The sequence below is a fragment of the Castanea sativa genome, chromosome 4 (genome assembly GCF_040712315.1).
Source record: "Castanea sativa cultivar Marrone di Chiusa Pesio chromosome 4, ASM4071231v1".
Lineage (NCBI taxonomy): Eukaryota > Viridiplantae > Streptophyta > Magnoliopsida > Fagales > Fagaceae > Castanea > Castanea sativa.
The window spans coordinates 30,938,474-31,010,562 of NC_134016.1; the positions used below are offsets into that span (position 1 = coordinate 30,938,474).

Consider the following 72,089-nt stretch of genomic DNA (forward strand, 5'->3'; position numbering starts at 1 on the left):
GAAGTTTGCGCGTGGCGTGGACTACGGCCAGAAGTGCTTTTTCCAAGGGCAGATAGCGCACCTCCGCCTCATTCAAGGACTTACTAACGTAGTAGATCGGTTTTTGCACCCCGCTTTCATTCCTTATAAGGACTAGGCTCACTGCGTGGACAGCCACTGCCAAATAAGCGAACAAAACCTCGTCCACCTCGAGGCGAGACAAAATGGGTGGCCGAGAAAGATATTGCTTAAGCTGCTGGAAAGCTAACACGCAGTCCTCGGTCCATTGAAACCCTTTCCACTTATTCAACAATTGAAAGAAAGGACGGCATCGGTCAGCTGACCGAGAGATAAACCTATTCAATACAGCAATCATTCCAGTTAGTTTTTGGATCTCTTTTGGGTTCCGAGGTGGCTGCAAATCCTGAATAGCCTTGACCTGCACTGGGTTCACCTCTATGCCTCTGTGAGTAATCATGTACCCCAAAAACTTTTCAGACCCCACGCCAAAAGAGCACTTTGAGGCGTTAAGGCGCAGCCTAAACTTTCTTAGCATCTGGAAGGTGTCGGCCAGATCTGTCATGTGTGAAGGTACTGTTTTACTCTTCACCACCATATCATCCACGTATACTTCAATGGTTTTCCCCAGTTGCTGTTCAAACATTCGGGTCATCCTTCTTTGGTAAGTAGCCCCAGCATTTTTTAACCCAAATGGCATGACCTTATAATGATAGTTCCCAGTCGGAGTAATGAAAGCAGTCTTCTCCTGACCCTCTAACGCCAAGGGAATTTGGTGGTAACCCTGGAAGGCGTCCAAGAAACTCATCCGAGGATGTCCGACAGTAGCATCTACCAGTTGATCAATACGTGGCATTGGGAACGAATCTTTAGGACAGGCCTTATTCAGATCAGTAAAGTCCACACATACTCTCCATTTGCCATTCTTCTTTTTAACAACAACAGTATGAGCCAACCATTCAGGGTAGAAAACTTCTTCGATAGCCCCCGCGCTTTTGAGTTTAAGAACCTCTTCCTTCACAGCCTCAGAATGTTCCCTGGAGGATCGCCGAGGTGGCTGCCTCCTCGGAACAATGGCAGGATTGACATTTAAACGATGACAAATGAAGCTCGGATCTACGCCTGGAGCCTCATAGGGGTCCCACGCAAAGACATCTATATTATTCTTCAGAAATTCCAACAACTCCATCTTCTCTTGGTGTGGCAAACGTATGCCAACTTGGAAGAACCTCTCAGGATCATCTGCTATTACAAACTTCTCTAACTCCTCACAAACAGCCTCATCTCCTGTCATCGCTCCAGGTGCCTCCGGAGCTGTTAATTGCTATGACTCTGGATGGGCAAAGTTGATGACTCAATTTCGATCTGACTGACGAAGCACCGCGGCCGATATGCATTGCCTGGCCACTATCTGGCTGCTGAGGATTTCCTCAACATGCTCCCCCGAGGGGAATTTAACCTTAACGTGCAAGGTAGAGGAGACAGCTCCCAGAGCGTGCAGCCATGGCCTGGCGAGGATGGCTGTATATGGAGAGTACGCGTCAACCACAATGAAATCCACCTCAACCGTTTCTGTGCCGGATTGAACGGGTAAACGAATCTGTCCCTTCGGCACAACGGCTCTCCCTTCGAAGCTTATAAGTGGGGAGTCGTAAGGAGTTAGATCTTCCAACTCCAACCTTAGCCCCTTAAATAGATCAGGGTACATGATATCTGCATCGCTGCCCTGATCTATCATCACCCTCCTCACATCATAGTTCCCTATCCTGAGGGTGACCACAAGAGCATCGTCATAGGGCTGGATAGTCCCTACCTTATCCTCCTCGGAGAAACCTAAGACGGGCAAAGTGCCCTTCAACCTCTTCGGCCTGCAGCCCACATCCTCGGCCTGAGGATGGGAAACCGCCATCACCCTAGTGGGACCTGAGCCGGTCCTACCAGGTGCAGCGAAGATAACATTAATTGTTCCCAATGCTGGCCGAGATGAATTGTTCCTCTAGTTGTTTGAGCCAACTCGACTGACCTGCCCAGTGGGCTGACACAAGTGCTGCTTCAACTTTCCCTCACTGACGAGTTGTTCCAGATGGTTCCACAGGATCCGACAGTTCTCGGTAGTGTGACCCACATCCTGATGGTACTGACAAAAGAGGTTTTGGTTTCTTTTCGCAGGGTCCCCTGCCATCTTACTGGGCCATCTGAAGAAGGGCTCTTTACGAACTTTCTCCAGTAACTGATGCACTGGTTCTCGGAACACAGTATTTACAGCCTGAGATGCTGCCGAGCCGGATTGCCCGAAGTAATCCCTCCTCGGCTTGTTGTTGTGATATCTGTCCGACCTGAAATCCCTTCTCTCCTGCGGGATAACCTTCTCCTTTCCCTTGCCCTGCTGCTGGTCTTCCTCTACCCTTTTGTACTCATCAATACGATCCATAAGGCGACGTACGCTGCGGACGGGCTTTTTCGTCAAAGACTTTCTTAGGTCGTGGTCAGTAGGAAGACCTACCTTAAAGGTATTAAGCGCCACCTCATCAAAATCACCATCTATTTCGTTAAACATTTCCCAGTATCGGTCGGAGTATGCTTTCAGCGTCTCCCCTTCCTTCATGGCCATGGATAGCAGCGAGTCCAATGGCCGAGGGACTCTGTTACACGTAATGAACCGCGAAGTGAATGCCCTAGTTAGCTCCCCGAATGAGCCTACAGACTCTGATTTGAGACCGTTAAACCATCTCATAGCCACAGGTCCCAAACTGGAGGGGAAAACTTTACACATCAGAGTCTCATTGTGAGAGTGCACTGCCATCCTCTGGTTGAAGTGACTCACGTGCTCCACCGGATCAGTCCGGCCATTATAGATGGTAAAGGTGGGCTGGGTGAACCTCCTGGGAAGCCTCCCCCTCTCAATCCTCCGTGAAAACGGAGATTTAGAGAGTTGGTGCAACGCCCTACTCATAGTATCGTTGCCTAAGCCCCTAGAATGAAGCTTCTTACGTCTGCGGGTTGGCTGGTCGTCCTCCTCACCGGAGGACGTTGCACTGGTGGGGGAGCGCGACCTCGAGCTGTAGCCACCTCCCCTATCCTTCTCCGAGGAAGAATTAGACGAGGATGGTGAAAACTTACGTTTAGCACGACGCAACTTTCTCTTCAAACAAGTGATTTCCTTCTGCATGGATTTAGAACCCTCCTCGTGGGTGGTGCTACCCCCGCCATGAGTATGGCTAGCGCCGGGGTATTCTGTATGGACACTCCCTTCACGATCCCTTCGACGTTCAAGACGTTCGAAATGATCTTCCGGTTGTGATCCCTGTGACTCTGCATGGTGAGAGCCTAAGCCTGCCATAATATTCCTACCTCTTCTAGACTAGATTCCCACAGACGGCGCTAATTGTATGTGCACAATTGCACCTGGCCCCAAGAACAGTTACGGGCTCAGGCCCAATGAGCCTTAAACAATATGAATTTGTAGAGTGTGGGCTTGAAACCCAGGTTAGAAGTGTGTGATGATTAAATGACAAGCCAAAGATTGCCAACACTCAAAAACAACGGGGAATATTGTAAATCAACATTCTCGGACGTAAGCCAAGAATTGTTCTTATATTATCTCTTCCTCTTTTTTCTTTTCCTTTTAGATTACAAAGTCGTCCGTCCTCTTTTTCAGTTCTAGGTTGCTCCTTAAATACTCTTCTTTTTGATACTTTGTACACGTGTTGCCCCAACTCCCCCTTAGCCTAGATATTTCTTTTCTCAGTGCCTTTGAATAGTAACCAGAAGTTTCCCTTCCACTGTTCAGGTGTCACTTCCCCATTAATGCGGCCAGGGTGGTAGGTGCAGGGTCTTTAATGCGGATGTGGCAGCCTTTATCCTTGGTATTTCTCTAGCATCGATGCTTCTAGAACATTCAAAGGTTCACCCCCTTTTACCATTGGTCTTCACCGTGTCATTCCCTAACCTTTACAATGAAGTCCCGGAATCTCCGATGTCCGTCCGAGGGGAAAAATCATCCTCGGCTGTACTCTCGGATCCTCGGCGTATGGGCCGACTCATAGTACTAACAAGTTCTAAACCCAGGAGCAGGTCGGCCTTCCTTAGCATGGCCCAAAGGCCCATATACCCATCAGGGTCTTTTTACTCCCCACAATACTCTATCTTAATCTAAGTGTATATGTGTATCAAGTTTCCTCCTAGAGACTTGAATCCCGACCCTTGCTCCCCACATCCCACAAGCACTTATACTTATGGAATAACTATCGCATTAAGAATATACTGTGATACCCAAAAATTATTATTCAATTTTTTTTTTATCTTCAAAATACGTAAGTAAATAATAAATAATTAAATATAAAATAAATACTATTAGTTTACACAATTACTATAACAATTTGTAAATTTACACAATTATATATGAACCGACGTTAATCGTGCAAATTTTACCTTTTTTATCATAAATGAACCGACGTCAATGCTTTTTCTATTACACACTTCTCAACCTGACAAGCTCAGATCTAGTGCGTAACGATGCAGACACGTAACAAATGTTGAACACATGGCTGCATCGTACCTGGAGTAGTACACACGAAACTAAACCCAAACAGTGTCCACCTTAACAAAGACACATGGTACTCCAAAAAATCTAATAAGCAGTCGCTTCTCTCAGTCACCTGCCTCCTCGTTCTACCCGCCAAAAATGTACTCCAATACCAGTATATTTAATTCTCTCTTATTAATTATCTTTTTGATAAAAAAAAAAAATCTCTCTGTATAATCTTTTTATATATAATAATCCCACAAAATTTAACTGAGTGCAAATGCCCCACTCGGTGTCTCTGTCTCATTCGTTCTACTTGGACCTTGGTTGGGATCCCACCCAAGATCAATGGCTGCTGTTGCTGTTGCTGTTTCTTCTTCACAAACTGAGACAAAGACAAAGACTAAGAACAAGGCCAAGGCCAAGCCTACGACAAAGAAATCTCTTGGTGTCCGTTTCATCAGAGGCCGAGTCTACGATTCTCAGAATGGCAAAAGTTGTCACCAGGTTCAGTACTTTACTCTTTTCACATTCTTCTCCAAAACCAAACAAAGAAATCAGTTTTCTTTTCCTTTTTATTGTTTGGATTTGATCCAAATGTAATGTAGGATTAGGGACAGTGGTGTAGGTAAAAAGGACTTTTTAAGATTCAGCATGTGGGTGTTTCTTTTCTGTTTCCTGCATTTTTTTTCTAGAATGAGTCTTTGAAGTGATCGATTGTAAAAATGTTGCAGTGCCGGCAAAAGACTTTGGATTTTGCTGCATCATGCAAAAATAAAAGTGAGAACAAGCAATGTACCTTCCATTTCTGTCACAAATGCCTCTTAAACAGGTCTGCTCTATTGTTTCATGATAAATTCTCTCTCTTTTGTTCTGTTTCTGCACAAAGTTCCTTTTTTCAGTTGGGTTTGTTGTTTGATTATGAGTTAGATACGGAGAAAAGGCAGAAGAAATGGCTGTGTTGGATGATTGGATGTGTCCGAAATGTAGGGGCATATGCAATTGCAGTTTCTGCATGTGAGTGCTTTTTTGTTATTCTTCCTTGCATAATCAAAGAGTACCCACCTTGAAAGTTATTTTGGGTGTACTTGATGAACCCGGGAATCGAATTTTATAGGAAGAAGAGAGGCTACCATCCTACTGGGAGTCTTGCGCATACAGCAAAGGCCAAAGGGTTTTCTTCGGTTTTAGAAATGCTGCGTGTTGAGGGCTCTGAAACTTTGGATTCAGAAAAGAGTTTGAGTCAGGTCAGCAAAACAAGTGCCTCATCGAAAAAACGAAAAGCTACCAATGAGGTATGCCAATGTTAAATTTTATTCTTTGCATTCTAGATTATTTTCGGTTAAACGGCATCTGACTGTTTTGATTTGCAGAAAAGCTCAGGTCAATTGAGTTGTGTTTGTTAAATAGGTTCAAACATATTGGGTTACAGGTCTTTTTGAGTCCCAAATGATGAATCATCCTAAATTTTATGTTTTTTTTTTTTTTTTTTTTCTGTTTTTAAAATGAAAAAAGATGAAGCTGAAAACGAAACAGATGATTGGTTTGAGGCATGAAGTTGGTGGCCTTTGTTATCTGGACTCTGCATCTATATGTGTTTTCTGTTGCTTATGATTAAGCATTATCGACAGGAGTTAGTTATGGATTTGACAAGAGATTGCCGAAAGAGTAATGGTACTACTGGAAAAAGTGATTCCAATTTCCAAGCTAAACCTCCAAAAATGAATGGCATTGGAATAGAAACTAATGGTAGCAAGCAGTGGAATTTGAGCAAAGACGGTGGTACTAAAAATTCATGCAATGGCAATGAGGATGGTGATTCACTTACTGAGAAGAGTAGTCCTAAGAGATATCAGAGTACTGAAGAGGCATCTGTGCAAAGAGAAGAAACATGCAAAAGGAATCATGATGGTCAGTTGGGTGAGATGAATGGTGATAGGAAGATTCCAAAGAAAATGTCCCGACAGTGTGTCAAAAAAGAAGAAAATAAAACTGAAGGGCCAAACAACAAGAAAATTGATAATGCTGCAGCCAAGCACAAGCCAGTTAAAGAATTGCACAAGTGTAAGAGGAATATTGTGGAAGCCAACAGAATTGAAATCCCGCTGCCTCAGGGCATTGAATTAAACAGTGTTGCTGCGATTGACATACAGGCCGACGATGTTGGACATGCCTTGCAATTCCTAGAATTTTGTGAAGCTTTTAGGCAGGTAAATACAACATACCAATGATGTATTATTAAATCAATAATAGAGTCAGTCAGTCAGAAGCTGAAACTGTGCAGGTTGTCGAGTTTAAAGTTGTCACTAATTTTCATTCTCTTTGTGATCCATTGCTGATTTTAGAATCCATTGGTCAAATGTTGCAAATGGCCTTGAAGTACCAACCTAAGGGCAGCGGCGGTTTCAACTCACCAAGTTGTTTTTTTCAACATCTATTTTGTTGTTAATTCTTGACTATGATTTGACTTATAGTACTTGAGTTCACAGATTGCATTTTTAGAGATACAAAAACTCAAACATTTTTTTTTAGATACTTTTCTCTTGTTCCCACTTTTTATTTCCTTCTCTCTCTCAATTGTAGTTCCCCTCTTGTTATTTGTGTGCATAATTGACAATGTAAGAACTGAGTTATTTTTCTTGCAAAACTTAATCAAGATACTTTTTGTTATTTGTAGATTCTGATGTTTTAATTTTTGCATTTTATTGGCCACAATGGTTCCTTTTACATCAATTTACATGACCAAAGATAGTATACCTTTTAATTTAACACTGAGCATTATTTTCCTATGATCATGTTGATCTTTAGGTTCTTGATCTAAAGAAAGGACAGCCTGAACAATTACTCCGGGAAATAGCATGCGGACGACGTCAACGCCGAGCACAGGATTCTCCAATTGTTCGCTTTCATATGCAGTTGCTCTCTATTATACAAAAGGACCCAGTAAAAGGGTGTGTATGTTTACTTAGATGCCAGCTTATTCAAGTCCTATTGTCTGTTAAATTGGTTTTGGTGGTCCTTAATTAAATTTTGGATGCAGATACCCATCCTTAAATCAAACTATAGCAGGAGAGTCTTGGTTGCAATCTCTTACCAAATACATCTCTGAATCTCAGTACTTGTCAGAAGAAATGCAGATGGATTCTTTTGATGTGAACGGTGATGGATATGATATATTAGACTCCTCGAAGAAGCTCAGAATTTTGAATTTTCTCTGTGACGAAGTTCTTGGCACTGAGTACGCGATAATATGCTGTGATAATTTCTTTAATATTATCTTTTGTTTTGTCATATGCATATTCATTTTTATCTTCATTGTATTTTCTTTTGAAATTTACAGGTTAATGATTTTTGCATTCAGGGATTTTAGGAGTTGGATTGATGTACAAAACTCAGAAAGAGAGAAGAAAGCAAAGGAACATGTTCTTGCTGAAAAAGAAAAAAGAGAAAAGGTCATCACATGAATTTAGCAACCTTCTGCGATAGCAATTATATATCACAATTAATCTCTTCTAACTAAACTGCTTTGTATAGGTGAAAAATATTAAGAAAAAGCTTCAGGATGAGATGGCTGGAGCTATTCTCTTGAAAATGGGTACTCCCCTTTCCATTGCTGAGCATGAGGATCTTGTTTCAAAAATAAATTTGGAAGCGGCCCAAATTCTGGAAGAGACACTAGGAGCAAGAGATGTGGTGTTTGACAGTATGTTTCTGGATCATCAATATATAATAATTCTGAAAGAAGATCATTTGAAGCAGCATAAAACAAATATCTTAATGAAGTTGAATTGATTGATATTTCAACTCGTGGTTATCCACTGAATGTGCTAGTTTTCTCCTGATCAGTATGGTCTACGAGTGATTCTCAAAAAATAAGTATGGTCTACGAGTGTAAACTCTCACATGTAACAGTTTATTTTATTTTATTTTTTTGGGGGGTGGGGAGACATGTCAAATGAATGGACAAAATGATAATATCTTCTCTTTTATTAGTAATTACACTGCACCTAATGGGTCTTGAACCCACAACCTCACATTTTTTTATTGTTCTTACAGTGAGAGGAGATGCCATTTAAGAATGATAATATCTGCAAAGATCTTATGAACTTCTAAATGAATTATGTTATTTAAATGGGAGAGAGAGGATAAAAATGAGTATGTTCTTACATTCCAATAAGCATTGAGATTAATCCTCTGGCCAACAATGTTCTATGAATATCAGTCCATATAATTTATAACTTTCAGGATGCTTGTGTTTGAGCTGCCATCATCATTTGCATACAGTTTTTCTTCCTTTTGGTAGTAAAATGTATATATATTTTTCTTGTGTACAAATCAACTTTCATTTCCTTATTAAAATTTTCTTCTTTAAATTGATGCCTAAAGAGGAGCAGCAATCAGATGCAGTTAGATCTGAGCCTATATTCTTGGATGAACATGGTCACAAATTTTGGATATTGAGATGTTATTCTGAAAAGAGGGATATTCTACTTCAAGGTCTGGTTACATTTATCATCCAAATTTCAAGCGGTTTTACTTAGATTTTAGATCGCAAATTTTAACTTATCTTTTTCTTCCTATTGTAGATGTTCGAAGGGGTGAACTGGTTTCTGTCCCAGAACGATGGTATAGATATGATGTTGAACAGAAGGCAATTGTTATGAAATATATTTCATCTTTAAGGTGAAAAACCATTATTTATTTACGTTGTTTTCCTCGTGTTTTACAGTTTTAATTTTTATTGATGATTCTGGCACAGTTATATTAGAGATATTTGTTAAAGCTAATTGTCATGATTAGAGTGTGCTTTTATGGAGAATGACAAACTACCAATTTAAATAGATATCAAAATAGTGATAGTCAATGTTTTCTCAAATGTTGATAGCATAGTATAGGATTTTAGGAATTTCATGGTAGAGTTACCTAGGAACTCTAAAGGATCTTAATTTAATACTACAGGTTAATTTTTTGTTTCATACAAGGGCATGCAATGAGGTTTTTGGTGTTAAAAATATCAAAGCCAATTCTAGTTAAGCCCCTAGTCTATTATATAACTTTAATCCAAGTTTATTAAATCTAATTCTACGTGGAGTTCAAACAAAGTAATTATAGTCTTACTTGAAGTACAAACAAACTAATCTTATTCTTACTTGTAATTCAAGTATTGTTTATTTAGTATTTAGCCTACTATAAATTTCCATAAATGGGTTGATTGTAATAATTAGAGCTTATTATTAAAGATGTAGCTATCAAGCCCTTTCCGCTGTGGAAGTATGTCTCTAAGGCTAAATCAAGTTAATTCTTGCGTTCTTTCTCCATTTTTCTCTCACCACCTTTATTTTCTTCTTCATATTTTTTTCATATCCATCAACTTAGTTTTACTCTCTTTCTACATGGTAATAGAGTTATGTTTTATCTTTTCTACTATGGTATCAAAGCCAAACCCATGTGACCTCCAATAATTATTTTGTAACATCCATTAATAATTTAATATTAATCCAAATCTTTAATTTTTAGATCTAAGTTTCTTCTCTTATCATCACTGCCAATAATATTTTTTGAATGGTAATAGATATCTTTATTAAAAAAAATGTACTAGAAACAAATACAAACAAATCAAACAGAAATAGAATGCACGAAATCAAAAATGGAAATACATTGTGTAAAACCTCAAGTACGAGACACCCAAACAATGTCCCAACTAGCAAATACTTCAAAAAATCCACAAATTTCTCAACATCCTCAAAAGTGTGGGTATTTCGTTCCCTCCAAATTAGCCACATCAAACTGGCTGGAATCATATTCCAAACCAAAGAAGAGTGTAACCCCAAATAATTCTCCCATGCAAAAAGAAGAGAAACAACCATCCCTAGCATGACCCACTGCAAACCAAACATCAAAAACACTTCACTCTATAAGGCATGTGCGAACTTGCAATGAAGTAAAAGATGATCCACTGTTTCTCCATTGCAACGGCACAAGAAACACCAATTAACCAAAGACAAGTTCCCTTTTATAAGGTTGTCAATAGTAAGAATACTATCTCGAGCTGCAGTCCATAAAAAGAAAGACACTCTTATAGGTACCTTACTACTCTAAATGCGTTTCCACAAGAAAGGAAACGTAGGAGGAGCAGATAATAAATTATAGAAAGAGCGCACATCAAAAACACCATTCGGGGTTAACTTCCAAAAAAAAACTTTCAGTCCCCTCACCCCTAGGCATTTTGGAATAAATAAGCTCGTAAAAAGCATACACCCCACTCCTCCTCCTCCCAATCATCAGGAGCCTTGTGGAATTGAATATTCCAACTCCTACTACCACTATCTAGTGAAATACTAATCAACTCAGAAATCCAAACTTCTTTACCTATAGCACGAGAGAAAAGATCAGGGTAAAGATCCTTTAAGTAAACACACCAAAGATCAGAATACGAAGACCCTCTTCCACCACATACAACACATGACCAAAAAAACTCTCAGCACCTTTCCTAATATTCTTCCACATTGCACATCCTTGAGTACATCAACTAATTCTAGACTTCTAGTGTACCAACCTCCACTAGACTCCCCATACTTGGTAGCTATAACCTGACGCCATAAATGATTGGTTTCACTTCCAAAACGCCATAACCATTTTCCAAGCCGGGCTTGATTAAACAAACCAAACCTCCTTATCCCCAAACCTGCTATTTCAACTGGCCAACACACCTTATTCCAAGCAAAAAGTGGATATTTGAAAGCTTCCTCAGAACTCCCCCACATGAAATTTCTCTGGATCCTTTCTAATCTATCTGCCACAACTGGAGGGATAGTAAACAAGGATAAGAAATAGGTGGGAAGGCTTGAAAGGGTACTTTTCAGTAAAGTTCATCTACCCCCTTTCGACAAATATAAACGTTTCTAACCAGAAAGCTTCTTCTCCATTTTTTCTATAATAGGATTCCAAATTGATGGATCCTTAAAATGAGCTCCAAGAGGCATACCCAAGTAAATCATGGGCAGCCTACCAACATTGCAACCTAAGACACCAGCCGGAGTATCCAAACTCCCTACCATCCCCACTGGAACAATCTCACTCTTACCAATATTAACTTTCAAGCCTATGATAGCCTTAAAGAAAATCATCACCATCCGAATATATAAAATTTGTTCCTTAGTTGCATCACAAAAAAGGATAGTGTCATCAGTAAAAAGAAGATGAGAAATATGCAAACCTTCTTGTGAATGGGAATTCGCTTGAAAACCCCTAATAAAACCTCCCTCTTCTGTTCTTTTCAACAACCTACTCAAAACTTCCATCACCAACAGGAAAAGAAGAGGAGACAAAGAGTCCCCTTGGCGAAGACCCCAAGCACTACCTAAAAAACCCACTGGAGAACCATTAACAATAACTGAAAATCGAACTGTAGAAACAAAAAACTTCATCCACCTCCCCCACTTCTCTCCAAAACCCATCCTCTCCATGAGATAAAACAAAGCATCCGAATTCACATGATTATAAGCCTTCTCAATGTCCAACTTGACAATCACACTTGGAATCCCACTCTTCATTCTACTATCCAAACATTCATTAGCAATGAGAATGGAATCAAGAATCTGTCTCCCTCCAACAAAAGAATTCTGAGAATTAGATATAAGTTTATCCAAAACACAACGAAGCCTATGTGCCAACACTTTTGGTAGCAGCTTATACAAACTACCCACAAGGCTAATAGGACAAAAGTCCTTAATGTTAATAGCATTGGTCTTCTTAGGAATTATACATAAGAAAGTGGCATTAAGGGATTTTTCAAAGATGCAGTTCTATGAAAATCCACAAAAAAAAAGCCTTAATCTTCTTCTACCACACTCCAACACTTTTGGAAAAAACCCATAGTAAAACCATCTAGCCCAGGTGCCTTATCACCTTCAGCCTCCTTTAAAACTGCAAGAATCTCCTCCTTGTCGAACTCCCTCTCTAAAGATAGTCTCTTAGATTCATCCAAGCAAGTAAACTCCAAGCCATCAATAGTAGGTCTCCAAGATTCAGGCTCTTGATATAGATTCTTATAAAATTCCACCACCTAAGCTTGAACCTCCCTGTCATTCTCATAAAGCACAACCTTAACCTCCACTCCTCTAATTTGATTGTTAGCCTGTGTGAGTTAGTCAACGTATGAAAAAACCAAGTATTATTATCCCCCTCTTTTATGAAAAAGGCCTTGGATTTTTGCCTCCAAGAAATTTCCTCCAAAGAAGCTAAATGCTCGATATTAGCTTTGATCACAGTTCTTCTAGTTCTATCTTCTAGAGACAAAACTTGCTGCTCTTCTCTCATATCGAGCTCCAACAACTCAGTCAAAGACATTTCTTCCTAAAAGCCACATCCCCAAACACATGCTTATTCCAATGCTTCAAATCACCTTTCAAATTCCTCAATTTACTACCAATAACTCTAAAGGATCTTTTTGAGTTATTCCCTACCGTGGACAGCATCTAGACAACCTCATACGCGTCTTTCGGATCACATTGCATTACTTGGACCTCACCTCTAATCGATGGTCTTTATTTTATTTTATTATTTTATTTTTCTTTTCATGTTTCTATCATCTTTAGACAGAACATTCCCGACTATGCCTTTGATCAGTAGCTTCTGCAGGAATGCCATGTACTGTGCTCAGCAATCAAGTCTCAATCATAGCATCCATCTAACCTTTATTCCACCCTTTTATCTACACTTCATTCTTTTATCTGCACTTCATTTAATTGAGTCCATTCTGGTCAATTGTGCACCCAATCTCATTACACTTTCCCTCAAGGTCGCACCTTCTTTCCATACTCAAGTTGTTTTCAAGCTTCTACCCTAAGTTTGAGGGGGATGTTAAAGATATCAAGGCCCAATCCTGGTTAAGGCCCTAGGATGTTATAAAACTCTAATTTAGGTTCATTATATCTAATTCTACCAAGAGTGCAATTAAAGTAATTCTAATCTTTCTTGGGAGTAAAAGCAAAGGAATCTTATTCCTACTTGTAGCTCAAGTATTGTTAGTCTAGGATTTAACCTTACTACAAATACCCATCAATGGATTCATTGTAAAATACAAAGCTTAATAGTAAATATCTACATCAAGGGCTTTTCACCATGGATGTAGGCCTCGAAGGCCGAACTATGTTAATTCTGTGTGCTCTCTCTCTTTCTATTGCTCTCTCCAACTTCTCTATTTTCTTCTTCATATTTTTCATATCCATATATTTAGTTCCTCTCTATGTACATGGTATCAGAGTTATGTTTTATCACTTCTAATATGGTATCAAAGCTTAGTCAACTACACATCTAATCTGGTTATACTTTGCCTCAGGGTCTTACCTTCTTTCCAAACTCAAGTTATCTTAAAGCTTCCACCTTGTTTGAGGCGAATGTCAAAGATATCAAGCTCCCATCCCAGTTATGGCCCTAGTATGTTAAATAACTCTAATCCAGGTTCATTATATGTAGTTCTACTTGGAGTGCAAGCAAAATAAGTCCAGTCTAACTTGGAGTACAAGCGAGTAATCTTAAACCTACTTGTAGTTCAAGTATTGTTAGTCTAGGATTTATCTTACTACAAATAACCATCAATGGGTCCCTCGTAACACATTGATCTTATTAGTAAAGACGTATGCATAAAGGGCTTTGTGCTATCAATATAGGCCTCCAAGTCCAAACTACATTAATACTTTGTGTTCTCTTTCTCTTCTTCTCTCTCCACATTTATATTCTTCTTCATAGCTTTTCATATCCATCAATTGAGTTTTGCTTTCCTTCTACATGGTATCGAGAGTGTGGTCAATTGCAAATTCCTTCTAGTTACGCATTCGCTAAAGGTCTCACCTTCCTTTGTCTTCAAGCTTCCACCCTCCTTGAGTTTGATGGGGGATTGTTTTTTAGATAAATGACATAACTTTATTGAAAAAAAAAAAAAAAAAGCCCAAGTACACAGTAAGTATACTATGAGACCATCACAATGAAACTCTCAAAATTTCAATGATCAAATAGATCTAAAAGAGAAATAAAAGAAAATAAATGCAAAGATGACATCCAATCAAACAAAGATTTCCAAAAGAACAGCTTCAGATTGGGAATAGTCTGTCCACATATGATAAAGATATCAAGCTCCAATCCTAGTTAAAGCCCTAGTCTATTATACAACTCTAATCTAGGTTCATTATATCTATTTCTACTTGGAGGGAAAGCAAAGTAATTCTATTCTTACTTGAAGTACAAACAAAGTAATCTTATTCCTACTTGTAGTTCAATTGTTGTTAGTCTAGGATTTAGCCTACTACTAATACCCATCGATGGGTTCATTATAATGCACAAAGCTTAATAGTAAAGAGGTAGCCATCAAGATCTTTTCACTATGAATTTATGTTTTAGTCATCTCCAAAACCCAATGTTTTATGTTCCAAGATTTGCTGAAATATGCTAAAGCCAAAACCTATCAAGCATGACTGAAATTAGGCCTCTGGTTGGCTATCATTCTTATGAACTCTCAACACTTACAAATGTTGCCTATCATTCTTATGAACTGACACCTTCTCTTGGTATCTTTTTGCAGGAAGTTAAAAAAATGACTGGAAATTTGTCTCAAATATAATACCTTCTACCATGCCAAACATGTTTTCAAGTCCTTTTTATGGGAGGGCAATTCCTTGTACATATTTTTGCCAGGAAACTTATTGCTCACAAAAGTCCCTATGCCTCTTGATTATACAGGTGTAGATATAAATCTGAAAACAGATCGTTTAGACCCCTTATGTTATGCAGCAGATTAATTAAGTTTAATCAGTTAACCAAGCGTGTATTCACTATTCAATATAATCACAGGTTAATTAGCACAAGCATGCAAAGCACTATATGTAAAGCAATAAACAACAAAGCACATGATACAGAAAATGGTGACCAATTGCAAAACCGATGGAGAACTTCCAAAGGAAAAACCATTGAGGGGACTCCCAAACCTCAAATAAGAGTTCATTAAATAGAATTAAAGTTTATAAACTAAGATAAACCCTTATCCCCAGACTTTACACCCAATATACTACTTACTGACAGGATCCTTCAATCATCTTCAAATCGTCTGGGCTCCAAGGACCACCTTGAAGATTTTATCTCCATAGGAACAAGCTTCAACTATGATCTGCACTATGGTAGCAACAACATTGTAGAGGATAATCCTCTTCTCTTTGAATTCACTGGTTGATGATGTTTAGGTTTTGGGTTCTATCTTTTGTCGTTCAACTGTTGAAGTATACTGCACAGCCTGTCTAAACCTTTTTGAATAAGTCATGCATAATAGTATCATATATACTTTTGAATGTAGTGCATAAATTCTGATGTAATAGTCAACTTATTTAATACATGTCATTTTCATTACTTATTAAAAAAAAAAAAAAAATTGTGGGAGATGTAGGGTTGGCAATATTAGTTGACTGATGTCTCACAATTATCTGGGACCCCTACATCTTATGCTGTAACCAAGCTCATAAATCACAGTAAGTATTTTGTGTTCTTCAAAAAATGGATTTGAAAATTGTTGTTTTTGACTTCTTGTCTTTATTATTATTTTGTTGGGGGGAAGGGAATGTAAAGAAAATACTTAAAAATCAACTGAATTCCATTCAAGACTCTTTGAGCCTCAACTATGATCTTAAAGAATGCACAGCTCGTAAGGTGAACAAAACCCCTGATCACTTCCTTTTATTGTTTTATATTCACAAGAAGAAGAAGAAAAAAGACTTATTATTAGACTAAATTGCAAATTAGACTTATTATTTCGAATTGATTCCCTAATGTTACCTATCGTTTTGATTGAGAGTCCTTTTAACCATGTCTGTGTTGAGGTAATTGTGCCATCTTAGTACAAATAATTGAATAAAAATTCAATTTTTTTTATTAGGTATGACAAAATAACTCCAATCCTAACGCTAACCAAACTAATATTTACAAATTGGAATTCAGATCCCCGTTCTATTTCGAAGTGAAATGGAGACTGTCCATTTAAAGGTCATGATTCAAAGTTGAATAAATTTCAGATTTAGATTTTGCCAACTCATTTAAAATTGTTAACTCATTTAAAACTAAACTAAATTTAATGAATTGGCAAAATATAGTCTTAGATTTATTCTACTTTAAATCATGGCCTTTAAAAATAAAATAAATACTCCCCATTTCACTCGAAAACTTGGATTTAGAGCTATTGCTAAAGATTTTTTAATCCAAGGTTAGTTCAAATTGGATAAAAAAAAAAAAAAAACCCAAAACCAACCCAACCGAAGGCCCAAACCCACAGGCCCATATATGAGCATTGAAAACTCTCGTGAATATAAAACGCGGGAACTTCAAAAACAACATTAGGTGAAGTAGGTGTTCAAGCTTTCCGCAGAGAGAGAGAGAGAGAGAAAATGGAGGATTCAGGAGCGATTTTGTGCCAGATATCTTCCCTGAAGGACATGCTCGACCAGGTATTCCTTCCTTCGCTTCTGGTGCTACTGATTGCTAGGGCCTCATTTGCTACTTCCTTGGCAACAATGGATTTGTTTTGTCCTGATCGTTCTTTCTGTTAGGTGAACGATGAAATCGAGGTCAACATTCAGATCACGCGCGAGATTGAATCGGAGATCGTCAAATGCTCCGAGATCGAGACCGCTTTGGCTCTCAGAGAGTCCGACCTAACAAAGACGCTTTACGTTTCGCACTTCGAAATCAATGGATTCGCCATCGTCGCCGGTATCTAAGCTTTTTTTTTGAGTTTGTTTGCTTCGAAGATACTACAACTTTGATTTTTGAGGGGAAAAAAAGTTCATAACATGTATTTGATTCACTATAAAATTTCACCAACAAATTTTACAAAGGCTGATGTACAGTTGTTATTGGTAAGTTAAAACGTGATGCAAGTGGTGGACTCATATAAGAACTTACCAACTCAATTGTCGAGAAAAAATGTTGTGTCTATAGTTTAAGCTTTTGGGAGATTCGGCAATTTGACATGGTATTAGACGAGAAGATCTTGAGTTTGACCCTTAACTCCACTCTACATCCCATTTTATTAAAAATCCAATGTGTTTGGGCCCACTTATTAAGAGGGAGCGTTAGAATTATGATTAAATGATTAAAAATTTACTATTTTTTAATAGTTTAAGCTTTTGGGAGATTTGGTAATTTGACGAGTTTGTTTCATCACATTCAAGGATCTTGATTCTTGTGCATGTTGTTCCATTTTTGTATGTCTTTGATGGACAATTGTTACTCTTTCAACTCTTCAAATTCATGTTTCCCTTTCTTGGCCAAATAGCTAATTCAAGGGCCTCACTGAATTGCTTGGAGAAGGAGTTATGTTGTGCAAGAATGAAGTGAGATAAGTTGCTGAGAAGAATTAATGACAAGCGGTATTGACCAAATTGTTTGTAAGTGTTAATGTGGAATCTCTGTTCTGATTGATTCCATGGGTTGTTTTTAACCCGTGTAATCAATACCATATATAGGGCAGCCTCTCAATTTTCAACATCTCACCTGTTTTTTTTATGAGAGAGTTCCTGTCAAACTTGATATAAACTCCATATAATTTCAAACGATCTTTTTTCTTTTCTTTTTTTTTTTTTCTTTTTTTTTTCTCTAAAAGTGCTTTCTACGTCCACATGACAATGGATGCGTGGTCAGGTAGGTTGATGTGGCCATTGACATTGTTTAATATCACAGAGAAATCATGAAAATCACAAGTGTATATTTATACATGAAATTAAGGTTCCAAATGGACTCTCACAAGGCTATGCAGTGATTTTATGTTTTCATATTATTATCCTATACTGCAGAATCCATCCTAATTGCGTCTAAAGCTTCTTATAAATACTTGTCTTAATCTAATATGTAAAACTACCAGTGGAAGTCGCATTAGACACTTCAATCTCTAAGTTTGATTTAACTGTTATGTAGCATAGAAACTGATGACTGAGCTGTTTCTGTACAGGGAAGGATTTACCACACTGTGCCTAGAATTCCAGAGGGACATAGGAAAAAATGATGAATTGGGGGCTTTGCTGTCAGAGAAAGATCTTCTTGAAAATGAAATCCATCTCTTGGATAAGAAAAATAATGCCTTGAAAAATTCAATGTTGGCATTTGTGGAAGAAATTCTTGAAGATCTTCATAAATCTAACTCTGGTAATATTCACTATTATTGTTTCATTAATTTCTTTTCGTTTAAAGGCATGGTTACATATATTTCTTTACCTACATATCTTTGCCTTTTCTTTTTGTTATTATTCTTGAACTTACTATGTCCTTATATGAATTTTTTTTTTTTGGTTAGTATGACTTTATTGTACATTTGTTATCATTGATTATCTATTTGTGTGTGTATGAGTGTATTTCTTCTTTTTATATTTATTACACAAATATAATAGTTCTAACTGTATTTTACATCTGTATTTTTATGGCCAACACATTCAATGAGCTTGTAATAAGTTAGTGTTTGACTGATTTGGAGATTTAGTTTAAAATAAGTAAAGGATAGAAATATACTTATTTTTTTATGTCATTAATATAATAGAAGGATAAATCGAAAGTACAAGTTTTGTAGCTCCACTTGTATATAAAGGGACAAGTTCTTTTTCTTGGACATTGCTGTTAGAGTATTAGGCTAACCCTAGCTTCTAGGCTCTATATGTATTTGTTAAGGGTTCGCTGTAATTGATGATTGAGTATATTGTAAAGATGTAGCCATTGGGGCTCTATTTTGTGGATGTAGGATGTTGGCCGAACCATGTAATCTCTTATATTCGTCTCTCTCTTTTGTATCCGCTTCTCTATATTATTTTACTCTCGTCTTTAACAATTGCAAATAAAGAAAGTAAGGTGGTTATAGTGACCATCTGGAATTATATTACTTTTTGAAAGCTCTTGTTACACAAACTGAAAACTGCTCCTCTCTCTCTCTCTCTCTCGGGTACATTCTGTGGATTGTGAGACAAGGTGTTAAAGCTAAAGAGTTGTTTAGGTTTTTGAATTTCAAAATTAAGTTGCAAAAGAAAAAAAAAGGACTCTTTTGACAAATTACAAATGATGCTGCAATGCTAGTTGAGAACAATGCCCAGTACACATATCAAAATAATAAACATATGCATACCTAAGTTCAAGTTATCCTTGTAGGCATGGTTTTAAAAACTAGACCGGAGGCAAAACTGGATTTGCCTCCAGTTCCCAGTTTTTACTGGTTTTAGGCCTTTTTTCCAGACCAGACTGGCCTCCAGTACCCAGTTCAACAAGTCGGACCGGCCGGTCCGGTCCAGTTTTTAAAACATAGCTTGTCGGCAAGTCTCAATGTGTATGCTCTTGTGGATTTATCAGATGAAAGAGAATTGTTCTTGAGATTCTAATAACATCTAAACTACTGTTGGTTTATTTTGTCTGGCTCCTGTGAATGATATTCTCCTTATGGACATAATATGTATGGGAATGATGCTGAAGGCTTGGAATGATTAATTTGGGATTGTAGGCTACAAATTATGGAACTGTTGATGGATATGGTATCATATATGTATGGTTAGTGAAGACTGAAGACAATCAAGGTGCCTGTGAGAAGATTTGTTAAGTAATTAAGTTTCTGTAGATGCTGCTGTTAATTTGATACAACAGACAAAGTAAATTGAATATGTCATAACTGGATGATTTTTTGTCCTTCCTAGTAGGCTAACTCTTTAGTGTTGGAAATGCATGTGTGAAGTATAACATGTCACTCATGCTTGATTTGGCTTCAGGAGGATTTTATTCTTCTATTCTTAATTCAGCTCTTAATAATGCAACAATAGAATTTAAGTTAGGAGCTCAATTTTTGCCCATTGGTCACTGTCCTGAGATTGCTTCGAGTATGGATATAAATGTTGCTATAAATTTTATCTACCAAAGAAATTATTTAGATCACAAGATAGTGACAGATTGGATAAAATTCTAATCTCAAACTTGTCAATCTTTCTAGTACTTTGCCAATGATTCTCTGATATGTCCCACACTGGTGCTAATGCAGCTTTACAAGTTGAGATACAGACTGGGAATCAGGAAAATGAGAAATTGCTTAAGGATATTGATGATTTGCAGAAACTGTTGCTTTCAACTGTCATGGCTAATGATGGTCATTGGTAAGTGTTTGTCTTTGATTAATTGATTGACTTGCCGGGCTTCCCACCCCCCGAGGTTGTGTCATGTCATTTTTGTTTTCATCTCTAAATAAAAACTTGGAAACCTTTTGTTGTTAACAAATTATCATGGAACAGTTTCTTTTGGGAAAATTATACTAACATCACTGAGGTATAGCGAAACTAGATTCATTATATCCAATTTTTCCAAAAATGACACTACCCCCAAATTTCCAAAATAATTAATGCTCCCCTGCCTTGACCCCCTTTCTGGTCTAATGGAGTTTGTTACCTTATCGAAGATCACTTGGACAATGTCAACATCCTCTCAGAGAATTCCTTATCAGAAGCACAGTCCTCCTCACCTCCAGCTGGCTCAAATTAATCCTCACCAAATCCAGGCAACAGATTCCCAAAATCACTCCACAGCTCATGATCTGCCTCATAACTTTCACTTAAACAAAACTTGGCCAAATTTTGAGGAACTGTGCATGAACTGTAAATATGGAAATAATTTTGTAGAAATGTAAATGTGCAATCTTGAATTTCTATATAAACACATACCTGTACTCATGCAATGACATATCAAAGCGTTACTCTAAAAACTGAATTTGTTACTTCCTTTCATGGTGTGAAAGCCCCATCAGGAAAATTCTTCTCTCTCATGGCTTCATCCTCTATTCCCTCAACCATATACCGCTTACCATAAAATTAGATTGTGATAACTACCTGCTCTGGAAGAGTCAGTGGGTCCTAATCCTCAGAGCCAATTAAATGATGTGCTAAGTTGATGGCTTCATTCCTTGTCTATCAAAATTTCTCATTGATCAAGCCAACCATCCAGTTCAGAATGTACCAAACAAGTGGGAAATGATTTGCTTGCCCTCGTTTGGATAAATGCCTTAATACATATGTCTTGCAACGCTGCAACTTGTGGTTAGATAGCAAACCTCGTGTGAGGTTTGGCTTCGCCTGGAGTCACAGCACCATATTCAATCTTGTTCAAAGCTCTTGCAACTGAAACAACAGTTTCAATCCACCCACATAGAAGGAATGTACATTACTAAGTTCTAGGACAAAATGAAAAGTATTGTCAACTCCCTTGGCATTATCTGCCGACCAATCTCAGACTTTGATCTCTGTAATCAAGTCTTGAACGGCCTTCTTCTCAAGAAAAAGTCTTGAATGGCCTTGTATCAAAGTTTGATCTCATTCACACCTTGGTTATTATCTGGGAAGAGCCTATCATGTTCGACAAGCTCTTTGGTCAACTCCTCACCTATGAGCTCTGTTTAAAGTCCCATCACTCATTCATGATGGGAAAACCATCCACAGCTCTCTTCACAAATACTACAACTCGGTATAACCACCAAAACCTAGGCAGAGAACAAATCAAAGGACATGATCATGGCTGTGCCTAAGGTAACAACTATGGTGGCCACAACAACACAACTAATTATGGCAAAGCATCAAAGCATGCTTCATCCACATGCCACACCAAAACACTTGATACCAAAAGCACTTCAGTCCCCCATCATACCTACTGAACCAAGCTCCTATACACAAGTGGCAAAGGTCAAAGAATGGTGCGGTGCAATGGCATTGGAGTTTGAAGCTTTACAAAACAAAGGCACATGGTCCCTGGACCCTCTACCAAAGGAAATCATGCTGTTGGCAGTAAATGACAGTGAAAAAAAAATTTGATGGCACAATAGAAAGATACAAAGCCCGTTTAGTAGCAAAGGCTTTGACCAATAATCGGGAATGGATTACTCAAATACCTTCAGGCTTCAGCCCAGTTGTTAAAAATGTGACAATCAGAATAATCCTAACAATTGCAATTCAAAATGGGTGGCACATTGAACAACTTGATGTGCACAATGTATTCCTCCCAGGCATTTTGAAAAGAGGAGGTATACATATCACCACCTCAACGTCTTGTTGATCCTAATTACTCTACATATGTGTGCAAGTTACATAAATCTACCTGTGGCCTCAAAAAATCACCAAGACTAATTTACTTGCCTAACAGATTACCTTCAAGGGCTCGACTTCACTGGCTTAACTGCACATCCTTCATTGTTCATCCGTAACTCGACTGGCACTGTAATCTTTACATTAATGATTTTCTCATGATAGGAAATCCAGAATCGAGTCTAATTGATTGTTTAAAGACCTCAATCATCCATTCGCAATGAAAGATCTCAGTCCACTGCATTACATTTTGGGAATTAAAACTCACAGGTTGTCCGCCTTTCTTCAACTTAGCCAATTAAAGTACATCTTGTAGCTCATCCAATGAACCAAGATGGGTGATGCAAAACCAATTAAAACACTGGTACTTTCAGGATGCAACTCTCCAAGCATGGTGTTGAAGAGATAACTGATCCAGGGGAATACAAAAGCTCGTTGGAGCATTGCAATATATTACAATCACTAGGCCAGGCAACATATTTGCTGTAAATTAGGTTTGTCAGAACATGCACTCCCCTCGCTCACCATCTCATAGCTGTTAAGAGTTCTTTGATTTCTAAAGGGAACCTTTCACATGGGACTCAGAAAAATATAATGCTGCACTGCCCTAGAAACTTACTCTAATGTTAATTGTGTTGGTGATCTAGATGATTGACAGTAGGCTACGCAATGTTTCTTGGTAATAACCTAATCTGATGAAGGAAAAAAAAAACCAACAGTGGCCAGATCAACCACAGAATCCGAATATTGCTTACTAGAAATCACAGTAACTGAGCTATTTATTATGGATCAAATTGCTTCTACAAGACCTAGGAGTCTTTCTACCTCACCATGCCAAAATCAAACATGTTGAGCTAGACCATCATTACATTTGGGAAAAAGTCATCAGAGAGTTGATATAGTAGTTTGGTTTGTTTGATCCATTGATCAAATCAATGACATTTTTATTAAAGGAATTTCATCAACAAGTTTTCAGCCTTTATTGTTCTAGCTTGACATCACAGAAGTGTCCCTCAACTTGAGTAGGGGTTATCATATCAGAAGAAGTCCACTCAAACAATGTCGATACCCTTTATCAGATCAGAAGATCACTCAGGCAATGTCAAGATCCTCTCTAAGTATTCCTGTTCAAAAATGTAGTCCTCACATCAAGCAGGCTCAAACGAGTCCTCACCAAAGCTGACAAACAGATTTTTTAAATCACTCCACAGCTCATGATCTGTCCTATAATTTTTTCTCAAATAGAACCTGACCAAGTTTTGAAGAATTATGCATGAACTGTAAATATGGAAATGATGTTGTAGAAATGTAGATGTGCAGACTTAAGTTTATAAATAAACACATACCCTCTACTCATGCAATGACATAGCAGAGCATCATTCTAAAACCGAGTATGTTATTTCCTTTCATGGTTAACATTGAACAATGAAGGAATATTCCCAATAAAACAAAAGTCTAATAATCCAAATAGACATTTCTTGTAATCAAACACTCCACCACCCCTGAACCAAACATTATACAACTCCTTTACTTTTGTTTTTCTTGGCATCCAAGCAAAGCAGTGGATTAACAACTAAAAATCTCATGCTATGTTCAAATTGCACTAATATTCAGAAAATCCAATTCTTCCTCCCCCCCCCCAGGCCGCTCTCTTTTCCAAAGATTTATCAGCTACCAAACAAAGAATAAAGCTTGTCATATACAAATATAGAGATAGAACTCCGATCCACTCAATACATAAGAGAGTAGAATTATTCAATGCCAATATGATGAAATCCCACTAAATCAAATTGTATACCAACAAATCCGCTGAAAATATCTAACACACTATTTTCTCCAACTATCATCAATTTTTTTGTCTTTGCTTCCTGGCTGGCATACAAAGTGAAATATATTATCTTTAAACCATGCGTTTTTGTGGTTTTGGGTTCTTGTAAATTACAACTTATGATGATGGATAAACTGAAATTGGTATGCTTTATGATCTGGGTCAAGGAGGATTGGTGAGGAAGAAGAAGAAAAATAAAAGAAAGAAAGAAAATGGTTGGGGAAGTGTTTGGTTACAGGGGTTGTGGAGTGCTTGACCACGGAAAATGAATATTCCCTATTCCATGTCCAATATTAACCCCATTAGACTAAGAAGGGAGTCAGGGCCTCGGGGGAGTGGGGTGTTCATTATTTTGGGAATTTGGGAGGCATTGTCATTTTTTAAGAAAATTTTGTTCATATCTCTGGGTTGTCAAACTGTGTTAGTGTAATTTGCCCATTTCTTTTTGATATAATCAATACAATCATTTTTTACATACTCTCTTTTTGGAAATTTTGAGAAGTGACGAATTTTAAGGCTAAACTATATTTTAGTTCCATAAAATTTTATTTTATTAAAAAAAAAAAAAATCTCAATTTCATTCTTGAAATTCCAATTTTGAGCTTTGGAGGAGGCTATCGATTTCGCATGGGATGTTGGTATACAAGATGCTCATTTTTAATGTGATTCTCTGGTGGTATCTGATGCTGTGAGAGGTCTGAGCAGCCCACCAGTTGTCATCAGCAACATTGTTTCCAGCATGTGCCTTAGGATGCAAGATTTTTGCTCCGTGCAAGCGTCGCACGTTAGGCGAGTGGGGAATAAACCAGCTCATATTTTATACCAATATGCTAGGGATCTAGATTCTTATGTAACTTGGGTAGAGAAAATTCCAGTTATCATTAAGTCAACTTTGGCTCACGATGTATTGAATTTATCTTCATCTGAGTGAAGTTACAAGTCTTTTCATCAATAAATAAATAAAACCAACTATTTTGTCACAAAAGTGTATGATTTGGCTTCTAGCCGCATCATTAATTTCTATGATAGCATTGTCATCAATTATACTACTCAAAATTAAAATTTTCTAGGATGAAATAGAACTCTAAAACAAGAATAGATCAAAAGTATAATTTAGCCAATTTTTAATTTGAGATAAATTTGATATGAAATAGCACAGCTTAAAAAGAACCCCCTAATTTTCACCAATACTAATGCTTTTATATTGTATTTTGTTGCAAAATGCAGACACCTTTAACTTACGAGATAATGTTTACACATACAATAAACAGCATGCATACTTTATTTTTCCACACACATCATTTGCGTAAGAAATGAAAAAAAAAATGCTATATATATAGCATTTTTTACTAACAAATTCTACAATACGCACAGGTAAGGAACACCCTTTCCAAATAACGTTACTGTGCAAATTATTTCGTTAGTTGGCCGGTTTTGAAAGAATGTGGGAAACTAACATCTCGAGTTTTAGAAACTCGAGATTTAATTAAAACTCGAGTTTTTAAAACTCGAGTTGTCGTGTTTGTTCTTCGATTACGTGGACAAAGTTTCCACCTGGAGGAATTTAGCCACGTAGAAATCGAGTTTATAAGACTCGAAATATGAATTAAAAATCGAGATTTTAAAACTCGAGTTATTGGGTTTGACGGAATTTAGCCACGTAGAAATCGAGTTTATAAGACTCGAAATCCACACAATTTTCCCCCACTTTACCTTTCAAACGCGTAACTGAAACACTCTCAATCTCTCAACTCTCAACTCTTAGTCTCTCAACTCTCAGTACAGTCTCTCAACTCTCAGTACTCTCAATCTCTCAATCTCTCAACTCTCAGTCTCTCAACTCTCAGTACTCTCAATCTCTCAACTCTCAGTCTCTCAAACGCTCTCTCTCAATCTGTCACTTTCAAACGCTCTCTCTCCTCTTTCAGAATCCTCTCTCTCTCGCTTCTCAGCTGCTGCTACACCGACTGCCGGTCCGCCGTAACACCGCCGGTAAGCCTCTCTCCCTTCTCTCCATTTCCTTTCATCTTTCTTTTCTTTGCTCCATCTTTTCTTTGATCTTTGGTACCAATTCTGGGTTGTGAAAATTTGTGGGGGGCAATTAATGTGGGTAATGGGTTTGTGAACATCATAGGTGTGAGAAATTAGGTCTAGTTTTAAGAGGCCAATGCTGAGCTTGATACTTATTGATGAAGAGGTAAGATCCTCCTAATCTTTTTACCTTTTTCCTTTTTTGCTTCCCGTTCTATAAATTTCTTTGGGGTTGGTATCATTACTGGCCAATTTGTATCATGGTATCCACCTATCCATATGGTTGCATTACTACGACATAGGTACTGAGGGTTGGATACTGAAATCTGAAAAGGTATTGATGGAGATTTAGTTATATGTATAAGCTGTGTCTTACAGGACTTTTAATAAGATTTTTTTTTCTCTACTTATGGACTTCATATAAGCAAAAAGATATTTTGGGATCAGGAGTCTTTTTTTTTTTTTTTTTTGTTAAGTTACGAGGGTCTTGAACCCTCCACCTAGCACTTACAAGGGAAGGAGGTGCCAATTGAGCTAGAGCTCATTGGCGGGATCATAGTAGTTAATGTGAAATAGAATTGAACATTTAAATTTTGTAATCTTGGCATGTGAGTGGGTTAATTGATACATCCTTAAATCATGCCATAATAATGCTGTAGTTTATAGAAAATATATGGATAGCTTGCCATTTGCCTGGCAAGTTAGATTGACATGATAGTTAATGTTCAGAGCTTTTTTCATTCTAATTTATTTCACTGCCTTAATGTTTCAATGTCTATGATGCCCTTGTTTCCATCTTTGGTTTTGATGATTATGACCATCCTCAATATGTAGATTATGCTTTTTTGGTTGGCATATGTACATTATGTGCTTTGACAAGGCTGTTCTTAATATTACTGAAAATAATAATGAAGATGAATTTTGGTTGCTTACTTGCTTATAGTCTTGAAATTTGTTAAACTTAAGATAATTTAATTTTTAAAGTGAAATAACCAGTATTGATTCAATTAGATGGTAAGGTGAAGATCTCTTGCATCTGGACCAATTCATTACTGTTTTGTTCTTCTCTATATTATGTTGCATCAGTTTCAAATTTTTTATTTTATAAATTAAAATCAAACTTGGAACTTAGAGATGCTTTGATATCCTAAATCACAAGTTCTATTCTCCTACTGTATAGAGATTTAATGGCATTGGTCATATGCCAAAAATAAATTCAGTAGATGCCAACCAAATACAAAATAGCGGCAATAAGATGTACGAAAAACATAATGAAATATACAATTACTACACCGCTAAACACCCTAAACCATGTAATATTATTTTTAATTCTGACTACAATTGGGTTAGATCTGCTGCTAATTTACATCGATCACAATGTGAACATCCCTTTATTTAAAGCTATTAACATTTTTCCACTAATAATTTATTTCTTATTAATAACCCCGTCATAACCTTGTCATAAGGGACAGTCACAATTTAGTCTTCCTACCAATCTTGATCGGATTTATATTTGAATTAATAGGTGTGAGAAATTAGGTCTAGTTTTAAGAGGCCCCGCAATTTTTTTGAAGTCATTGTTTGTAGTTTTTGGTTGAAGATTCTATATCCTTAAAAGAAATACCTTAGTGAGATAAATTTTGGGTTTTTGAGTATCTTATTTTGCAGGGAAGTGTAGTAGCAATATTCATACTTGCTATGTAGGTCATTGGTTTGGGGACGAGAACTAGTTCATTAGCTAATGAAAAAGTAAATGTAAAAAATTGGTTAGATTTGTCAGTTCAGCTGCCAAATTTGTTCACATTTATGCAGTATGTGTTGGTTTAGACCAGTTTAGAATTAGATCCCAGTAAAGGCTACCATTTTTCAAACTCGATTGACATTAAATTGTTCTTTGAAACTTTAGTTTCAGCCATCAAATAATCATGGCTTAAAGATTCACTTGGACAAATCACTTTAATGTCAAGCTTTATTTGATATGAAGCAGTTTCACTACGCACCATGTGGTCTCACTCCACATTACTACCCAAGTAGGTTGATATAAGTAGTAAGCGATTTATTGCTTCCCTAAAAAAAAATTTCTTGTCGGTACGGAAATTTGTTTTGCCATGTCTATTAGTAGATAGATTCACTCATTAGCATCACTTTGACCTGTCCCGAGAATTTACGGTTAGTGTTTTGTTTCTCTTTCCCTTTAGTAACTAGGCTGAGTGATATACACTACATGTGCACCTTATGAACATCTGTCCTCCTACCGTCCCCATTTCCCTTAGTAAGTATGAGAAGCTTATTATGTAGAATTTGATGGTGGTCGATTTGTTTGGAAAATGGGTCATGAACTGACAATATTTACATACTCGTTAAAATACTATTTTACTTGGAATGCCTTTTATTAAAAATGTTTCGGGGGATAGAAAGTGGTTTTTGGTCGGCACTAGACAAGCTTCTCTCGCTTAAGATCAAAATTTTCCACCTAATTATCATTCTTTGGACACCTTCTTCAAATAACTTATTACCATTAGAATTCAATCACTTGAAGCATCTTAGTATCTTTTTAATTATTGTAGGAGGCATCAAATAATGTTACCTTAGAGTTATTTATGAAGACTTAATTACGTGGAATATTGTTGCACTTTTTGCGGTATGGAGCCTGGGATCGATGAGGAGCCGAGAGATTGTGCGCCCTGGTCCGAAGATCCTTCATTGTTGACGCGACAACGAAATCATCGATCGAGAGGACATTTGGAATGGCGAGGTGAAATATCTAGTTTTAACAACTGCTTTAATTTTTACGTTGTCTTTGACTTTTAGCAAGTTCTTTGAAAGTTGTATATCTAATTCTAACGACCGCTATAATTTTTATCCATTTTACAGGACTCGGGCTCACTTACATGCCGTGGTCGCGCTAAGGAGATGGAAAAGATAACGATGCAAGATAATCGGGTGATTGATATTATCAAGTTGGTGGGGTTAGAAGGATTGTTTAGGGTCCCTTCCAGAGAGATAGATCATTGCCTAATATCGGCCCTAGTTGAGCGATGGCGGCCGGAGACTCATACGTTCCATCTTCCACATGGTGAGATGTCAATCACCCTAAAAGATGTGGAGGTCATTTTGGACTTCCTATAGACGGTGAGGTCTTGGTTGGGCCGACTACTGTGGTGGATGGGAATTGGAGGCAACTGTGCGTGGAGTTGCTTGGTTTTGGCGTTCCGGAGAATGACAACAAAACTTTGGTGGGGCAAAGAATTCTCATTAGTCGCCTTGTTGAGCGCATTGCAGAGCCACTGCCTCATGATGCAACGGAGGAGCAAGTACATCAGTATGCCCGGTGCTATATTTTAGCGCTACTAGGGGATAAGATTTTCATGGACAAGTCAGGAGATAGGGTGCATCTGATGTTCTTGGAGTTCCTGCGGAACCTTCATGATCCGCCAAAGTATAGTTGGGGTAGTGGTTGCTTGGCATGGTTGTATAGGGAGTTGTGCCGGGCAAGTGATAAAGAGGCATCGCAAATTGGTGGGGCGTTGCAATTGGTTCAGTATTGGGCATGGGCGAGGTTGCCATTCTTGTGCCCGAGGATAAAGCCTCCACCTGGATGCGATTATGGCCCATGGCCAAAAGCTCCACTTGCATTTAAATAAGTATTTTCCTGATACTTAGTGTGTGTTATGCAATGTACTATTCTTAGTAACTAAGTGGTAATATCTTATGTTATTCGATCGTAACTGTAGGTGGGTGCGGGTGCCAAGCCCGAAGAGTAGGCCATCCGGCACGGCGTTGATCCATTATCGTGAGCAATTAGTTAGAATGCAGCCGGACCAGGTAATAATATACAAAATTTCTGTGGAAGTTATGTTAATTTTCCTTAAGAATATGTTGAAATCATTGCTTTAACATATCTTCTATTTTAATTTTTGTTTTTCCCTTTATCTATGTATTCTCATTTGTTTCACATTTTAAGATGCTATGATAATTGTATTTTGTTTCTACTGTAGATTATATGGCAGCCATATGAGGCAGACTTCGGCCACCTTCCTGACTTCTGCGTCGCAGGGAGGGATACGTGGACGGCAAGGGTGCCACTAGTGTGTTTTTGCATAGTAGAGACACACCACCCAGATCGTGTCCTTCGACAGTTTGGGTTGGCGCAAGAGCGGCCCGACCATGTTGTGTACGATGATAGACTGCATAGAATAGACTTACGTGGGAAGGTGGAAAAAAATTGGAGGGAGGAGCATGGACCGTATATCCTTACATGGGATACAAGACAACAACGAGTTTGCCATTCACCTCCTCAGATTGGTGAGATGCCTCGCAATCATGATTATTACCGCTGGTACCGTTCGGTCACTCGAAAGTATGTCGACCGCAACAGCGCTAAATTAGATATAACGGTAATGTGTTAAATTAGATTTTATTGCCTACTTTGTTTTTTCTTCAGTACATGTAGGAACGTAGAATCAATTGATTTCTTTTTTCAGCAAATCTGGTTTGATCTGACTGACCTCCAATTAAAAAGACTTTCTATTACATATAGTATTCTAATAACACTTTTTGTTCTTAGTTGAGTATTTGAGTAGATCAAATCTGATTGTACTGGTTCTTTCTCCGTTTTAGATTGAAAGCCATCTAGCACTGTTGGAGATGCTTCCTGTAGGCAGCCGAGCACACAACCATGTCCGACGTGTCCTAAATAATGTGGCTGGGCTTGGTGGTGGTCTTGCAGCAAATGGGCAGGCAAACAATGGGCATGAGACTGAGTCAACAGCTACTGCAACCCCAAGCACAAACCCAGCACCCCGAAGTACATCGACCTGTGGTCAAGGTGCTATTGCAAGCCCAAGCACAAGTGCAGCTAGGGGCCGTGGTCGGCCTGCTACAGCAAGCCCAAGCACAAGTGCAGGTAGGGGCCGTGGTCGGCGTGCAACAACCCCTCGGGTTGTAACTAGTCCCGAGGTACCTGCACCCATCCCACACGCATCTCCTCCACCTGAGGTTCCTCCACCCATCCCAGATGCATCTCCTCAACTCGAGGTCCCTTCACCCACCCCTCTTTCGCAGCCTAGTTTTGATCTCGGTTTTGATTTTCATATGACCCCTCCTACGCACCCTGAGACACCCTCATACCCACCCACCAGCTCCAATGCACCCACTTTGCCCATGACAATGATCCCCACTCCTAGCTATATAGAGCATCATTACCCACCTACCTCATCCTCATCCGACCCTTTAGGGCCTCCAGTTGGGATTGACACTGATGTACCGGACGAGCATCCCCCTCAGCAGCCCTCACCCCCACGAGGTAGACCACAACGTACTAGAAGAGCACCCACTTGTGGGACTGGTGGACACAAAATAGGACACAAAGGCAGCTCTATGGTATGATAACATTACCAACAATGTAATGATATATCTTGTGGTTCACTTTATTCTTATCATTACACCGAATATTGATTGTATGCATCTAATGTCTTTGCAGCACGATGATGAGCCTAAGGATGATGCCCCACAGCCTCCTCCCCCCGCGCCCAAACATTACATAAGGGTTAAAAAACGCAAAATTGGTGAATCTTGAAAAAGAAGCAATACCTGAAATGTGGTGGATGTGGATGTGGATAATGTGAGGCAATGAGTTACAGTAAAATTAATTCCAAGCTTGGCTGCTTTTTAATTCATTTTTGCCACATGCTTTTTAGGAAATTTTTGATTTCTTTACTTGTTGAATTGTTTGTGATAGTGCTTCTAAATCATGTCTGTTTGCTTTTAAGGATGTAATTTATTTTCATATTGATAAGTGGAATTTGATATTATTTCTAGAGTGCAGAAGTGATACCCACAGTAGAAGGTTTTGTTCTTGTCGGCACAGAGAGTATTCCTCCATCGTACGTCATTAAGCAACTTGTTGTAGCCGTTGAGGAAGTTTTTGTTGTTCAAATTTTTTGCCTTTCATTATGTTGCTGTTAACTTTGGCTTTCCCTTTTGTGGAGGAAGAAAATACATTTCTCAATTCGAAACAACCCCCCCCCCCCGGCACCCCTCCGCTCTGCGGGCACATGCAGTGCATGCATTGCTGTAATCTTTAGTTACCACAATATGAGATTTCATTTCTTTGTTCCCGGTGTATTTAACTTGCTTCCCTACAACCTTTGCGCATCTTGCCCAGGGCTGGAAAGAAGTTGAAGTCATTGAAAGACTGTTCGGCATCATCCGCAAGTTCTTCACCTGTCGAGGGAGAGGCCCGGCCTCGCCTCTCCGATCAAGTCGTTAGTGCTTCGTGAAAAGGAGGAGAAGCTTACATTTGATTATGGTGATAATGAGAAAGTTCGTCTTTGGTTAATTCCTTTGTTTGATGCAGGTATGTGCACTTTTTTGTGACCTGGTTGCAGAATCTTCTGTTGGATGAACTTTTTATCTTTTATTTTTATGCATTCTCCTGTGATGATCTTTCACTTCGTTGTAATATATGCAAGATATTTGCAGAGGGAAATTTTCTCGAAGGAAGATCACCGTGATTCGAGGCAACCACGGTAACATCTTTGCCAAGGGATATTCATGGTGCTCCTGTGAAAGCCTTGTTGTTAAGCTAGGCGAAGTCATTGGAAGCTTCAAAACCCTGCGGAAAATGGTGCTGTTTTGGAGCAGGGTAGTTGTGGAAGTAAGTCAGTTTCATAGAACTTGAATTTTGTGGTCTTTTCAAAATGGTTTCTATTTAAGAATAAATATTATACATGCTTTACAAGTCATTGGGATCTGGTTTTTTGAGTCTTTTCTTCGAGGTATACGAAATGCGTTTGTGAAAAGATATGTTGTCAATGCAGTGAAATTAGTCATCTTAAATTAAAATTCATCCATCATCTTTGGAAAGGAAAAAAAAAAAAAAAACTGCACATGTTCTAGTGATATTTACAATGTTAGTGATCACTTTCAGTACATATTGGTGCACATTTCTCCTGTTAAGTAATATTCTTATTCTGTTTTCACCTAGAGCATAGTTTTTGTTATAATATCACTAGTTTTTGAGATAGCAATATAGTGTCACTTTGATACATTGGAATAGGATGCATTAATGCTTCTTTATCATTAATCTTCAGATAACATATGTTCTGAATTCTATTGCATATGTAGCTGAGAAGAGTTTGGTCTGAAGGGCAATATGTGGCTGGGATTCCTATGGATGAGACTCCGGATCTAAATTCCTGTCTATTGTATCAGCAGTTACAAGCTATTAATTGCTATGTTTCCCGGAAAAGGCGTCAGGCTATTGCCACTAAATCATTAGACTCTGTCATGAGGGAGGTCACTACAGATGCTGCAGAATCAGCTTCTTCTGAAGACATGCTTCCTTCAAGCCCTATTTTGTATGCTAGAATAAGCACCGGAGAGCTTGTTCTTCGACTAGGTGCTGATTGTCCATGCAGTAATCTTACAATGTTGGAAACTGGTGAACCTGTGTACTCCCAAGTGACCAGTGTCCGGTTAATAATTTACGCTAAACAATAACTCCCGTTGTATTCTCCTAATCGAGATCTTTATGTACTGATAAATGTAGGAAGCACCTTTGCTTACAGAAGATCTTATCAAAGAAACTGAGGAATTTGTGCTTCGAACAGGCAGGTTAGTATACTAATAATTTCATCTAACTCATTCAGTTGTATTCATGTTTTGAGCCTTTTGCTGTTGAATTATTGTTTAAATGGTCCTTATATGTACCCTTTAGGTATGTAGCCTTTGTGAATGTAATCTGTTAAATACAAGTATCATCTCTGTGCCTTTCATATGCTTGACCTGCATTCATTCATTCATTCCACCTCACCCCATTATCCCCTGAGCCAGGGCCTTGGGGCTATATTCTTTATGTTTAGTGGGCCTTAAAATAGCTTGATTCATTCTTCATTTGAGGAAGCCATGCGAACATGTTTTCCTTCATCTCTGCTGGCAGTATTTGATTGTTGTTTTCAAATTCAACCTATCACAGGATTAAGGCAGCTAATATTTTTTTAATTAGAAAAAGGCTTACTGTCTGCACACACGTAAATGTGTGTATAGGTCTCCAAGCTTTCTCATTGTGATACAAACGTTTAAAAAATGTTATTTTAACTGCAGAAGTGAAATACATAAATGTGGCTGAAGAGAAGTCAATTTATGCATATCATTATCATTTATATCATAATATCATTTACGTATCAAAAAATATATATATACATTATTAATTCTCGGTGGCACTCCTATAAGATGATGTATATTTAATAAAGGCTAGTCATATATGGACATTTTGTTTTGGTAATGAGCTCTAGCTTAAAGGATATTTCGAAGCTGGTGGCTTGGTTTGCAACTCTCCAGCAGAAGCAAGTAAAGGTAGTTGGAGACATATGGAAATATATACCAATATAAGCCATAAATGAGTGAACAAATGAATGAATAAAGAATTGATAGAAAAATTTTCAGTGTGATCTTTCTATGGCTACAATGAATTTTTTCCCCAAATGTAAATTTCATGCTTCAATACAATAATAATTTTTACTTTCTGTTATGATTGGTTTTTCTTTCCAAACACTTTCAGATCATATCTCTGTTAGGTTTGATTTTACCTTTGAAACGAAAAACAAAAGAAGTCCATAAATGGGGACTAAGCCCATTTTTGTTATCATTGGCAGAGGCCCTGCCCTTGGGACCTTACTCTATAAAGCAGCAGCCTATCATATGGCTACTACTTTTTTGTTATTGGAACCTCAAAAATATTTTTTCCATTACGTAACATAAGTTACATATATGATCTACATAGGCACAAGCTTTCATACTCCTTATGATTATTTTTGCACCAATGCTTCTAAGAGCAAAAATCGATGTATATATGATTACACATTAGCTGTAGCCTAAAGAGCGTAATCCAAATTTTCCCTTGCACTAGTTAATTCCAGTCAGTTTTATAACTGCCAAAATAGGAAATCAGATATGTCAATCTACTGTTAGATGTTATGAAAAAAATTTGCAGTTCAAATTATTTTTTTAGGAGAAAGAACTTATTTGCTTGTGACACATTTTCTATTCTAGATGTTCAGGTGGTTGGAGAATATTAGTCATATTGGATTGTCCTTTTTTTTTTTTTGGGCCATCACATGATAGGGGGTGTGAAAGAGATAAGTTCCACATTTTGAGTTTGGTATGGTCTTGGTTGTGAAATTATGTACTAGTTAGGCTTCTCCACATACTCGCTTAAGCTTTTGGGCAAGAAGCTTTAACAAGTCTCAAACTTATTAGTAAATAATATGGGACAACAGAGTATTACTCATAGTTTTACTATTGAACAGGTTCTGCTGCAGGCTGGGGCCGGCAAGCTGATTCTCGTGTGGTTAAGGTAAGAGCAAGTAAGCTGAAGAAACATAGTCAATCTAACGTGTCAGGCTAAATTGGACCGTTCAAATGTCCATTGGACTGTTCAAATGTCCATTGGACCGTTCAAATGTTTATTATGGTGATTTTTAAAGATGAGATAATTGTGAACTGTCCATTGGACTGATATTTTAGCATGTTGGAGGAAATGGGAGGCCGAATCAATTTTTAGTCTTTGGACATAGAAATGCTTATGATAGTGACTTAACCAAGTAGTTGTGTTATTCCTTTGTTTTCTCTTACTATGTTGGCAAATTGATTATTGTAGAAGATAGCATTGGCAACTCGTTGGCAACAAATGTATCTAGCAAAGGCTGGACCTCAGGGGTGTCCCCAGCTAAGCATAAAACTAAAACAGTTGCTAAGAGTGACTTAACATCGACGGAAAAATATAGGCCAAAGGTTCCAAATGATATTATTGGAAATCAGTCACTGGTATGTGTGTTAGTTCTCATTTTTCTGCCATTGCTTTTGGAACTAAATTTATATCTTCATTTATCTCAATCTGGAAAAAGAATTGGAAGGATTTAGTTATCGAATGATGTGCAGGTTAAGCAACATCATGACTGGTTGACAAATTGGAACAAGCAATTTCTTGATACTGGAAATAAGAAAAAGGGATAAAAACAAAATGATTCTGGTGCCAAAAAAGCTGTGCTATTAAGTGGAACTCCTGGTATAGGAAAAACTACCTCTGCAAAGTTGGTTAGTCAGATGCTCGATTTCCAGGCAATAGAGGTGGGGTAATTTTTTACCAAGATACACATTTCTATTGAGCATGTAGATCATGAGTTTCACCCCCAAGACATATAAATCAATGGTATGATTTTTCATTTGCCCTCCTGATCTCCCTTATTTCGTTTAGGTAAATGCTAGTGACAATGGTGGGAAGGTTGATGCCAAAATTGAGAAAGGAATTGGTGGAAGCAATGCGAATTCTATAAAGGAACTTGTCAGCAATGAGGCCTTCAGTGTCAACATGGATCGGTTGGTCTTGCATTTATTAATATCTCACATAAGCGCATAGAATATGATTGTTTGAAATTTCTGCTAAAGTTTATTGTTGAAGTTGCAGATCAAAGTATCCAAAAGCGTGCCGATTATGGACGAGGTTGATGGGATGTCTGCGGAGATAGGGGTGGAGTTGCTGACCTTATTGCTAGCATCAAGATTTCCAAAATTCCTATTATCCGCATTTGTAATGATCGATACGGTAAAACTAAAAAGTCTTGTGAACTACCGTTTGCTTCTCAACTTTCGAAAACCTACGAACCGGCGGTTTTTGTTCTGATTTCTATAATTGTTTTTAGAGTAATTTTTTTTATGCATGAAATTGAACGTAGTTGTGATCTTGTCCTTTCATGTGGTATTTGCTGAATTGACCTTCTCTTGTTATTTGTTTATGTGATGAAGTTTAAATGACTAGAGTTAGTGCTTATGGTTAGAATATTCCCTTTGTGCTTTTTACACAGGCACACTTGTTGGCATTTCATAGTTTGCCATTGATACCCACATGAAACTTTTATCCGAGATTTGGATTAGTTTTGTTGATGCATCTCGAATAGCATTTAAGTATGGAACTTAACAAATGGGAGGCCATGTGATCCTTGATATTGGGCATGCCTTGACTCTATATGTGTGTGTGGGATGCATATGCCCATGTGATGGAAAATAAATTTTTGGTGTTCTAAATTTTTAAGGCCACTACGGCCAATTGCCGAGTTACTAATGCCAAATTTGGTTTATGGTAGATGGCAAAGAGGTTAATGCAAGTTGCAACTGCAGAAGGGCTTCAAGTTAATCAGGTAAATACTCCATCAATGCTTTAGTTTATATTTGTAATTGGTCATAGCTGCGTAAGTGAATGTTTATAGTGACTTATCAACAAAAACAAAAAGTTTATAGTGGTGAAGTGGATAGTTTTGCTGTTTTCTGACATGTAATATTTTATTTTTTTAGCCTTGTGAGTCTCCTTTTTATTAATTTTAAGCAATAATATATTCACTGAATTTTTCACTATTTATTGTTTTAGATTGCTCTTGAGGAACTTGCAGACAGAGTTAATGGAGATATGCGCATGGGCAGTAAACCAGTGCAGTATATGAGCCTCTCCGTGTCAGTCATTAAATATGATGACATTAGGCCAATGTGATTCTTAGCAGTGCAAAGGACGAAGATATTTCACCTTTCACTGCTGTTGACAAGTATGCCATTAATGATCCTATTTTACTTTAGAAATGTTGACCATGTTCTGGTCTCATCTCAATTCATTGTGTAGTTTCATGGTTTTTCCATATTATTTTTGGATGAGAAAGGCTCTAATATCTTCAGAAAGGTGCTGCGACCACATAATATATTATTTCTAATAGTGTAATTCAAATACATACTCTTGTCATGACTCCTACTATTTTGGTCTGTATATATGGAATCTTTCTATTCGTGAGATTGGGATTCAGCTATGCATGTGGTGGAGATAGAAATGAGGGTCTAGACCCAGTGTCTAACTAAACAAAGCCCTATTAAGTATACCTTGATTAATAATTTTACCATTGAGGTTTGGGAAATGGTAGAGCTTCTAGACCCAGAATATGAAATTACTTTGTATCTTCTTGTGATGTTTCTGTTAGTTGGGAGATTTTTGGTTGCTTCTAGGATTCTAGTTTAAATGATCACATATATGCATGCCTCGTACTAATTTGTAGGCTGTGTACCTTGTCCTTTATCAAGTTTTGACAATTACACTTCACCCTTTCCATGTGATTGTAGGTTGTTTGGTTTTAATGCGGGGAAGTTGAGGATGGATGAGCGGATTGACCTGAGCATGAGTGAGAAGTGCATTAATGATTTCCTCTTCTGAGAATCTGCAGATTGTACAAGGCTGGTGTCTTCAATTGAAGGATCCTTCGGCTTTGGGTTCTTAATTTTCTGGGTTGGCCTAGAAAACATTCACAGTGAATACAAAATTTGTTGTGAATATGATTAGAGACCATTTTATATTTGAGAATGGTTCATGTACCATATCTTGCTGGATATATTTATTATTCAATCTAAATGGGTTTAAGTAAATTGAAAGCTGCTTGCTGTCATCATAGTCTCTTCTCTGGACCAATTACAGGTCCGAACAAATTGATATATTTGCACCTCATTGAGGGTGGCGTTGTTGATTCATATATTCCTGCTCATTGGTCAATTATCGGATTTCAGATTTTAATACTTATATTTTAGTAAAGGTGATAAGCGAGTAAATTCTTTTTTCTTGTGATTCCTTTTTAGTGAATGGAAGATTATTTTTAATCCCTTTGATAAACCAAAGAAGAAGAAGGGGGGGAAAAAAACATCGAGAGAATCTAGTGAAACATTCATGGTAAATTTTAATTGATACCATCATTAGAAGAAAAGTAATAATATGGATACTTATTATCAACATCTCTTTTTAAGAATAGGATGGTTCAAAATTTTGTGAAAATGAAAGGGGGAAATATGAAAAAGAAATCCTCAGTGAGTAAGTTGTGGACCTTGTGGTTATTGAAGGCATCAATTATTTAGTATGCTTGGTATTTGTTGGTGTTTTGAATGATAAAAAGATAAAGATAAAGAAATGTTGAAGGTTGATCAGTTGATATACAATTCAATACATGCGAACATGAGTTTGCAACTATGTAGCATATTACTGTCTAAGTCAAACTCTCTATATTAAACAGAGCCATATTCAAAACTACTGCGACTTTGGAGTCGTAAAAATTCTCAGATGTAGCAAGTACTGTGTATTCATGGTGGGGAATACCAACTGTGTGATGTTTTTATTGAAGCAATTAAGACTTTGTCTGCTGGGAGTGATCCAAGGTTTGAGATTGACAGGAGTTAGAGAGAAATAATTGACTTTATCCATATGCTGATATGCATACCATTTGAGTTTAACTTGTTGAAATATGCTCTGTACATTATGTGAGTTTAGACCATAATTTTCACCAAGCACTTATAATTCTTGCAAACACTAATACAAGTACACCTTTTCATAACATACCAACAACAAACAACAGGGAAAAAATGAGCAAGTGATTTCCTATAAACTTAGCCAAAAGTAATGAACAATTCATCTTTAGATTTGCAAAAGGTGCACGTACAATAGGATCATTTGCCCTCACGATCAACAACATTTTGTATTGCACAAAACGTGTATACATCAACAACAACGTTGAATGTTCGTAGGTAGAAATTTTTGGAAGTCATCATTGCTTGAATGCGAGAAGTCTGAAATGTCACTTTCATCATCTAACGCAGTAATTTCATTAATAGACTTCATGGCTCGCTCTTGCGCCTTCCCCTTTAGATGCTTCCTAGCTTTTTGGACTGCATGAAAACGGTCTAACCGCCTTTGCATTTGATTGTTCTCTTGTTCAAGGCGAGCAAGTATGTTGGCGAGCTCATCTCTAGGTAACTCGGCTGAGCGTGCCTTAGGAACTCGTAACCCGTGCCATCGACAATACACCTCCAACTCACACCTCTTCTCGTATAGGGTTGACCATGGTGGTTCTGCTACGGTGAACTCCATTGCGGTGGTATCTGTACTTAGTTTTGTAGGTTTGCCGACCATGATGTGGCCAACGCTTCCAAGACTCTCGTACGTGTATATTGGCATATTAACGAAATCTCTCTTCTTTCCAACCCATTTCCCTCCATAGTGGTCTGTGTATGTTTGTAGTTGTTGATCTGCTGGACCTTGTGATAATTCATTTGTTGAAGTAGATTGAAACTTGTTTCTACGTGTACGAGATGATGTTGAGGCGTTGCGACTCATAGCTTACTCAACCTACAAAGTTAGTGGTGTAGGAATAAGAAAAGAATTGTTGTACATTTATAACCTCATTCCATTGTGTATTCAATAATAAAATTTAACATATTCAGGCTTGTCATGTCAATACAGGCTGGAAAACCACGATACGAATTTTTTGTTCAAATGTCTTTAGTGTCATAGTGAGATTCTCTTATTCTGGGCAGTAGTTGCAGTGTACTGCTATGACTATTCAGCTGAACAGTATTCATGTGAAGAGTATTTAGCAATAATGTGTTTCATCTGACATGAACTTGACAAGACAATGTCAACATGTGTTAAATGCATCATAAACTTTTCAGGGGTCTTCTGCATCCTTGAAAACAGTGCATTGCAAAATGATGCAGATCTGTGTATTGACGTGAGTGTGAATGATATGACTAGATAGGGTTCAACAGTGCCGAGCTATTGAGCAGCACATGTAGCACTATGAATATCAGTGTAGCAATGGTGGACAGCTGACCCCCAAACTCAAGAATTTGTTTTAATAAATTTAGATTTTGAATAAGGGCTCTCAACCTAAACTTGTTGTCCCCAATTATATATGTAAGTACACAAAGATGGATCTTCCCGGCCAAAATGGAACAAAGTGGACTGAATGGACCAAATCAGACCAAATCAGACCGAATGAGACCAAATCAGACCGAATGAGACCAAATTAGACCAAATCAGACCAAACCAAATCAGACCAAATAAGACCAAGTTAGACCAAATAAGACCAAATTAGACCACATTAGACCAAAATAGACCAAATCAGACCAAATTAGACCAAATCAGACCGAATGAGACCAAATTAGACCAAATCAGACCAGACCAAATCAGACCAAATCAGACCAAGTTAGACCAAATAAGACCAAATTAGACCACATTAGACCAAAATAGACCAAATTAGACCAAATCAGACCAAATGGACCAAATCAGACCAAAATACAAAGAAACTCGAGTCTCTAAAACTCGAGTTCCACTGGGCAAATATTTTTTCCCCAACTGCTCTGTTTCAGGCAGAGAGGCATGCCCTGTTTCAAAAAAATTTGCCCAGTTGAACTCGAGTTTCTAAAACTCGATTTTCACTGGGCAAATTTTTTTCCCCAACAGCATGCTCTGTTTCAGGCAGAGAGGCATGCCCTGTTTCAAAAAAATTTGCCCACTGGAACTCGAGTTTCTAAAACTCGATTTTCACTGGGCAAATTTTTTTCCCCAACAGCATGCTCTGTTTCAGGCAGAGAGGCAGAGAGGCATGCCCTGTTTCAAAAAAATTTGCCCAGTGGAACTCGAGTCTCTAAAACTCGATTTTCACTGGGCAATTTTTTTTTTACCAGCAGAAAATGCTCTGTTTCAGGCATTGTTTTACAATGTAAATGCACTCAAATCACAACAAAAGTCATTCTCAATGTATCACCATTCTAAACATGTCCAACCACGCTTAATTTGCAATTCTAACCATACTACTCAAATCACAATCTTCATAGAGGTACATTGGATAGAGAATTACAAGTACATTCAACAACAATCAAAAAGTTCACATAGAGCCAATACAATGTAGTCACTTTTCCTAAGATCAGCGGTCCGCATGACAAAAACGTCGTCCATGGAAGGATGCCTGAAAAACGTAGAGTATTTACGTTAGGAGACAAGATAGTAAACATTAGGTAAACATCGAATGAACAACAATTATTTAACCGATGCATAACTTTTTGCCAACCTACCTAGTGTGGAACATGGCCGCTTGTGGAAGCACCACGGGACTGCGGACATTTTCTGCGGTTATGCCCGGAAGCATGACACAGTCCACATGTCTGCTTGGGTTGACTCTCTATCAAATCTGCGTCCTCCCTCCTCCATCCTGGTTCTTGATCCTTATTCCTCACTCCATCCATCTCATTCCTTATTCGTGACTTCACCGGTCGACCTTTGGCCCGCAACAATGCCGGATTAGGCAACCACTTTGGCCCCATGGGATCCCTCCATAATGACTGTGACTTAGGAACCACAAATGCATGCTCATAAGTGCTAAGGGCATGGTTCAAACCATAACATGGGTGAATATACGTGGTCGAATCAATATGTAAATAGTCACATACTCTAATTGCATGTGAACACGGGATCCCTATATTTTGCCATTTCCCACAACTGCATGTTTTTTCCCGTAACCGAACTTCGTAACTGTGGTTTCCCCCTCCTGCGCTAGACACGTTGAGTTGGGTAACTACTTGAAATATCAGCTCTTCATTGCTAAATGGCTTGAGATAGTGTTTCTCAGATTTACGCTTATTTCCATCCCACGTGGATAAGGCATATTCACTCCATTTCTTACCCTCTGACAACTCATAATGGTATTCTTTGCACCGGTCGTGGAAATATTGAACAAGTTTGCTCCAAGTGAACTCAACCAACGCGGCAATAGGAAGGCCCCGTGCACCTTTCAGCACACCATTGAAACACTCTGATATATTGGTTGTCATTGCTCCAAAACGTCTCCCACCATCGTATGACTGGGTCCACATGTCCACATCCTCGCTCATTAGGTATGTGTATGGAAGATAATCTTGATTCTTTTCCTTACCATCCCTCCCCGTCACCTTCTTCTTCTTCCTAATGGCCTCAATTTCCACCTGCTTAATGGAGTCCATTATGGTAGCAAATTTAACTACCTGACTAGCATATCCCGCTTTCAACGCCACTGACTTTAGAGTCGAGTTCTGAAAATGGGTGTTGAAGTTGCTAGCAACATGTCGAAGACAATATCTATGAAATACCCTTGCTTTTCCATCATCCCTTCTAGGCCAGTTTGCAATGGCATTTTTGATACCGAGATGTCGGTCAGAAATTATGCAAATGCCATCGTCGTGTATCGGTGGCCAATCGTTTCTCCGAGGCATCGTAAAAACCACCTCCAACCGGACCCCGACTCACAATCCACAACAGCAAAGGCGAGAGGGAATACCTTGTTGTTAGCATCGGTTGCCATTGCGACCAACAACTTTCCCCGATATTTACCATACAGATGGGTCCCATCAATACCGATAACCGGCTTGCGGTATTTGAATCCCGATATGCATGGACCGAAAGACCAAAACACATAATGCAACAATACGGTGTGATCTTCATCGGTGGGTGTGACACGATAGCAAACCGGGTAGTCGGGTCCTGATCAATATACGCCATTAGCAACTTTTGCAGCCTTTGGTAAGATTCTTCCCAATCTCCAAACATAAGCGCAATCGCCTTTTGTTTCGCATCCCATACCTTGTAGTAAGAAGGCTTATGGCCATTATATTTCGCCTCTATCAGAGATCTGAGATGCTTAATTTGAGTGGTGTGATCCTCAAGTAACTTGTTATGGATTTCGCTGCAATAAAATTACAACTCATCATTCTACCATCATTTCGCACCCCAGTCGGTATACACGTGTGAGGACCCACATACACGGTGACCATCCATAGATTTTGGAGCTCGGGCTTCATAACTGCGTAGACATACCACTTGCACGACTCATGCACGCATTTTGCACAAAAATTTTTCCTCGTCGACCTAGTGATCTTAAAGTTTTTGTTTTCCTTGAGGGCACAAATTGTTAATACGCGCTTCACCTCCACTTTACTCGCAAAAGTCAACCCTTTGCACAAATTCATCCCCTCTCTCCAAGTAGACACAAATGGCATCTCAATATGCGAAGGATCAACCATATTTTCCCAAGTATTTGCAGAGAATGACAACGCAGGAGGTGCGTAGGCAGGGATTGTGTTTGTAATGTTTTGGACACTAATAACATTGTCTGCATCAGGTTCACCGCCGTCCAATGTCTCATCGTCATCAATGTCCCTCTCAAAGTCCCCAAAGTCCCGAAAGTCCCCTCTCTCAATCATGTCTTCATAGTCATCTTTATCGGCAAAATCTTCACCGTTAATGGCAAGATTCTCATCAACATAGTCGTCATCATCATCATCATCATCATCGTCGTCATCATCATTGTTAACGACAGTAGTCTCATCAACATAGTCGTCGTCGTCATCATCATCGTCATCATCATTGTTAACGGCAGTAGTCTCATCAACATAGTCGTCGTCGTCATCATCATCATCATCATCTCCATCGGCATGAACATCATCATCCTCTACATGTGTAGAATACTCATATTGAGCATCCGGAAGCGCAACTTGTAAGCTTCTAGCTGTTTGTTGGATATCCTCTTGCCATCCTGCACGCGGCTCCAACTGTATGTACAACTCAATGTTACTTACTTCAGCTATACTCTCCAACTTGTCAAACATGATCTTCACATGTTTGTCTTTTTCTATCAGCATATACTTGTAATTAATCCGGTGCTTCATGATTTCATTTGGCATACGATAAGTAATTTGCATGTTGTACGCATCAGGATTCTTACCCAACTCTTCCATGACAAATATCTTCAATTCATCAAGGGTTTTCAACCTACGATCAACTTCGGCATAATAAGTTTTCATACCCGGCCCCTCAAATGGCAATCCCTTGTTCGCATTGGGATTCTTAAGCGGACCACCATGGTATATGATTATAACAATATCAGGCATTGTGAACCTGTTCAAGTCAAGTCCTATGTTAGTTAAATCACATAGTCGTAAAGTGAGGGAAAAAAGTAATGCAATCTTACCAATGAACATATTCAAGCCAGGTTATAGAGTGCCCATTAATATCTAAAGGCCAAGACGTAAACCTTCTAATCCTAGTGGATGGAGAGACGGAATTATCTATTACTCCATTGTGTGGTGACCTATAATGCCTAAAAGGGTTCGAAAGAACTAGGTGGGTAGAGGAGCATGATTACATACCCATTCACTACATTCATTCACTACCCATTTCATACCCAAACCAATGATAAATAAAGTCAAAAAAACTTGAAAGATCATGATAAAAATAAAAGCCTAGAAATGATGAATAAAATTTTGATAATTACATACCCATTCCCATTCATTACATTCATTCACTACCCATTTCATACCCAAACCAATGATAAATAAAGTCAAAGAAATTTGTAAAATCATGATAAAAATAAAAACCTAGAAATGATGAATAAAATTTTGATAATTACATACTCATTCCCATTCATTACATTCATTCACTACCCATTTCATACCCAAACTAATGATAAATAAAGTCAAAGAAATTTGTAAGATCATGATCAAAATAAAATGATGAATAAAATTTTGATAACAAAAACTATACAAATAAATACTCAAAAAATTAACACTAACAAAACAAAGTTCTATAATTCACAATATTGATAAATTAACTAAGTTATGTTAACTATCTACAAAATAAATGGTAAAACTCTTTAACCCACACCCATAGACAACATACCCAACTATAATGACAATCAAATTATGCAAACCCTTACCTTAGATATGAATTTGCTGAGAGGGAAGAGCAGTGAGAGTGGAGAATGTGGTTTTGTGAGAGTGAGTGGTGTGAGAGAGTTATGGGTGAGTGAGTTAGTGAGGGTGAGTGAGTGAGAGAGTTAGTGAGGCTGAGATTTTAGGTTTTCTCTGTGTGTTACTGAGCAGTGAGTGAGAGTGGAGAGAATGTGAGAGAGTTAAATGTCACGGGCTGAGTTTTAAATAAACATGCCCAGAGGAAATCGAGTCTATAAGACTCGAGTTACTGCATAAAACTCGAGTCCCTAAGACTCGAGTTCTATGCGTATAAACTACATAATTTATAATAAGATATAGTAAAACTCGAGTTTATAAAACTCGAGTTTAGGTAGACTTAAAACAAGTTTTAGAAACTCGAGATCCAGGTGGCATTTTCTCCACCTCAGCAAGCCCAAAGCGAGCATAAAGCGAGTTTTTGAAACTCGATTTATTATGTAAATCTCGAGTTTCAAAAACTCGAGTTGCAAAAACTCGAGTTGCTATTTTCCTACATAGTTTCAAACTATGCGTAACTTACTATATTCATGCCATCCACATGCCTAATCTGCACATTCCCCCCACAGGTAAGGTTCATTATGTATATTTCTATTAGATATTGTTTGGATAGACAGATTGTCAAGGTTCACATGGGGCAGGGTTTTATTTTTTGTTAAAATATTCATTATGTATTATTTGGTGGAATACAGGCACAAGTGAAGGGAGGAGTCCAGCACAAGTAATGTTTGCCACAATTCATTGCTGGGAGCCATAAAAGGAGCAACACTGGTGGGGTGGTGACAGTGGTGGACCCTCTGTTTATGAGGCAATGTCGGTGGTACTTGTTCAGTATGTTCCAGCAGCAAGCTAAAGCACCATTTTTTTGTCTCGTAGTGTTTTGGGTAGACACTAAATCCAATCTTTCTTGAGCACAATTTCAAAAGCCACAAATCTATAAACAGAAAAATCATTGCAGCACTGGTAGAAGCCATCCTAATTCTTTAGTTTGTTTATCATTTACCTTCTATTCTGTAGTGATTTTTAATTTTTTATCATTTTTTTTTGGGTTTACCTCCAAGCCAAAAAAAGTCTAGTGGGTTTGTCAAGTGCATACTATTGGCACTTGAACTTCGCAATAAACAGATGACCATCTATGGAAAATGTTTAGGAACACAGACTTGGTCACATCTGAGGTGGTTAGAAGGGCTTACTAGGACTGAGGGATTCAGCCAGATATGATGCATGCCTGATTTGACCTCTTTTTTTAATATAGAATTTCGATTTATGACGTTCATTTTATAATGATTGTTCATATCATGATTAAGACGTCAATAATTTTTTGGGTATAGGTTGGGTTTAAACCCAAGATGATTGCTCTTATATCATTAAGTTAAAACATCAATAAGTTTTTTTTATATAAACAGAGAGTTTAAACCCTAAATTTCATAAACAACCACTGCTTATAGTTATAGATACATTATTGCATAAGTTCCGTCACAAGTTATGACCTCTCACTTTCCTTCATTTGCTAACTCACATTGAACTCTTGCAATACATGCATTGCGTTTACCAGGCTTTTTTTGTGAGCAACAGCAACACTTTCAACATTGCCATTAATATTTTTCCACTCTGACGCTGCCATTTTTGCATGTGGTCAATGTTTTTTTCTTGTGAAAGCTCCTTTCCCGTCTTGTGGTCAGGCTCTTTAATTTGGTCCTGGTCTTCTAAGTTTTCCTTCATAAATCTCCCCAGACCCAGAGGAGGAGCCTTTGCAGTGGTACAGTATTTGCTAATTGGAGACAGTTGGCATTTTTGTCACTGTCGTATTTGAAGATAAGCTGGTAAAAGTATTTAGTACTTTATTGTCCAATAATGGTTGAAATTGTACTTGACCAATGGTCCATGAACACAACTGATTTCTTTTATAAAGTTGATGAATCGAAAAATTCTCTCCAAATTGTGTAAATGCTAGGTAGGGGTCCGGCTTCGTCCCTTGCTATGCTTCCTTCAAGTTTTGGGTCCTCTACAAAGTCTCTGCCATTTGTCAGTTTTTAGACTTATAAGTAGACCCAACCCCCCTTCCTCTTTTCCTTCCCAAAATATCATAAGGGTCTGGGCCCAGGCGATAATCTATCATGTATCCGCTTTCCACTATGTGTATGCACTCCACGTGAGAGGGGATACAAGTAGTCGAAACATGTAATACCACCTTAGTAGAAGTTTAAGAAGAGCCGTCCTTACATGAAACTCATATGGATTCCTATATACCAAAAGATTATGTCCTCTTGTAGTCTTATGTTTGTTTGTTGTTATTTTTTTAATAAAACAAAATAAATAAATAAGGAGCACGCAAGTGTGGTCATTACTTATCACTTGGTCACCTCCCCAGGTGGTGTCTTTCTATGTTTGTTGGAAAATAATCAAGATGAAGGATGCATGAAAGAGGTTACAACGAAAAAGATTGTTTGACCTCTAATGAAATTCTCGTTTAAGTTTCAAATTGCTTAGTTGGCGTTGGGTTGAAAAAACATTTTTAATAAGATCTTAAGTGTTAATAAAATGTGATTTACACCACGCACCCTTAGTGCATATAAGTGTTTGTGGAGTATAAGAGGTGAGAGTCGGAGTTTAAGTCTCTATGAGAAAACTTTACATACATATATACTTAGATCAAATTAGAATAGAATTTCTATCTTGTATTTAAAAAAATGTAATTTAAAAAAAGAAAAAGTGTTTACAAAATGCTTGGCAAGTACAAAAATAATCTTATGTTTTTTTTTATGAGCATCTAATACTTATTTATAAGAATATAAGAAATATTCATAATCATAGCTAATACTATATGAGACTATATGGACATACTTAATATTACAAATTTGAACGAAAAAAATTTGAGACTAAAAGAACTACTATACATGTTAAGTTTATTATATTCCAATTTAGAAGCATACTTAATGTTATTGAAAAATCAACTAACTAAGCATTTAATAAATTATGTATGTATGTTTGTGTGTGTCTATATATATAAAAAAAAAAAAATTAAAGAGATGATATTTCATACATTCTTTCATTCACTTACTTATCTAAAATAAATTAACAAAAGAATTAAGTGGGGGGAGGGGGTGTAATAAGATAATCATTCAAATTATAGAAGTATTTTAATAGATAAAAAAAAATCAAAATTATAATAAATATATGCAAATGTTGATATCTAATATAAATAGTAAAACAAGGAGCTAAAAATATGAATCTGATAACTGCATTGTTGTATATAATAATAAACCTTAAACCAAAAAAAAAAAAAAATTATACAGTTCTGTAGTTAAGTCAAATTGAAGTATTTTTCGAAAAAGTATAATACGAAAAATGCTTAATATGTGATTTATAGGTTTAATTGTTTAAAAATGAGTATTTTTTAGAATATATAGTATGGTGAACGAAAAGGCTTATATGAAAAATACGTATGTCTGTATACTATAGTTCATGTATTTTACTAACTATGTCACACTTTGTAGAAGTTATTGGAATTAAGTTTATGTGTCACACTCTTATAAAAAAAAAGAAAAAAATTTATGTATTATGTATTTACGTGTATTTTTTTCCACTATTTACCAATTATGTCTCAATAAGGCCACTCTTATCTTTAAGTAAAATTTCTCAGTTTGTATTCTATCTTGCCTTTTATTTTTTTCACTTATACATCTTAATATTCTTGTTTCAACTATACTATTTTATTAACATGTTGCTTCTGAACAGGCCAACATTTAGTACCATAAAGAATGCTTGGCATTATAACGGTCTTATAAAATTTTCCCTTATTTTCCCTTTAACTAAATAGATATTGTATGATTGCACAATATTTTTGATCCATTTCTCTATTTCAATTGTCCTACTCTTATCCTATGCTTTGCATCCTCTTTAATTTTTCCTTCCTTATGAATTTTTTAATCCAAGATACTGAAATCTTTCACTCTTTGATAACTCTTGAGCACCAAGTTTCAAATTTGACATTGTAAAGAAGATTAACTCAATTTAAGTTAAGGGGGGTGAAAAAAAGTAGAGGAATAAATAAAATAACATTGTAAAAATAGTGACATGTAAATTAAGGATATGATCAAACTTATGAGTTATGACTTTAAATAGAGTAAAATTGTGTCAAAGAATACACATAAGTATGTAACTAACCCCGATTAGTCTCTGCAAAATCCCTAGTTTACCCCAACATTTTAAGACTAAGACTTGATTTTTATTATTGTATAGTGTTTCTACCACTTCTCTTTTTCTCTTTGTGAACTATTCTACAAACACTTTTCACAAAAACTTACTATTGATAACAAGAATCACAACTTGCCACCTGGAAATGTTGTAACATAGTGTGTTACCTCCCCTCATTCCCCCCCCCCCCCCTCCCTTTTTCTTGCGCTCAACGGATTTGGGTTTCTTTGAAGATTCTACTATTATGTCCTTAATCTCTAGCATTTCGGATAATTAAAAAAAAACTAATAGTTTTTACGGATTTAAACACTAGTTTTAAAAATCAAATAAATTTTTATGAAAAATGATGTAGTTGTTGTTATCGATATGTAATGGGTTGAGTCGAGGTTCAATTTGGATTGTGAAGTGATAATAAATATTTTAATTAAATGTATGATGTTTAATTTATTAACTTATGAGTCAATTTCTCTTAGGTATATTTCTTCATTCTTAAATAGAAGAGAGACTTATAAAACAAGAATAAAAGTCAGAAGAGAAGATATTGCCACTTTCAATCACGTTTAGAAAATTCCTTTTAAAAATTCGACAATGTAGATATGTATCTACACTTTTTTTTATTAAAAGATAGAAAATATATGTATCTATATTCTATACTAAAGATTGTTATATGGCTTAATATGTTAAATAGTTGAACTATTTAGGTTGATTTTCTAGATGGCCTGCATAATATTTATGTTGTAAATGAAATTTCTAATTCTTATAACTATTTAAAATTACAAGCAATATAAAAAAAAATTGTGTAGTCAAATAGTATGAAAGTTTTTAGTTCATTTTTAGGGTTAACACCAGAATCCAAATACAAGAAAAATCAATTTTTTAGAAGGGAAACAAAATAGTTTTCAATTGAAACAAACGGAATGTAATATGGAACTAATTTTGTTCTGGGAAACATTTGTCCAAAATCTAATCAAAATTTTAGAGAATAATATACTAATTTCTCTATCTTAAAGAAGAATATACTTCTTTCTCTATCGATACCACATTCCCTTAACAATTTCTAGCATTGAGTATATAAGTTAACATATGTGTAGGTCTTAACTCTTTTAGTCTTAACATTCTTTAGTAAAATGTTGCACTAATTTCTTGGCTCATTTCTTTTTTTTTCAATTAAAAAAAATTGAACGAATCAAAATCAGTTCCGATTCTTGTTTTAATGGTTGAATTATCTATCTTTTTTTTACTGGTTTTAAAAATTTTCGATTTAAATTTAAAGTAACGATTGGATTAGTTTAGATTTTGATTTCCGATTTAACTATTTTGGATAGGTTGTCCGGCTGATATATAGAGATGTGGATGAAAAGGCTAACATATAAAATGTGAATCACTCTCCGGAAGTTTGAGTACAAAATTTGACTATATCAAAATTTGATGGATTAAAAGACAAGCTCCAAATTAATAATATCTGTAAAGTAGACATTTGATGGTGGTCGTTCAAAGTCATTTCATCATTTTTTTGATTGCATAATTTATGAAAGAGAATTGATGTGCCCAGTTAGGTTCAAATTGATCTGTATTTACCACAAAAAGCTAGCAATGTGACCTTCTCTCATGAAGAAAATCCAACAAAGTAGAGGTGACGATCTATCAAATAAAAAAAATATGTGGCTCAAGCAAAAGATAAACTAGGTTGTACTCCATGCCACAGACACTGACCATGTCTCTCTCGTGAACATCACGTGTACCCCTGATCTTGTCCGTACCATAAAGTTATGTCTTTTCTATTATCCATATACTGTGCAATCTTTACCTTGGGGGGTCCTTCTCTTCTATGTTTAGGATTTTTCGTATCAAATTAATTGATTGCTTTGGGAAAACCTTCTTGACTTTAGTTGTGTTTTATATTTAAGAAGTCGTATCAAAATAAAAGTCACAACCTACAGCATTATAGATGCTATTCTTGGTGGCTGTATCAATAAAAATATTTCTCTCCCACTCTCATATAGTTTCACTTTAGAGGATTCTCATCTGCTAATGCAAAAAAAATATTAAAAAAAAAAATCAATGCATTTTGGTTTACTAAAAAGTCGCTTTATCTATTTTATATAAGTTTTTTAACAACAAATCTTACATTACTCTATTTTACCATACATCCATATTAAAATATATATTTATATATGTGTGTATATATATATATATATATATATATATATATATATATATATATATATATATATATTATCTTCTTTCACACGGAATAACCAACCACCACCACAACCGTTACAAAACCAGTTAACAACCCAAATCTAAACCTTGCAATGCCCAACCGCTATCACATTACTAATCAAACCAAAATGCAAACTGCAACAAAAAATTGAAAACACACTTGCAACAAAAATCCAAACTGCAAACCCATCAACAATATAGCACAAAATCAAAATTGCAAACCCAATTTTGATCTCAACCATCACAACTCACAGAGCCACCCTCGTGCTCCTCTATTGTTGCCACCGTTGCCAACGTGACCCAACGCCAAGACCATTGTAACCTAGTGTGACCCAACACCAAGACCACCTGACCCACTACAACCTAAAGTTGAGACCCACACCACCTTTGATTTGAACGAGAGCGCATGAGAGAGAGAGAGAGATTGTTTGGCATAGAAGATTGAGTATTTAGATGTAGTATGTTGTAAATTTTTTTACATTTTAGCTCATCGGATATAGGGGGTGTTTTGTGCATTTTTGTTAACAGTGCACTCTATTTTACATTTTTGGGGCTTTTGCATTTCTAGATGGGAATGCTCTTATGGTCATACTTCATCAATTATAGTGTATCATCATTTGGAAACACTTGAATGGTGAATTTAATAGACTTGAAGGATATGTTGTAAAGCTAAATATCCCAAATTTTGTTTATCAAACAATTAATCCATTGGTTTTCAAATTTTGACATTTTAAACTTTTACTACTTTATAAGGAAAAAAAAAACATTTGACAAACATCAATGGGAGGAGAATAGACTAAAATACTTAGAGTAGGACAAATGATTTTTATTTGTAAATAAAATAATTTTGTTAAACAACTACTTATGATTCAAGATTGTTAAAAGGTGTGAAATTTATGTCTTGACTTGATAATAAAGAATAATCATTATAAAGTGGATACCATAAATTAACATTTTGTCATATTAAATAAATAAAAATGTGTGAAATTATTGAAACTGAATAAGTTAGCTTTGCCAAACTAAAATAAATTTTAAGATAATTGATCAACTAAGCAAGATCCACCATAATTTACCCCAAAAAAAAAAGCAAGATCCACCATATAATAGGATAGGTTTTGAGTCTCATTTGGTGCAAATATGAAAAAAAAAAATAGAGATAACTAAATTATATAATTAAACAAATTGATGATTTTTTTCTTATTTAGTAATAAAATTTTTGTTTTAAAAAAATGGATTAGATGACAAATTAATTCTTGTTGGCATCCGTTGGTACCATTTAACCAATGTATATTCTCATTAGGAGTACCACCTCAATCTTGATACCATTTAATCAATGTTTATTCTTGTTAGGACAAATTATTTTATAACATTTTTACAAACAGCTGATATGATTTTAGCATTATCTAAATAAATTTTAGTAAGCAAAAATGTGATATTAGTGTTGGACTCATATTAGAACTAGTAAAAATTTGTAATATTAATAATTTATTACAATATTATAAAATAGTTAATTACTATAGTATTGCTCTTTCTGACTAAATTGTCCTTGAGGAATGCATATTTTCCACACCTTTCGCTAGACTTTTTTTTTTGATAAAGCACTTTTCGCTAGCCTTATTGGCTTATTGCCACTAACATCCAATATAAAGGGCATTGCTCATTTACTATTCTAAATAAAATCTCTCTCTCTCTCTTTTTAAATGCAGGTAGTCCCATTATAGGACCAAAAGTGTCCAACATTTCCCTGGAAAACTCCGTGGAGAGAGAGAGAGAGAGAGAGAGATGTTTGGCTACAAATTAACTGCTAATTAACACACTCCAAGTTGTATGAGTAATTGAGTATAAGGTTTGGAAGTGCTTTGGGACCCAAATTGCAGGACCTGGTGATTGCACATACGGCTTTAAGCCCTTTGTTTGGTTCTTTATTGGGTCCCAGGTGAGCTCAGACCACACCCTATCATCCCTATAAGAACAACATTTCTTCTTTCCCTTTTCATGCAACTCAATCATTACTATAAGATGAACCTCACAGTCACACCCCAAAGCCCAATAAAGAGATAGTTCCACACACAGGAGAAAATCACGAAAAAAATTTATAGAAGAGGTGATGAAGATGAAGGGTGCCAGTGGTGTTGGAGGATCATCAGAAAAGAAAAAGTTTTCATGTAAAGGGTTTTCATGTAAAGGGCTTCGTGGGTTTCTTAAAGAAGGAAGAGGTAGGCTTTACATATTTAGAAGATGTATTATCATGCTTCTTTGCTGGCATGACTAAAATCCCTGTATCTCATTTCACTTGCAAAATTAGAAGCTAGCTACATCTTTTACTTTTCTCCTTTAGTTTATAATGAAACATGTACAACAATTCTCTATGTTTTTTTTTTCCTCCTTTTTGTAAGAAAGACTTCTCTTGGATCAGTATAGTTCCCTATGTAGATTGCTCAGTTTGGTTTTGATTTTTGTTGATGGAATATTTTTGAAGCAGTGAGTCAGTGACAAGTGGATCTTCAAATTTCTGTAGTCATCACCCTATTGCCTTTTCTTGTATGTTAAAACAAGAAGTGGTTTTTCGGGTTTACCTCACGGAAGAGAAGGGTTTTTTTCCCCCTCAATAATAATAATAATAATAATAATGAGATGTCAAGAACTTTTTGAATGCTTATAATATAATCCATGGACATATATGAGTGTGATGTAATTTACTGTTTTTGAAAATTAAAAAATATATATTATTTATAGATTTTATTTTGTTATTTTAATGAAATGTCCACAACTCTTTGAGAATCTTATTAATTCTCCAACATGTTTAATCCTATGACTCACCCACCAAAGAATCCCATAGAGGAAAGAAAGAGAGAGGAGGAAAGTAGAAATTTTGGTAAAATCTATCATATACTGAAACCGTTCTTCTCAAAAAATGAAATTCTATGTGATTGTCTAGCAATCAATTTTCACATGATTGTGTTTCTTCGTGTGGGTCATACATATATAGCAGGGTGTAAGAACTAAATTTTGACCTTCAACCCACCAATAGTGGATGATTGCCCAACACAACATATTTGTTAGAAAGTGGATTTTACAAGAAAAAACGTTTCAGCAAATCAAATATGGACTTTAATTGAAAAAAATTGAACCAGTTTGAAAGCACTATTTGAGATTAACACTTCTTGGTCAAGTCCGAGAATGAGTGTTTCTTGTATTTACTCAAGTTTATTTCTAAGTACAAGGTTTTTTTTTTTTTTTCCTCTCCTTTTTCCAAAGAACACCTTGTACTTAGAAATAAACTTGAGTAAATACAAGAAACGCTCATTCTCGAACTTGAGCGAGTAGTGTTAGTCTCAAATAGTGCTTTCAAACTGGTTCAATCTCTTTCAAATAAGGCTCAAATTCTTGTAAAATTCACTCTCTAACAAATATATTGTGTTGAGTTTGTTGGGCCATCATCTACTATTGATGAGCTGAAGGTCAAAATCTAGTCCATACACAGGAAATTCATAAAAGCCTCTAATATATAACAAGGATATATTTTACGTGATATTCTTCTTCTTCATGTACATTATACTAAATTAGCAAACCCATTTTTTTACCAAATTTAATCATGTTTTAATTTTTTGTCCATAAATTAATTGGTCAAATTCTACAAATGACTAGTTGGTAAAATCTATAGACTACAATCTGAAGATCATTTTTCTTTTTAGGTACATACTTGTATATCTAAACAGTCAAATGGGTTTAGAATTTTGATGTGGGATTAGAGCCTCCTTGTTTTGTTTCTGTAATTAATTAGAGCTTAAGCTTGCAATCCTTCTGTGTAATTGCTGTATTTTTTTGTCTCAATAAAATTTTCCTCTGGTTCATAAAAATAAAAAAATAAATAATAAATAAAAAGAAAGGAGAAGAAACTTCAGCAAAAGACAAAAGTCTTGGTGTGTCTGTGTGAAGTTTGGTGGAAGATTAATTATTAGTTGGTTTGGTCATCATGGGGGTGGCAGGATATGGGAGTTTGCTGTAGAACATGAGTCTTTGTGGATGGTAAGGATTTTTGTCTCTCGACACATCAGCATGCACTCACTCAAGCTCGTTATCCTGCTTGTTTGGGCCTAAAAGGGGCCAAAAATAGTGACAGATAATGAAGGAAAAGTTTGCATGGAGGTCTCTATTTGTGGGTCTGACACATGCTGACACAGGCCCTACCACTCTGTAGCAGGCTAGCAGCAGTTTCAATTTTCTACTCTTCCTCCTCCTCCTCCTCCGCCTAATCCGCTCTCTTTTTTTTTCTTTTTCTTTTTTGCATAACCAAAATCTCTCTCTCTCTCTCTCTCTCTCTCTCTATATATATATATATAAAAGAGGTGGGTTAAAGATTATATCTTAAGTTTTTGAATTTTAAAATTATGGATAAAAGATTGAGTTTATAGAAAACATGTGTATTAAAATTTAATATGTGTATTAAAAATATAGAAAACATGTAATCCAATAATAAGATTTTTTAAATATAAATTCAATTAAAAATTATTAGATTGTTGTTGATGTTGTTTTTGTGACAAAGGTCAAAATGTAAGAATATACACAAATCTTCCCTCGGGTTCTTTAGAAATAGTTATTTGTGGAAAATAAAGTCCAAAATTTACAATGTATAATAAACAAAAGCTAATAGTGCTTCATGAAGAAAGAAATCAAAATTCAAAATAACAAAAGATGCAAAAAAGTGTTGGAAACAAGAGGTCTAAAACTTTCCCATGCAAACAACAGGAAGAGGAGAGAGAGAGAGAGAGACTATTCCTTTGTACTAGGATTTCCATCCTGAAGTCTCATAATAGTGAAACTCTTTGCAGACTGAATGGGCTTTTACTTTAAAGTTTGAACTCTAAGGGTAAAACATGGTTCCTTCTTGTTGAGCTAATAAGAGACCTTTTATATTAGGTTTAGGGCATTTCTAAGAACTGATTTTTTGCTAATGAATGGGGCTTTTACTCCCCAGGATGCTAATCAAGCATTTTTATTTGGGTTGCTTTTGTTTAGGGAAGAGGTTGATTTGCTTTTTGCATGGTTTAGAAAATAATTTGACTAAGCCCCATTCACTCCCTTTTTTAATTGTTTCAAACTCTTGGGAGGCTACACTCAATGATTGTCCAAAATTGGAATTGGCCATTGGGAGCCAATCATGTCTTAAAAGCTAAAAAGGGTTTGTTTAGAAAATTTAGTCATAGACAGCAAGAGCTTAAGGCTTACTTTTAGGTATAAATTTGGGCACAAAACCTCCTCTATAGGCTTGAAGTGCTACCAACGTCCCCATCCACTTAGTAGCACACATGACTAGGCTCATGCAATAGGTCTAAAAGAAACCGGCTCATACATAACCACACTCTCTTAATTTTCCCAATAGATAACATGGGCTTGGATCATGCAATAACAAATAAAAAATAATAAAATACATGAATTGGGCCTATTAGGTGACTAGGTCTAGCCAAATTGTGAAACTGCAAAATTTGACGCAAAAATGACTAGGAGTGTGCATAGGTCGGGTTGAGGGAATTTTTTGACCCAATTCACTATGGTGGGTCAAAAACAATTCGACCCAACCCAACCCATCACATATGTCCAACTCAACCCAACCCACGTGGGTCAGGTTGGGTCAGGTTGGACATTTTTTTATTATTATTAAATTGAACCCATATTTTTTTATTAATTATATAATATATTTAAATATATATTAAAGAAAGTCATAGGATTTTATAATATATATGTTTGTAGGAATTGATGAAGTACTCTACAGCTAAGTTTTAACTTAAAAAAATATTTATTAAATATATAATATATTTTAAATATATATTAAAATATGGGTGGTTCGGGACGGGTTTAGCGGGTTTGTAATTTTATGACCCAAACCCAACCCGACCCGCTACAAAAAAAATTTATAACCCAACCCAACCCACCAAGCCCTAAAAACCGACCCAACCCAACCCGGCGGATTGGGTCGGGTTTGGCGGGTCGGTGGGTTTTCTGCAGGTGCATTTTCTCCTTGATTTTTACACTTCAAAGAGTCACCAAAATCTGTGTACCACTTGTACTAACAAGTACGGTGGCATATATAAAAAATTTCCATATAATATAAATTCCTACTCTCTAAATTATTATGAAAAAAAAAAATACATATATATATGTATATATTAATAATCTCTCTCTCTCAATTTAAAATTAGGAGAAAAAGCTCTTTCTCTCACTCAATTTAGAAAACGAAGAAAACAAAAACCTATACATAGGGCTTAATTATTCAAAAAAAATATTAATAATCACCCCTTAAGATTTGGTAAAAAAGCAAAAACCTCTACATATGGTTTTTTGTTGCTGCTTTGTCTTGTAGATTAAAACGTCTCAACTGTCCAGTAAATGTTTCAAATTATGAAGAACACAAACCAATTATAAATAAATCTATTAATCAAAGTTACCATGCTAAAGTCTTATTCAATCTCATACAATAGATTCACGTAATATATAAAATATTACAATGGTCAACGATGAAATAGTATGAAGAATCACTTCTTGTAAAAGATGAAAAGTGCAAATATGGCAGAACGCATTAAATTTCACATGCTGAGTCTTAATGACCATTATACTTTGATTTTAATATTAAAGTCTTGGTCATTCCCAGCATTGTAATGCAATTTTATATACATCAATAAAAAAACATTATCAAAATGCCGGAAAAGTACCACCACATACTCTTGGTGTAGTAGTCACTTCACAAGTATAAGTGTTTTTAAGGTGTGGAGGCAAGAGACGAGTTCAAGTCTTCAGGAGGGAGCTTCACACGCATATATACTTAGATTAAGTTAGAGTAGAATTTCTATTTTGTATTAAAAAAATACTAAAAAAGAAAATTGGTTATATGATATGTATCAACGATTCATGTTGTTTCCAACAAGTGAAGCGTTTAGACTTTGGGGTTTTGAATTTTGACCTTTAAGCATACCCAATGTGCTTTTAACAACATTGTCTTAGATTATTTATACAAATATAGGATGATAATGATTTAATTTTTTTGTTCGCATTTGCCCCCCCCTTCCCCTCGCCCTCGCCCTCGCCCTTGCCCCAAAACTCAAAATCTTGACTCTATCCCTAGACTCCATAATTAACACGACTAAGAACTTGCACAACTAGTCCATTGCCTCCTTGATTTTGACCAAAACCATGGTAGGACCAAATCTTTTTAAGTAAGATTTTAAGTGGCCTACCTACTACGGTACTACCTCATCATATGGAGGATTTGATTATGAGCAAGAATCTAATCATGACCATGGTGGTATGTTCTAAATTGGCAGCTTCTCTACTTCTATCATCCTTCATCTTATATTTGTTGCATGGGCATGATTCTTGGACAAAGATGATAGCTTTTGTCATGACCCAAATCAGTGGAATATGAATTTAGATATATGACTAACTTGTTGATCTTGCATAACTCAATAAATATAATTAATTTTAAATTTAAATAAAACGCCAAATAACAATGCTCTTAATAAACCTCTTACAATATCTAAAATCCACAATTTAGAAATAATCTCCAAATACTATAAAATTTAAAGCAACATAAAAATAACTCAAAATCCTTTAAGGCTTCAAGCATTATTGATGTCGCCTAAAAACTCTCACACTCTACCTTGCATCTTACAAAGTGATCCAAAGGTTTTGTTTCCCAACTAAACTTTAATCTAAAAATTGTAATTGATGGGGTGAGCCACATATCTAGTAAGCACCTATACACAATACACCACATGATAGAGTCAAGCATAACACAAGTATTTTGATTTTACAAACTAACTTAATGATATCTGATGGTGATAAACTCTAAGTGTAGTTCGTCCTTGAGTTGTTGTCTAAAGCTCGGGAGAAGTTAAGTCAACTCGTCCAAAGGCTAGAACACATAGAGAAACTCATCCATAGACATCCAAGTCACACCACGAAAAGGATTCTCCATGGACGAGTATACCCACAGACGATCTCTACATGGACAAGTTATTCACACTTGGTAAATATTATAAAAATCCTCCATAAAATTCACATAAGCAAAATACGACACATTGCATGATGTGTGGAAGAGATTCCACATACAACGCCCCATGTAACCCATTTTATTTGACAACCGCCAACATTACCCATGATGGTAATGGATCCTAACAAGTAGACTCACGTCTAACTCTCTATAAAAGGAGTAAATTCTATCCATGCAAGGTAAGTGCTAACCATTCGCTATTTCATTTCCTTATATCCTAGAGAGAAAACTGACTTAACCGACGAATGGTCATTGGCCGAGTCACACCAGTCATCTTTGACAGTGTTTTCTTTCTTTTCAAGATAGACCACCATTACTGTAGCCCGGGGTATTTCAGCCTACTGATTTTCATACTTCATCAGTTGGCGCCGTCTTTGGGAAAAACAAAAGAGTAAAAGTTTTTATTAACTTTTCTGTTTTCCAAGACAAAAAGGTTGCATGGTTTGGACTAAGTCAATGGCAACTAGTCCAAGACACCACGAGAGTGGAAACACCTCCAGTCACCCAAATCATGCACTACCACCCCCCATGACCGTTCAACAACAGTTGCAATCCATGGCAGCAGCAATGGCAGAACTGACGCAACAAAACCAAGAGTTAACTAGAGAAGTTAACAGACAACGTCAACAACATGGTGGAGAACAAGGTCAAAACTTAGGATGTGAAGGTGTCGAGAATAATGCTGAAAGAGATTAGTCCAGGGGTACTGTTACTAGAAGGGTACCACATTTGGAGAGAGAAATAGACCAGATGAAAAGAGCTATGGATGAAATGAAGAATTCCATGAGAAGAGTGAACCACATGGTTGACCTCGTCCACAGAACAGATTCCTCTTTCACTGCGTCCATCACTAGTCATCCCTTGCCTTCTAAATTCAAAATGCCCACCCTAGACTCATACAACGGGACACGCGATCCTTGTGATCACATTGCCACGTTCAAAACAACCATGCATCTACAAAGTGTTCCAGATGAAATTCTGTGCAGAGCCTTTCCTACAACCTTGAAAGGACCGGCCAAAGTGTGGTTTGGAAAGTTACCACCAAATACTTTAACTTATTTCTAAGAGTTAAGTAAGTTGTTTGTCAACAACTTTGTAGGAGGACAAAGGCAGAAGCGTTCCTCATCCAGTCTTTTGAGCATAGAAGATGGGAGAAAACAAGAGTCTACGCTCATCTATCAAGCGTTTCAATAGAGAAGCCCTGTTGGTAGATTAGATGGTTGACAAAATTCTCTTGGCTACCTTTTATAATGGAGTTAGTTCAGACTTATTCATTCATAAGTTATATGATCGTAAGACACAGACAATGGCTGAGTTGATACATTCAATTGTCTACAAGAAGCTTGTCCAAAGCTAAGAAGACCTACGTATGAGTCATCCAAAACGTTCAATTGTCTGGACGACCACCAAGGATGATTAGAGAAGATGAGCCAAACATTGTTTTCACGGATGAGGATGTCAGACGATTGCACCATCCTCATAACGATGCGATTGTCATAACGATGCGATTGTCATCACTTTGACGATTGCAAATTATATAAACAGAATGGTGTTAATAGACAATGGGAGTTCAACAAATATCCTTTATTACCCAACCTTTCAGAAAATGAGGGTTAATTGGAGTTACTTCGTCCAGTGAATGTGCCATTAATCGGGTTTGGAGGAATGAAAGTTCTACCATTAGGCATAATATCCCTACCAGTCGTGGTTGGCTCTTACCCACGACAAATAAATAAGGAAGTAAATTTCCTTGTTGTGGATTGTTCGTCTTCATATAATGCCATCATTGGATGACCAACTCTGAACAATTGGAGAGCTGCAATGTCCACTTACCACCTGTTCGTCAAGTTCCTAATAGAGTATGGCATTGGAGAAGTACAAGGAGATCAGTTGGCAGCTAGAGAATGTTACTTAGCCATGTTGGCTATGGATGAGCATGTGCAGACGATGAATATGAAAGAGAGAAGGGTTGCTGCAGAGCCCACTGAAGTACTGGAAGACATTCCTTTAAACGAAGCTAACCCTGAGAGGTTTACCAAGATTGGAAAAAGTATGGAAGAGAAGACGAACCAAGACCTTGTCCATCTCTTAAGGAAAAATATTGATGTTTTCGCGTGGAGTCACGAAGATTTCCAGAAGAAAAGGGTCTTTACTCCCAAATGAGACAATGCCATCAAGGAAGATGTCCAGAAATTAGCCACGACAAAGTTTATTCGGGAAGTTTATTATCTAGATTGGTTAGCTAATGTGGTGATGGTTAAAAAGGCTAATGGCAAATGGAAGATGTGTGTAGATTTCATCGATTTAAACAAGGCTTGCCCCTAGGACAGTTATCCATTGTCACGTATTGACTAGATGGTAGACTCAACTATGAGTCATAAGTTGCTAAGCTTCACGGATGCCTTCTCAAGTTATAACCAAATAAGGATGAACGAGGTAAATCAAGAAAAAGACATCCTACATCACCAGTCAAGGCCATTTTGCTACAAAGCGAAGCCCTTTGGTTTGAAGAATGTAGGGGCAACCTATTAGAGGTTGGTTAATCATATGTTTCATCCACATATAGGACAGAATGTAGAAGTATACGTGGATGACATGTTGGTGAAAAGCTTGGACGAGAAGAAACATCTGGACGACCTTCAAGAGACCTTTGATACACTTAGGCAATATAAAACGAAGTTGAACCCAAGCAAGTGTGCTTTTGGAGTTGCATCAAGGAAACTCCTTGGTTTTATGGTTTTGCAAAAAGGGATTGAAGCGAACCCTGATAAGAATCAGGCAATTTTGAACATGGAACCTCCAAAGAATATCAAAGACGTCTAGAGCCTTACTGGACGAGTGGCAGCCCTTAACAAGTTTGTTTCAAAAGCTACTGAAAAGTGTTTACCGTTTTTCAGAATATTAAGGAAGGCATTTGAGTGGACGAACGAGTGTCAATGAGCCTTTGAAGATTTGAAGACTTACCTTACTTCAACATCGTTGCTGAGCCCGTCCAAACCAGGAGAGGAGTTGTATCTTCATCTAGCAGTGTCTCTCCATGCAGTAAGCTCAGCCTTGGTAAGGGAAGAAGGAAAGGTACAAAAACTCGTCTACTACACTAGAAAAGTCTTGAGAAGAGCTAGAGGACAGTATCCATCAATGTAGAAGTTAGCATTTTCGTTAGTCACAGCAGCAAGGAAGCTCAAACCTTATTTCCAAGCTCATGTAATCAACGTCTTGATAGATCATTCTTTGAAGAAAGCTATGAATAAATTGGAAGCCGCAAGACGGTTAATCGAGTGGGCAATGGAACCTAGTGAATTTGATGTGAGGTATAAACCAAGAGAAGCAATAAAGGCACAAGTCCTTGCAAATTTCATTGCTGAATTTTCTCACCCCAGCAATCAGCAAGATGGAGACCAGGGGGCAAAACAGTGGGTCGTCCATGTTGATAGGTCGTCCACACAACATGTAGGAGGAATTGGGATTATTTTACAAACACCAGAGGGAGACCATTTGGAGTATGTTCGTCTACAATTTCAAACAACTAATAACGAAACTGAGTATGAAGCTTTACTTCAAGGTTTGGAGTTGGCCAAATCACTCGAGGCGGAATCAATTCTCGTCCAAGGAGATTCGCAGTTGGTAATAAGTCAAGTAAATGAGACGTGTGAAGCTAGAGAAGAACGAATGAAAAAGTACTTGGAAAAAGTTAAGTAGTGTGTGAAAGGCTTTACAACAGCCCAATTTTAGCAAATTCCAATGGAAGAAAATGCAGAAGCTGACATCTTGGCCAAGAAGACATCCTCAGACGAGACAGTTGGTGAAAAAATGAAGAAAGTCCAGTACATCCCAAACATAGACGTTATTGAAGTAAATCCGATAGATGGAGTTGCCAACTGAACCACCCCAATTGTGTCCTATCTCAAAAACGGAGTACTTTCTAATGACACAGAAGAGGCAAGGAAGCTGAGAATAAGAGCTGCAAAGTTTGTCCTCATGGATGAGGTATTGTATAAAAAGGGTTTTCTCAGCCATACTGGAGGTGTTTAACTCCAGACGAGTCCCTTTACATCTTGAAGGACGTCCATGAAGGAGCTTGTGGAAACCATTTGGGAGCTTGTGGAAACCATTTGGGAGCTAGATCACTAGTCCAAAAGATAGTAAGTGCAGGGTATTACTGGCTAACCATGCCAGTAGATGCCAAAGCTTATGTCAAAGTATGTGATAAGTGTTAACGCTACAGCAACATTCCTAGATGACGATCAAAATATCTTACCTTTATGGTGGCTCCTTGGCCTTTTGCCCAGTGGGGACTTGACATCCTTGGTCCCTTTTCCCATGGGGACGAGACAAATAAAGTTTTTAGTAGTAGGGATTGATTATTTCACCAAGTGGGTGGAAGTGGAGCCCTTGGCAAAAATCAATTAGCAGAATGTCAAAACCTTCGTTTGAAAGAATATCATTTGTCGCTTCGGAATCCAAGGGTGCTCGTCTCAGACAATGGATGACAATTTGCAACACACCCTTTAGGGAATTCTGTGAGCAATTGGGAATCAAGAATCACTACTCCTCACCTGCCCACCCACAGGCCAATGGAAAAGCTTAAGTTGCAAACTGATCCTTATTGAAGATCATTAAGACTCGGTTTGAGGGGGCAAAAGGGATATGTCCAGATGAATTGCCTAGTGTCCTTTGGGCATATAGGACGACAGTGAGGACTCCCACTAGTGAAACTCCCTTCAAGCTGGCATATGGAAGTGATGTAGTGATACCAGCAGAAGTTGGATTAACTAGCTACAGGGTGGCCCATTATGAAGAAAAGGAGAATGAAAAGTAGCTCTGTCTAAACCTTGATCTCATGGACAAGGTAAGGACAGACGCAGAACAAATGGTGGCACGCTACAAGAATCTGATGACTAAGTACCACGATACGTTGGTGAAGTCAAGGCACTTTAACAATGGAGATCTCGGCCTAAAGAGGGTATCCTTAGCCACTAAGGATCCAGCTCATGGAAAACTAGGACCTAACTGGGAAGGACCATACAAAGTTATCAATTTCAAAATACGAGGATCATATTACTTGGAGGCCCTAGATGGACAAAAGTTGGAACACCCTTGGAATGTGGAGCATTTGAGGAAGTACTACCAGTAAAAGCAGCTTATTAAGAAGGGCAGCATGAACGAGATCAAGAAGTTTGTTTATATTATGTTTCAGTATTTATGATTTAGAACAGTGTGTTATGGTTTTTAAGTATTTTAATTCCCTAAAAATCACTAGCTACTAGCATGTGTTATGGACGATGTTATGAACTAAGTCCCTTTGTACATAAAGCAATTTGAATTCCCTAAAAAAGGACTAAGTATTAGCATGGACGAGATATTTGAACGAGGCTGTATACTATGTCCTTAGTATCCGTGGACGATGCTATGTACAGATGTTGTACGTCCAAGGACGATGTTGTACATCCAAGGACGATGTTGTGTACAGATTGTATATAAAGCAGCTTGAATTTCTAATTTGAGTGTTTATAATTTTGAAAAATCAACATCCAAATGGAATAATAAACGACTAAAATCTCTGGACGTAGAGATTGCTTCGTCTAATGCTATCCTTTAAAAAATAATAACAAAGGAAACAAATTGTCATAAAAGACAATGGTCAAGGGAAAGAATAAATTTCCCAACAAAGCTCGTCCAAAAGGAATCGGAAACAAAAAGCATGCATGCAACATTCCATGGACGACACGTCCAACCAATTATATAGTTCTAGTTATGGACGAGAACAACCAAGTATAATTCCAAAGACAAGTCTAAGGACGAGGAAATATATAAACCTTTTCCAAAACAAAGTCCTAAACCTAGACGGAAAAAACTTGGAATTAAAATCAACAATGTTAATATGAATAAAAACATTCATAAATAAAAAAGGGTGGACAACCATTTTCCAAAAAACCCTTATATAGAGTTAAGCCTAAAAAAGGCAATTGTATCAAGGCTCGTCTCAAAAAACATGGACGAGTGAAATGTACTTAAGCAAATTCAAATGGTCCAAAACAACGGACCTCATACTTTAAAAAAAAAAAAAAAACACTACTATAGGAATAAAAATTTTTAACATCTTTTATTGAGGGGGGTTCTCTCCAAAGGTAGGGTTATCTTGAGGAGGCTGAACGGTGGCATCGTTTTCAATATCAACATCCTCAGATCTTGTCTGGAGTAGAAAGCTTGCAACACCAATATTAAGCTTGATGGGGCTGAAGTCAATGTCAGGGAAGCGTCCCATGGCGTCTATGCGAAAGTCCTCAAAACCAGCAGCATAGTTTTTGTCCAAAAGGTTAGTGAACTCGCTGGACGCCCTAAAATCGTTGATAGCATCTCCTTGGGTCTTCTTGAGGGCAACATGAAACTCGTCATTCTCCTTTTGAAGATGATCAAGATGGGTGTCCTTCTTAACAAGTCTGCCTTCAACTCTTCGACGAGGTTCTTCAGCTCCTTAACCTCGCCCATGGCCTTAGCTGCCACTGTAGCCCTTTATCTGCAATCATCCTGAACTTCACAAACCTTCATCTCTAGCCTGATTCTCTCATGGTCCATCTCAATAGCCTGCCAAGACGCTGCTATGAACTTTGACATGGCCTATATACACAATTGAGGAAATTGATTAGACGACAGATGTGAAACATGACAAAATGAAATGAAAACAAAATAATGAAAATATACCTTGAAGAGATCATGAATAGCAGAGTGTTCAAATTCTTTCAATGACATGTCATAACACGCAGTCACGTCCTCATTCTTAGTCAATCACAGCCTTTTGAAACCTTTCCCAAGCAAGATCTTCATTCTCAAGAAGGTTCAAGGGAACTCTCGTGGAAGGTTGAGACGAGGTAGGTGCAGCAGGCTTGGACGGAGTGACTCCAGCAGGGATAGATGAATCCAAATCGTGAATTTGAATGGATGGCTATTGGGAGGTAGGAGGGATAATAGGACCTGGCTTGACGACCCCAAGCTTGGATGACCCATGCTTAGTCTTCTTGTGACCTCGACGACTAGGAAGGTCTCCCAGGTCAATCGTCCTGGACAAGGTCTTTCTCTTGTCTCCACCAGCAGGATAAGGCTGAGTTTGAACTTCTGGCACAGTCTCCTCATCCACCATACCCTTTCCCTTATTTTCTTTCATGGTTGCTATCCTTGTAAAGAAAAATGTTAGGGCTTTGTAAAAACAAATAATAAGAGGAAATTCTCTAAGTAAAAACTTACGTTTACGGGTGGTAAGCTCGTGGGCTAAAGCTTCAGGGGATGGTTCAGGTCCAAGTCCCTAAGTGGCAAGACGTTAGAGAGTGACTAAGGAATGGAAGCTTCTATCGCTGAATAGACGAGCCTGCTAGACATGTTCAAGATAGAACCTGTTCAAGGAAGGTCGTCTAACAGCTTTAAAAAAAAGGTGTTAAATGAGTATAAAAAAAGTTAGAAAATATTGAAGTAAAAAGAAGCATACTTTCTGGATAAAGGTTCTCTATTTCTCCAGTATAGGGGGCAAATGGATCCATGCCTACCTCAACAGGGTTTCCAGCCCAAAAACTAAAGACAAAGAAAAACTTTGTCTTCCAATTTCTATTAGATCTAAGAAGAGACTTTATCAATCTGCAGTCTTTACCCCTGGCCGAGAACTAATAAAAGCCTAGGGACTGATTAATCTCTAAAGGTCTGTAACAATAAAGAAACTCGTCCATAGTGATAGGACGATCCCCTTCAAACACCTTCCTCCATAAAATTTGCATAGAGACGACCAGCCTCCATGCATTGTGGTTGAGTTAACATACTCCTAAACCTAACCCAGTAAGTAACTCCCTTGCAAAAGCATTGAGAGGCAACCTAATTCCCCCCCAAAAGATAAGCCTCATAAATACCTATTCCAAAACAAGTGTCACAACACCACTCTCCACGGACGACTAACCTAGGGTTAAGATCATCTAGTATTTAGTACCAACTTCTAAGGGAGGTAAATCTTTTTTCATCCGTCTTAGAAGGGATACCAACAACACAATTGTAAATGGTTTCAACCTCGTTTGGAGTGGTGGACGAAGGAACATTGGTGGAAGTACCTGCATGTGATCCAAAAGTTGCCCTCGTCCTAAGCTGTTCCTAAAGAACCTCCAAAGGGACCCCAGGAACTCCGGATGTGTATTGCTTGTCCGTAGTGTTCCCTTCACTACTACTACTATTACTACTTCTACTGTCACTATTACTATTGGAACCACTGTCACCAGTACTATCACGGTACTCTTTTATCTCCCTAATATCACTGTTGTTAGACAAGGATACTATGATTTCAGACATTTTCAAAAAAGCTGAAGGAAAACCTAAAGACAAGATGGAGAAGATACCTAGCTTTAAATGAAGAAGGCCGAAGGACGCGGGATGACTTCTAGACGAGGCGTTGGACGACAAATGTCAAATAAGAAAATATTCGAAATGTGAAAGGGTAGGAGAGGAAATCTACTATTTATAGGAGACGAAGCTGGTCATCTGAAATGACGCGACCAACTAGAAGAAGCCACCTGGCACATCTTTCGAAGGACGAAACGACGTGATTGATGAACCTCAGGAATTGTGCCACGTGTAAAAAATAAACATGAAATTCAAAATTAAAAAAAATTCTGATTAGCTGACAACACAAGGATAGGGGATAATTGATGGTGATAAACTCTAAGTGTAGTTTGTCCTTAAGTTGTCATCTAAAGCTCGGGAAAATTTAAGTTAGCTTGTCCAAAGGCGAGAACACATAGAGAAACTCGTCCATAGACATCCAAGTCACACCACGAAAAGGACTCTCCATGGACGAGTATACCCATAGACGATCTCTACATGGACGAGTTATTCACACTTAATAAATATTATTAAAATCCTCTATGAGATTCACATAAGCAAAATACGACACGTTGCATGATACGTGGAAGAGATTCCACATACAACGCCCCATGTAACCCATTTTCTTTGACAACCGCCAGCATTACCCATGATGGTAATGGATCCTAACAAGTAGACCCACGTCTAACTCTCTATAAAAGGAGTAAATTTTTTTCACCCAAGGTAAGTGCTAACCACTCGCTATTTCCTTTCCTTGTGTTCTGGAGAGAAAACTGACTTAATTGTCGAAGGGTCCTTGGTCGGGTCACACCAATCACCTTTGACAGTGCTTTCTTTTTTTTCAAGATAGACTGCCATTACCATAGCCCGAAGTATTTCAGCCTACTAATTTTCATACTTCATCAATATCAAATATAGTTTTTCCAAAACATATAATGAACACTTAACAAAGCATAGTGTCACATATACACATATCACATATTCTTACATACAATTCTGGGAGTGGATACCAACATCTAACCCTTGCTGGTGAAGGATTAATAATTATTCTCACATGCAACCCTGTGAGTGGGCTTACACATATCTGACTAATTCTAAAAACACTTATTTTAAGTCACATATCACAAAAGCAAAATTTATACAAAATTTAATAATTTTCTTAATATTAACAATTATTCCAAATATAGAGGCATATAGAATATCACAATATTGAATTGAAACATAAATCAAAGGATGCTTTACTCTCATAAGGAATAAATAAGAACTGAGGAGTTTATGCAAGTATTTTACAATTCTTGAATAAGTTTGAAAACTCAATTTACTAAAAAAAAACGTTTTAAATGCCATCTAGAAAATAGGAATATGAATTTGAAACCACTTGGTTTTAAACAAATTTAAAGATCAAGAACCTTTTTAGAAAACTTAATTTGAAACATAATTATTTTTTGAAAATAGTTTAGTATAGAAATTATCTTTTAAATGAGATTTGGACATTCAAAAAGTTATTTACAATTTAAAGTTTCTCTTTAAAACATTATTTAAAAGTCGAAGTTTTTAATTCAATGATGTAAAAATGCTTTTGATAAACTCTAGAAAATGTATGCTGAAAAACATAATTTTTTGAAAACCTTTGACTTCTAGGAACCCAATACACAAAATTGTATATATTATACATAATTACTTACTACACTTGAATTACTTTGAAAGTCCAGCCAAAATACTTTCCAAAAAGTCTCAAAAAACAACCTATAGTTAACCATAGAAATTACTTAATATCTTCCATAAAATATAAAGCTTATCGAATTATTCAAGCTGACTCACTAGGATTATACTTTGCTGAACTAAATAATAACACTGATGCAAAGCATCTCTACCCAAAAATATATTTCCTTGAATTTATCAAAACTCATAGACAGTAGCCAAAATTTTAGGATTTAAACATGAATTAGGCTCTATAACCATGACTTTGTTCTAGAATGTACACACGGTGGCAACCTAGGATTTTATATATATATAAAGTCATATTGGATTTGCCCACCGTTTTCATTGGGTTATTTTATAATCATAATGAATGTTTGCAGGCATGCTTAAACAAGTGTCATTAGCCCATTTGTTCATTAAATTTCTTCAAACCATCGGCATTAGGACATTTGTTTTCATGTGCAAATCATTCATATGTATATTTTTTATTTACAAGCATGTCCACCAGTGGCAGAGCCAAGATTTTAGTTCAGGAGGAGCAAGATCAAAAGACAATAATTAAAAAAAAACCTAAAATAATTAATTGATATTAATAATAAAAGTATAAGCAAGCAATAATTGTTATACAAAATCTATTAAAATTAAACAATTGTAAAACATCTATTTCATAGTTACTGAAGATCAATCATCAAAGTAAGTGATTAATCTATATACATAAAGTTTAGAGATCTAATTTGATTCCTCAAAATAAATTTTATTTTTTCTCTATTCTTTGAATCATTTAAAATTTGGATTTATGGCAGAAGCTCAAATTTTGAAACTATGAAAATGCAAGAGATGAAGGAGAAAAAAGTAATGAACATTTTAATGCTTAAATACCATACAAGACATTATTTTTTGTGATTTTAGTTCCACGGGCTGAACTTGAAATGAAAAGAAGGAATTTTGGATAAGTGAAAAAAGAAAAAAGAGTGAATATTGGTCAAAAGTGTAGACAATTTTACCATGTTTGGTGGCATTTATTTTGTGTCGGGCAGATTGTTTGAAGTGGGAGGAGTTGTTTTAGTAACACCACAAAATCTCATAATATTTTTACAACAAATTAAGGTGTTAGTACATCATTGGTTAGAAATAAATAAAATTAAATATTCTAAGATCCATCTCAACTAAAAATAAGAGTATTGAGAAAATATTGTGAGATTTTGTTGTGTCTCTAGACTTTCTCAATAAGAAGATATGTTTTTTTATTATTTACTTCATGTTAGGTACAGTTTGTTTAGGGAAAAAGCTTCTTTGTTTTCCTTATTCTATGTTGAGAGCATAACTCAAGCATATATAATGGACTTTTTAAGAGGAGTCAGGGGGGCAGGTACCCCTTCTCGCCCCCCTCTGGCTCTGCCCTAATGTCCACATACTACGGGTATTAGCACA

General features: G+C 36.9%; 1 protein-coding gene, 1 long non-coding RNA gene and 1 pseudogene across 4 annotated transcripts; all 3 read left to right on the top strand.

The window, feature by feature from the left end:
* Window positions 1-4,772: 4,772 nt before the first annotated feature.
* Window positions 4,773-16,016, top strand: LOC142630862 (uncharacterized). Of its 3 annotated transcripts, none has more exons than XM_075804915.1 (13): window positions 4,773-5,029; window positions 5,257-5,354; window positions 5,453-5,539; window positions 5,640-5,817; window positions 6,154-6,732; window positions 7,331-7,473; window positions 7,563-7,760; window positions 7,863-7,974; window positions 8,057-8,225; window positions 8,909-9,019; window positions 9,109-9,205; window positions 13,863-13,960; window positions 15,102-16,016. In XM_075804915.1, the coding sequence occupies exons 1-13, from the start codon at window positions 4,871-4,873 to the stop codon at window positions 15,107-15,109; spliced, it is 2,037 nt and encodes a 678-aa protein (XP_075661030.1). In that variant the 5' UTR covers window positions 4,773-4,870; the 3' UTR covers window positions 15,110-16,016. The 3 variants fall into 3 exon arrangements, with proteins under 3 accessions (XP_075661030.1, XP_075661032.1, XP_075661033.1); XM_075804917.1 differs by having other exon boundaries at window positions 4,775-5,029; window positions 7,884-7,974; XM_075804918.1 differs by lacking the exon at window positions 13,863-13,960 and having other exon boundaries at window positions 4,776-5,029.
* Window positions 16,017-16,919: 903 nt separating this feature from the next.
* LOC142630459 (uncharacterized) lies at window positions 16,920-47,099 on the top strand (annotated as a pseudogene).
* Window positions 36,068-36,916, top strand: LOC142630618 (uncharacterized). Its single transcript, XR_012843358.1, has 3 exons — window positions 36,068-36,334; window positions 36,449-36,637; window positions 36,765-36,916. It is a non-coding gene; the product is annotated as an uncharacterized LOC142630618 (long non-coding RNA).
* Window positions 47,100-72,089: the final 24,990 nt, after the last annotated feature.

Excerpts from the sequence above, each read along its gene's own strand:
- LOC142630862 (XM_075804915.1), top strand. The coding sequence starts at position 4,871 with ATGGCTGCTGTTGCTGTTGCTGTTTCTTCTTCACAAACTGAGACAAAG. Across the intron at positions 9,020-9,108 it reads GAGGGATATTCTACTTCAAG|ATGTTCGAAGGGGTGAACTG; the intron begins GTCTGGTTACAT and ends TTCCTATTGTAG. Across the intron at positions 9,206-13,862 it reads AAATATATTTCATCTTTAAG|GGTCTTACCTTCTTTCCAAA; the intron begins GTGAAAAACCAT and ends ACTTTGCCTCAG.